The sequence below is a fragment of the Arachis stenosperma genome, chromosome 5, assembly GCF_014773155.1.
Source record: "Arachis stenosperma cultivar V10309 chromosome 5, arast.V10309.gnm1.PFL2, whole genome shotgun sequence".
In the NCBI taxonomy this organism is placed as follows: Eukaryota; Viridiplantae; Streptophyta; class Magnoliopsida; order Fabales; family Fabaceae; genus Arachis; species Arachis stenosperma.
In genome coordinates this window covers 118,604,558-118,659,818 of record NC_080381.1, presented here as the reverse complement: position 1 = coordinate 118,659,818, position 55,261 = coordinate 118,604,558, and the positions used below count along the sequence as shown (strand labels likewise).

Here is a 55,261-nt window from a genome sequence, read left to right as displayed (position 1 = left end):
ATAAATAGGTAGCATTGTTCTCTATATCATACACAATAAAAATTGTTCATCTTTTTTTTATTCTTTCATAGTTCTATTACTTTCTGTCAATATAATTACTAACTACTCACTTTAACCTTCAGCCCGAGCATGCTAAAATTTCTTTGCTAGATAGACAGTAAGGGGAGCAGCCTTCTCCTCCTCAATGATATCATCAACATCAAAAATAAATTTATTCCGTTGATACTATAAAGAATTCATCGTAGTAACAAAAAGAATGGACCAAGATTGGTAGAGAGATTTGGTATTCTCTAACAACCAAGCCAAGAGAGGAGAGTTAAAGAAGTTACCTAAAACCAAACTATTATCACTGCTCATCCACATGCCTCTCACCACCCTGCAGTCACGGAGCACATGGAGAAAATATTCAGGGGATACACCACAAATGGCACAACTGTCTTCCTCCGCCATATATCTTTTGGCGCGTTCTGCATTAGTCAAAAGGGCCTGATACGCTACGAGTCGGTAGAAAGACTGCAGCCGTTGTGGAGCTTCTAGCTTTCATATTTTCGAGAATAAAAAATCATTTGAGTCATTTGCATCTCCGAAAAAGATAAGTCGACTTTATCAAAAAGACACCACTCGATACCAAAAGTCAAGCCAAGCTATCAAATCCTAACTCAAGCTCACGAAGTTTAATAGAAGAAAAAATATAATACCAATCCTCTCCCAGCATAGTACCAATCCGGTCATAGTCTCATTGACCATTAATAACAAACTCGCAAATTATCTCTTCTAGCATCACGTCGACAACTTCTGGATGAGCAAAGTCACAAGTTTATGAATACCTGGAATTCATGGTCGGTCCAAAAATTAATCTCAGTACTCGATCCGACCCTCCATATGAGATTATTCTGAAAATCCTTCCAAATCCTTTGGATGTCCTGCCAATTATTTGAAGTTGTTTTGATCTTTTAACAACAGAAAGAGTAGCCTCACCGCATCCATATTTACTTCGAAGAACTTTAACCTAAAGATATTCTCTATTATGGACAAGTTTTCAGGCTAATTTCATCAAATTTGCATTATTAAGAACCCGTGCAAGTCTAAAGCCGAGACCTCCTTGTGCCTTAGGCGAACAAATAGTTTTCCATTTAAGAAGATGAGGCTTTCTAACCAAATAAGCTCCCTCTCAGACAAAATTGTGACATATGCTATCAATTCGATCACAAAACTCAAAGGAAGCTTCATGGTTTGTGTTACATAAGATGGGATAGTTGATAGAGTCGATTGAGTAAGAGTGACTCTACCTGCCAAAGAAAGGTTGCGGGCTTTCCAAGAGTTAAGTGTAACACCCTTGCCACTAAAATATCACGCTTCTAGCTGCGCCACTCTGATAGCTTGGATATTACGATGGCTTTAAACATATTTAATATTAAGATAGGAGCATTTTAAAACTTACAATCGTATAATCTTTCCAAAAGGGACTTTTTAGTTGAAAATGTAAATACGTACATACAGACTAGATACAATACTTACAAATCATCTATATACCTAATATTAATTGACAAGCATTGCATATCACAATTCCTATCCCTCTTACAAAATTTGTAAAGATAAAGGCGAGGGAAACATAATATCTAAATTAATACAAAATATCGTATAAACAGAAAACGAAATAAACTCTTCATGACTTTTTCATCCATATCCTGAAAAGATAAAGTTGTAGGGGGTGAGAACATCGTCCTCGCTGGTTCTCACTATAGGGTTAGGAAATTGCTATAATAAGATACGTAAAAGAAAACTGTGTTCAAAGTATAGTGATTGTTGCTCGTCTTATGTATCTTTTCAAAAACCAAAGGTCTACATTCAAAAATCTAAAATCCTTTTTAAAAGAGAAATCCTTTAATTCTTCAAAGTCCAAAACCTTTTCCTTTTGTATAAAATACTAAAAGTTTTCTAGACAGTATGAAAGACCAACTTGTTCCAAGCATAGGTTCATTAAGTCTATGCTGAACCAGTTTGATTTTTCATACTTTACTAAACCAAAAACACAAACCAAACACGGCCTCTGTCCCGTCACAAAATCAATCACAGCCTCAGGCCCAAATAGCTCAATCAACATCCAATTCACCACAATCCAACCAATTTTAGTCATAAATACAAGTAATAAGATTCAAACACAATCAAAGCAGTTACATCAAGTATAGTAATTAGCAGTTAAATGTAATTATTCACATACGCAAAACAATGTCACATAGATGCATATGATGCATGCCTATCCTATGACTGATGAGTCTCATATGTCGGTTACAAAGCCAACCCGACATGTCCGGTAGCTAACCCGGACATCGTCCTCTTGAAAATTGGTGAGCGGTATAGTACCACGATCCTCATCTGGTGAGCGGTAAACCACCTCGATCCCCACTATCTGTGGGTGGTAAACCACCTCAATTCTCACAGACGTTTTCAATTGGAAAACAGCACACACGTGGGCGGTAAATAACCACAATCCCCACAAAACAATTCTCTTTAAAATCTGGTAGGCAGTAAATAACCACGATCCCCACCTTCTGCGAGCGGCAAACCACCACGATCCTCACAGACATTTTGACAATGGACAAGCGATAAACCACCACGATCCTTGCCAGGTCAAAGGCCAAAACAATTTTATTTTTAAATCCATTATAAATCATTCATTCATCATCATTTTTGCACTTCCTCAACAATCCATATCAAGTCAAATCATCATTCATGCCATATATCACTTTTTCTCAAATCACTTTACTTTGAAACCAAAATCAACCACATCTTTGTCTCAATTTCAAAATCCTCGTCATATCTCAAGTTATTTCAAGCTCATAAGCCACTTTTTCCTCAAAATCAATTTTCTTTCAAAACAGAGCCACTTTATGTAACATTTTCCAAAAACTTCCAAACAATTTCAAAATCATATCAAATGGTAATTCTTTTTGAAAAGACTCAAAATCCTTCACTTTTAAATCATCCGTTTAACTACTTTAAATCAGAGTTATCAATTAACTATCTCGGCAAAGTCTCAAGACTTTAAGGGGAAATCCGCCAACTCTCAATTCTTTAAATTCATTCAAGATCCTTAAAAATCATTGTTTTCTTCAATTGAATCAATCAAATAAAGTTTCTAAATAAATTTCAAACCGAGTCACTTAGAACAAAACCAATCCATTCAAATCAAAACCACCTTCCGGTTCACTTTTAAAACCAATTTTCTGACTGCTTCCAAAACGCCACAAACGGAATTATTCAATTAAGGTCCAATTTCCTTTGAATCCATTAAAACTCCTCCGAATGTGATTCTTTAATCAAATTCAAAAATATAAACCATTCTCACATTTAAAACAACCTCAAAACATAAGTCTTTTCTAAATAACTTGCACTCAAAATATAATATTTTTCTTAAGAAATAAAGCCCAATCATAATTCTCTTTTCAATAATTCAATTCACAACATAATTCATTATTTTCTTAAATAATTCAACTAAAATAATATAATTCTTAAATTCATAATTTTATAAATAACATTTTAAATAAAGTCTTGATTTTATAAAAATTTTGGTAGCATATTTCCTAAAACTTGGACTTTGCCACCCTTTTCGGGTCCCAACCAAACCATTTTGCAACCCTTTTCAACGGATTCAAAACCAAATCAGTTCAAAATCAAGCTGATTCCAAAAATTCATATCATTTTCATATCTCAAGAAAACCAATTCAAACTCAAATCATTTTCAACGGATCAAACTCATTTCCAAAACTCTAAAGAAACAATTCAGCAACCTTCCATTTATCAAAACCAAATTGAAGGTTGTAGTAGGCTTAGAGAAGGGGGGTTGAATCTATGCCTTCCTTTAAAGTTGCTGTTATAACCTTTTTAAATCAAAACTTTTAATTCTGATTTTGTTTGTACTCAGTAGCGAAGATTTATGAGACAATTTGTTTTTGTCTCATGAATATCAAAAAACAGAACACAGCAGAGAAGAGAAAAGCTAACACCAGCATATATCCTGGTTCGGTTGCCTTGTGCTATGCAACCTACGTCGAGTCTCCTCCACAATAATGGAGAAATTTCCACTATAGTTAAAAGTATTACATACACCAATTTCACACTCAAGTTCTAACCTAACTTGACATTGGCTATGCTAACACCTAACTATTCACTTTTAGTGCTAACCCAACTAAGAAAGGGATACCTAACATGTACAAGATACAAGACACTTAACCAACCTAAAGAAATTAGAAAATAACTCTAGGCTTTTCTCTCAAGTGTATCACTCAACCTTTTTCCACTCATAGCTTTTACTTGAGCTTTTTCACAATGCCTTTTCTCACAAGAAATTACAGAAAGATAAACATAGAAAAATACATCACAATCTGTAAAACATGAAGGAGATTGACTTCATCAACAGCCTCTTAGCTATGTGTATAACCAGATTCGCAAACCTCAGATTGAGTTCTTCAGTATTGGCCGAATGCTTCTTTGAAAGAAAGCATTATCCAAGTAGAGGAACTTTTCTTCAGAACACAACTCACAAACTCTGGTTTTCTCTCATTGGCTTCTGAATGAACAGCAAACCTCTTTTATCTCCTTGCATGTTGCTTGGTTGCTCTCCCTAGATCAACTTCTTGAGCCTTGTGCTTCACCAACACACCACATCACCTTTTTCCCAGTTAATCCCCAAATTGGAAGTTTGAGTCTGACCTCCTTTCTTGACCGAAAGCCTCATGACAACATAAACAGATGTTTCCAATGGTAAAACCCTATCTCAGCCATTGAAAATTAACTTGGTCCCCAAGATACACTTGTGACCATGGATACACAACAGATTAGAGCAGAAATCAACTTTCCCTTGTAACCCATTTTTGAAATGGCAGAGCGTTGGAAAAAAGAGAAGAAAATGAGATGCATGTAGAAGGAAATGAAAATCACCTTTAACTTCTAACCTCTTCTTGATATAGATTGATGATGGGTGATTAGACTTCTTTCATCTGCTTAATCTTCTCTTTCTTGTTTCTTTAGTGAATAGCTTAGGGAAGAAGCTCTCTCTTTCTTTTTCTGAGTTCTGACCAAGAGGGGACAGGTTAACGTTGCTTTTGGGTGAGAGCAAGATGGAAGAGTTTGAATGAGAGAGGCAACGAACTGGGCTTGGATCAGATCTTTTTCATTCAGCCCGTTGCCTTGTATTCTTTGTTTCTTTTGGGCTTCGTTTGTATTTTAGCCCACCAGCCTTATTTATATATTTCTCTCATTCACTTGGGCTGCTGCTGCATTATATTTATTTTTGGCCTGCAACATATCATCATAAATAATCAGCAGCATATAATTATAAATAATTAATATTTAATTATTTATTTTGCCCAATAAAATAATATTTGTCATCACTAATTAATTTATTTAATTTCTTAACTCAACAATAATAATCCAATCAATCAAACAATCATATTTATCTAAAATAGCCAGATAATACATAAAACGTATACAATCACTAAAAGTGTAATCCTCACATCAATATCCATTTATAACAATTCCAAATCATAAAATTGAGTTTTTATAAAAACCCTACCTCTGTTCGCGACTTAACTACGCCACAAACTCCGTTTTCTCTCGGCCTATAACCTCGGCAGTCACAACCACGGCCCATTCCACTCTATCAGCAATGGCAACAATATTATCCGAGATAACAGTGGCATCAATTCCAACGATACTCCAGTAACATTGGCATTAGTAGTCCCAACAATAGTGACCATGGTTGCAGCAAAATAGAGAGTTCAAATTCAATGGAATCGAAAATGGAAACAAATTCAGGGGAATTGAAAATAGAGATAGCTTACAATAAAATAATAAAGCAGCAACAACAGGATTTCTGGGCAGCTCTAGTGGCAGTAGTGGCTCCCCCAAGAAAATTAAAGAAAACAGGGTAATGGAATGGCAGCAGCTCCGACAAGGTATAGCTCGACAACGGACTTCACCCACGAACAAAGGCACGGCGTCGTCTCCTCTCTCTCCACCGCGAGCTTTCTCTCACTCTTTGTTCCTTGTTCTTGATGGTGACAAGGCACGACAGATCCGACGGCAACAAGGCGCGACAGTAGTGATCCACAATTATCATGGAGACAAGGCTTGCGGCTTCGCACGGCAACGACAGAGGCAGCTTCTTCTTCTCTCTGGCTCGCTCTCTTTTTTCTTGCGACAGGGTAATCTTGACGACGGCTGGCTCAAGGCGACAGCTCCATGTGCGGTGAGCTAGGCGGAACGCTGGCGCGCTCTTCTTCCTCTCCTTCCATTCTTCTTCCTTGATTCCCCCTTCTTCTTTCGTTTCCCTTTCTTTCTTTTTCCCTTTTCCTTCTATTTTATTTTCTGTATGTGTTTAGGGATTTAGGGTAACAAATTTAGGAATTTTTGTGAAATTAGGTTTTTATTTGGTAATTCTAAATTACGGCAATATATATACGAGTAATATAACAATTTTATAAAATATTCATGATAGAATAACAATTTAGAATTCAAATATAATACTGTAAAAATTGCTTTCAATATACATAAAATTTTATTTATTAATTTATCAATGAGTTCAAATAATTATTTATAATTTAAATTATAAAATGAATATATTAATCACATTTTTATAAAATACAGTTTTAAGCCCAAAAATATCAATTATTATGATTATATGATATTACTTTTCTTATTTTTCAATTACTAAAATTATGTTAAATATTCAATTATAATAAAATTACTTAAAAATCTTAATTGGTTTAAAATGAAATTATCTCCGAGAATCTATTTAATTATTTCTAATAATATAATTTCTAAAATTATAAAATTTAAACTTAATAAGATAAAAAATCACAATTTATTCATATTTAGATTTTTTCAAAAATATGGGATGTTACATTAAGATGTTTTAACATTGTATCAAGAATAAATTGAAAATCCTCCTTCTTTGACCTGCCATGTAGTAGAGGTACTCCCAAATACTTACCCAAATCCGTCGTAAAAGTCTCATCCTAAGGGCATTACTAAGAGCATGTTTCTTCTTTGTGTTCATATTCTCCGAAAAGAAAACAGAAGACTTTGTAAAATTTACTTTTTGTCTCGAACAACGACAAAAAAAATCTAAAATATTCCTCATCAATTGCACCTGATCCATGGTTACCTTAGCAAACTACACAATGTCATCAGTAAAACAAAGGTGAGATAGACTTGGACCTCCTCCATTAAGCGTGATCGGTTCCCAAAAATTATGGTCAACCGCAAAAAAAATATCTAAAAAAGATGCTCAATACATAAGACAAATAGATAAAGAGAAATTGGATCACCCTGGCGCACGCCTCTAGTGGGCTTAAAGGAAACTGATGGAGTACCATTCCAAATAACCTTCATTTCCACAGAAGAATAGCAATGAAAGATTAAGTCAACCAAGTTTTCTAGAATATTTGCCTCAGAAAAAGTATCTCTGATAAATTGCCAGTTAAATCGATCGTAGGCTTTCTCAAGGTCGACTTTAATGGCCATAAAGTCACTATTCCCCTTCTTTGATCTCATGGTATAAAGAACCTCTTGCGCCACTAAGATGTTATTCACACTTTGTCTCCTAGAGACAAAACTACACTGGGAGGAACTAATAAGCTTAGGCATAACTTTCTTTGACCTCTGCGAGAGTATCTTTGTAATAAGCTTGTATGAGACGTCATATAAACTAATAGGTCGAAACTGTACTATTATTTTAGGGCTATCCACCTTCAGAATGAGAGAAAAAAATACTATTAGCTAGCTTTATCTCCTGATGATTCTGAAAAACCTTTTTTACAAAGTTAATAAGTGAGTCTTTCATCGAATCCCAATTACTTTGAAAGAATATGAGCAGAAGACCATCCAGACCTAGTGCTTTCCAAGATCCCATAGAGAATAGAGAAGTTTTGATTTCTTTAGGTGAGACAACCCCATCTAAACGCTCATTTTCTTCATCTGTAAGCATAGGGAATAAACTCGGAGCTTCCAACATCTCATACCCACTATCCTCCATATAGAGATTTAGAAAATAATCAACACTAATCTTCTTCAATTGCTAGTCATCCTCAATCCAGATCCCTTGTTGGTTTTTCAGCATACTGATTTTGTTTCTCCTTCTCCTAGTAGTGGCTAAACTATAGAAATAAGAAGTGTTTCTATCTCCATAATCCATTTATACTGGAAATATTGCTTCCAATAAACCTCTTCTTAGATCAATAAAGCTTCCAGATCTTTCCATAATAATGATTAAAAATCCTCCAGAAAAGGATTTAACTTAAAAGACAGCTTTGCAGAGATGCCATGGAGTCTAGCTAAAAGTCTTGATTTTCTTTTAGTTATATTTCCAAAACTTTCCTGTTCCAGATCTTGGCAGAAAACATGAAAAAGATATATTATTCTCTAGAAGATTCTCTTTGTTTCAGTTATTTGTAAGCAAGTTCTGAAAATTATCATGAGTAAACTAGCAGCTAAAAATCTGAATGACCAGGAAAAAGAGTTACCTGATTCTCCAATATTTAGGAGGATAGGCACATGATCAGATATCAATTTAGGCAGATGCTTAGTCGAGGTTTGGGAAAATCTAAGTGACCGTGAATTATTAACCACATATCTATTCAATCTTCTACGAATTGTACTTCGTTGTCAGCTAAAAGGTTGATCATAGAAGCCAATATTTTGCAAACTCGAATCAAGCAAACAGGCAGCAATACGAGATTGATCTCCAAAGATATTAGAGCTTCCTCCACTGTCCGTACTAGATAAGACACAATTAAAATCAACCACAATACACCATTCTTCCTACACTTCATCAGCTAACCTTCGAATATTAGTCCACAATTCAGATCTAGGTCCAATATGAGGCGAACCATACACAGCAGTCAAGAACCATAGCATTTCATTTTAGAAAGAGACTTTGAGATGAAAGAATTGTCTATAAGATTTGAGATGCTCAATTGACCAATAATTATCATTTCATAGAATCCAAATTCCACCTGAGAAGCCTACATCCTCCACCAAATTCCAAAAAAAAAAAACCAAGCTTGTTTGCTATTTTATTTGCTTTTACTCCAGATATATGAGTTTTCAACAAATAGAGCAAATTTAAGTGAAATCTTTCACATAAATTGCTAATCAATTTGAAAATATCATTTGAGGCTACATCTCTACAATTTCAAGTTTTATATTCATGATAAAAATAAATAAAGAAAAATAGGTATAAAAAGGCACAGTAAAAAAATTACTGGACAAATTATTGTACAGAGATAGAATTTTTCACTACCATACAATTGGATGCTATCTCCAATTCGAAAGAATTTGAAGCTTTCCTCCATTATCAAGGGCTTGAATTGACCTCTCCGTTCCTAGGTCTAGGGGATTTAAGGTCAATTTCGGGTTTTCAGCACGAAAGTGGAGATGGTTCGCAGCTAAATAATCCTCCTTTGACGTGAGGTGTGTCTGAACAAAAGGGATCCCTTTCAAATCAAAGTCATCGCCCTCAGTCATAAATCTTGCTTGTTTGATTAAATTAATAGATTCTCAATACTTCTCTTGCTTCCGATTAAGTGACTCAATAGGAGTACAGGAAGCAACTTCCTTACCCTTGTTTATTGTCACTTCTATATTTCTATTCCCATCGTCTTTCTTATCCCCTTTGGTCTTTGACATCACTTTTCCTTGACTTGAAGCAGCATTCGATTTGTTACTAGAGAAAACTTTCAGTTCTGGAACTCTCTTGTTTCTCTTTTTATGAGTGTTTGTCCTCGCATTTTCCTTTAAAGTCATTTACCTTCATAGGATAGAGCCTTGGTCTAAGATGAAAGATCTCCTCCTTGGATAAATTTAGGCTCTTCTCTGAGTTTTTCAATTGCTAACATGTTAAAACAAGAGTCCCTATAATGAGATGAAGAACTTTTCAGCCCAGCTCCTCTTCCAATTGCTAGCTTACCTCGGGCTCCTTTTCTTTGGGCTTTATTAACTAACATCCAAAGCCCAAACAAATTTGACTGCTTACTCATCACCTCCCCATCAGCTCCTGGAGACTTCGCTTGATTATCAATCATGAGTAAATCATTTTTGGAACTAACGTTTGGATTTTTCAAAGTTAATACCATAGGATCAACACATTCCAAATTTAAACCTAATCCCTGCAACCCCATCACTGCTGCTGACGACTGTTGAGCACATTCGTTTGACTTTTCACCTTCCGGACATGCTTTCGATTTGTGGCCATAGCAGCCGCAACCAAAACAAATCAAGTGTAGGCCTTCATATTCAATTCTGAATTCTCTCCCAACACTTTGATGGCTGGAACAAGCTTCTGCCTTAGGTCTATCTCCATGCATAGATGTGTGAACTTTCCTCTAGAATAGATCGAAGTAGTCTGATCAATCTTGAGCACGGTCCCGATCTTCCTTCCAGCTCTCCATAAAAAAGACTGGGTATAAAGCTCCACTAAAAGCTTTGGGATCCTTACCCATACGCAATTCGTTGAAAATCATACGCACTTGGATTGAAAAGTGAACGTCATCTTTGTACCAGCAAATAGTGGTCAAAAACTTGCCAAAGTCCCTCAAATAGAGCATGCCGATAGTCTTCTTCATCAAGAAAGCGGACAAAAAAAATCTCTAGTTAAAATGCACCTTTTTTAGCCCGTATCCTTTGCACTTAAGAATCATAGCACGAAAACTTAAGCTTTTATCAAGCATCTTGATAATCAGCGAGAATTTTCATGACCTACACTAAGAGTCATATTCTTCTAACGATACCTCCACAATTGGTTTTGGATTGAAGGGAGCCACCTCTTTATTTTCATTTTCTCTCACCTTGTCTAGAGTATAGTCTTCTACTACTAAGTGAACGATCTTCTCCCCTGCACTTCCTAACATCAAACTGTCCTTATAGAAACTATTCTTTGTTATCACCTCTTGTGATTCTACTATTATAGGATTAGACTACCTTTCAAATCCATCTTTACATTCTCTTCCTCTATGAAGATTTTCTTTTTAGCATCCAGTAGAATCCAATCACCATTAGGTTTTACTTTTTGACACTTCGAAGAACAAGATCTTTCTCCTGTAAAAATGGACATTGTTTACAGTCATTAAAAATAATTATATTACTAAAGTATGTTTTAGCTGTTAGAAAATTATTTAATTTCCTAACTTATTTGTGGGCAATACATATATCAATTATAATCACAAATGATACTATTTCAAATTAAATGACTTATATAATGATGATCTCATTTATTATTATAAATGCTAATTGAATAAGTCATTATTACTTTTGATTTGGAATTAAATGAGAATAAAACCAGATATTATCTTTTGTTCCTTAGATAATTATCTTTTTGGATTTTAGATATATTATCTTTGGGCTTTAGATACTATTTTATTTGGCCTTTAGGGTTTAATGGGTGCCATGCTCAAATATAAATAGACCTTCAGGGTTTCGGTCCCCAATATACCAAAGCCGCCTTTGTTGCTCTTTCCCCATCAAAAGAGTTGCAGTTCAGCTACCTAGGAATAAAGAAGGCTTTGGTTAAGGAAGATCGAAAGAACCATAAGATCCAAATTCTTCCATCAATTTCTGACTCTTAAGAATTCAGGTACGCTTCCGCATTATAATATTTTGGTGATTCAATAGGATGATCTGGGTTATTGAAATTAATTTATTCCAACATTAGCTGCCATTATTAATTGTAAAAATAATTTGTATATTTAATATTCTTCACAATAAAAAAATGATAAAAAAATAAAGATATTTTTGTCAATTACTAGTTATAAATACAAAAAAAAAAAACACACAACTGATAGACATATATTTTTTACCCTTAATAATGACCAAATATCTATATGTAGTGTATTAAAAAATAAATAAAATCGTCTGTTGTTGTTTGAAAAATCTTATAGCTAGTACGTAGCATGGGATTAGTTTTAATGAAGAGTGAACTTCTTCAACAAATTAAAAGAAACCTATATTACCTAATATACACAATTGTTCTAGACATGGTTGACAAGAAACAGATTTAGTAAGTAATAATAATAATAATAACGAATGACATGCAAGTAAAGGAATCATTGAACATACACACACAACAATTTATACACTTTGAAACCGATGCAAGAGGACGATCTATCTTCTACACTTTGAATAATGCCAGTTCAACAAACACACTGAAAAAAAAAAAGAAGAGAAGGTTAGCACCACTTATTTATTACTGTTTATTTGTAATAAAAGCAGCCATTACATATTAATTTTTTTATTTAAAAATAGCCATTTGTCTTAGATTAATTACAACTCATTTTTGCTTTATTAATCTCTGTAATGTTTAATTTTTTTCGTCAAAATCCCAATCCAATTCCTATTTAAAAGGAAAAAATTTATCGACTCAGTTTATAATAAAGTTTGTTTGATAAAATTATAAAAACTTTATACTAAAATTTATAAAATTATAAAGTTTTTTAATACTAAATAAATTTAGGAGTTGTTTAAAAAAAATAAGAAAAACAGTATTATAGTGGGCTAATCCAATAGTCTGCCATTCGGTGGGATAAGATGGGTTAGCCATTTGCCACCTCTAAAAAAAATCACCAAAATTTAGTAAAAATTTTCACTGTTTATCTAATTTTATTATTCGTTAAAAAAATGGGGATTAAGTACCATTTTAGTATCTAAGGTATATATTAAAAAAATTTTTCGTTCTTAATCTCTTTTGGCATACAAAATCGACCCTAAGTTTTAACTTAGTTTTAAAATAATATTTTTTACCAAAATTTTAATTTTCATCACTAAATTATTCCTAACTAAAAAAATTATAAAATAAAATAAAATAAAAAAAAACGGATTAAATAAGGAAGGGATCACGCTGGAGGAGGGAACAAGAAAGGGAAAGGGAACGTGGCTTTAGGGTTTCACGCGAAGGAGGAAGGGAGGCCGCCATCGCCGTCGTACTGGCCTCGTCATTGCCGTTGAACCGCGTTGTCATCGATGTTCTGAGCTACTCTGTCATTGCTAGATCCGCTATCATTGACCGCGAAGAGAGAGAGGAGAGAGAGAGAGGGATGCGTGAGCTGAAGGTAGAGGAAGAGTGTCACCGCCATCACACCAGCTGCCACCGCTGCCATCTGTTGAACCTAATGCCATCGCTGAAGCTCATTTATTGCTTCGCGTCCTCCACTGCTGCCGGTGCTTCTGGTCCTTGCCGCCGCTTTGCATCCTCGCCCTGCTCCTCGCCGCTAGTCTTCTCCATGGTTCTGTTTCTGATTCGTTCTGCTTCTGCTTCTAATTTGATCTTTAGCTTCTGATTCTAATTCTAATTTTATTGTTCTTGTGCTTCTGATTTTGATTTCATTATTCTTGTACTTCTGATTCGGATTCTGTTTCTTTGATCTTATTGCATGTCCATGAGCGGCTGTTTTTGCGTTTGTTTCTGCAGGAGAGCTCCTTTGAGGGGCCAGAGGAAGAAGAGGAGGAACGATGTTTGTTTCTGTTTTTGTTTCTGCGTTTGTTTCTGCTTCTATTTTCTAGAATAGGAAGAGGTATCGTTAGCTCTCTGTTTTTATTTGTGCGTTTGTTTCTGCTTCTGTTTTTGCTTCTGATTAAGAAGAGATGTTGTGATGAAGAAGAAGAAAAAGAAGAAGAGAGGGGTATTTTAATTTGAAGGACGATTTTAGAATTATGTTAAATTTTAGGAACAATTTTGTAAGTTAAAAAAGGTTGAAGATGAAAAAAATTTTCAACCTATATCTTAGAACCAAAATCTATTGTACTTAACCCTTAAAATATATATATATATATATATATATATATATATATATATATATATATATATATATATATATTTCACTTAATGTTAACCAAAATTTATCAGTTTATTTAATCAGTTGTCTGAAATTTTTTCCCTTTAAATAAGACAAATAGATTTATAAAAATAGGTTAAAACAGCACTCAATTCTAAAATGAATCGCTGTAATGCGAGACTAATTAATTAGTTTAAAGAAAACACATGAAATTATGTGAGGAATATCAACTATCATTTTGGGATACCCTTCATTGGTTATATTTTAATTGTGTTTACATTTATATGAATAGATGATTATGCAAGCTTGAGTGGCTATCGTAAAGAGTGAAAAAGAAATCTATTGAATGATTAAAAAGAAAAAGAAGTTGGTGCAACAAACGAAAAGGGAAGGCGATCACATGGCGTATATAAAGGCAAAATTTAATACAAAAAAAAAGGAAGGACAAAAAGATCATGTGTATATATTTGTGTTTTTTCATGTGTATTTTGCCTTTCCTTTGATTAGCCATTGAAATAAATCTGGATTTAGTTAAAGAATGATCTAATAAGGAAGTTGGTTCATAAGAATTATAAAAAAAAATTGGTTGTTATTACAATGCATTAAATTCTTTTATTTGATTTAATTTATATTTTCTATTCAAATATTCCACTTTTAATACTTTTAATAAGTATTTCTAAAACACTTGTTACCTAAATCACATAAATATTTCTTATAAAATGCATTAAATTGCGTCTCACTCAAATTCACATTTTTATTGCAGTGATTATTATGGATAGTTGTGTGATTATCATAAAGCCATTTGTTCCAAAAAAATTTAATTAATCAATAAAATGAAGTATATGAATGATTAATATTTAACGCGTCCTTTTATATAAGAGTTTTGTTTTGGTTAATGTATGTGAATTATATAGGTCCTCTCTCTCTCCTCTCTCTCTTTATATATATATTATATATATATATAATATATATATATATATCTATATATATATATTTCTCTCGTGTGTTAAAACTTTTTGTTGTTGAAATCAACAAAAATTAAATTCTAAATTTTTGAATATAAAAATTTTGATACTTTATCATATAATTATATGTACAGACATTTACTGGAAGGATTTTTCAAACATCAAAATCTCACAATTCAACATTCTTTTATTCTTTCTTTCTTCTATGCCTAAATTTTAGTAAAAGAAAACGGAACCAATTTAATAAAATTTATCCTTTAATTTACCCAAATTCACCCATCAGTCAATGTGTACCAAAAAATTACATTGCTTTTACTGTTGAAAATTTCAACACTAAATCTGCCCGTAATATCCAACTCTAAATTCAACAAAAATTTTAACGGTATCATTTGGAAAGACAAACATATTAGTTAGTATTTCTAAATGATATACAAATTTTGTACATAAGCATTAAATTTATCATTTTTGTTATTCAAATAATGTGGAATCTATGAATTTATTTATTTTCTAAAATTTAGTTCTAATACACTAATTTTATAAAAAGTTTTATACGATTATTCAATTAAATTTATATATTTAGATGATTATTTAAGTGGTAAATTTAAAATTAGTAATTTTTACTAGTGTATATGACAATGTAGAATTGATTATTTGTGTAAAATTTTTTGAGAAAGTCTCTTGGCAGTAACTTTTGTATTTTGTGGCCAACACTTAATAATTATCAAAAAAAAAGTGAGTAATTTCTTACCATTAGATATGTAATCTCATACCAATAAAAATATTATTGATGGCCAATTGATGATTATAAAATACAAAAGTTACTGATCCCTAACACTCCTCAAATTTTTTTATATTGATAATAAATTAAAATTAATATCGTTATTTTTTTATATGAGATATAGGAACCAACAAAAAAGTATTGGCATATTACTTAGAGATGCACTACAAGAAACAATGTTTAGATGCAATTGAATAAAGAAATATGACTTTATTCGAAAGGGGATTAATCTAATAATCCACTCAAAATACTAATATAGGGAGGCTCATGTCCTTGGTTACGTATTAATAAAAAAAAAATGAGATTCCATAAAAAAAAAATATTTTTGCTACTTTTAGGATTTGAACTTAAAAGAGTTTTTAGTTGAGTTATATAAAACATACTATTTCAACTAATTTTATTTTTATTATTTTTATATACATATAATAAATAATAAATTAAATAAATTAATAAGTTTTATCGTTTCCCTTTGTAGTTTATGAGATCTGGCATCCTATAAGGCTATAACACAAACACGCCAAGCTGGACTTTTGAGTTTTGACTGTGAAAACATAAATAAATATATTTTTAATTTATGAATTATTGTGAAATATAATAATGGATCTTTTACTACTCGAACACATGACATAAGACATACTTGACTAGTTAGCCTCCACAGTTTGACTCTTTCTTTTTTCTCTTATATATATTCTCATCCCTCATTACACCCATTTTGCCTTCTCACAAACACATACCTAATAACCCTACTCTCTCTTCAACTCTCTCTATATTTGCTTAAGAGTTCATAATTTATGTTTTATTTCCATCATCATATAATCTCCCTAGCCATATTTATTTATTATTTTTTATTCAAATTTTATTATAATGGGTGTGGTGCGGTCGTGGGAGAGTAGGCAGGCGGAGCTAGACTCCTTTTGCCGAAGACTAATGGCCGATACGGCCACCATTCATCGGCGAAAGGACCTAGAGCCGCAGCCGAAAAACAACCTCTTTGGGGATTATGAAGAAGAAGAAGAGAGGAATACCCTAGTTTGTGTGACAAGTGGTGTTTCTTATTTGGGACTTGCTTTGGTCAACAAGCTTTTGCAAAAAGGTTACTCAGTGAGAATCACTATTGAAAACCCAGGTATTCTTTCTTCTTTAATTTCTCTTACCTACTATTGTTTTCTTCTCTTTGGGTTGGTTCAAATAATCCTGGTTTTAATGAGGGTTTGTTGTTAGCTTTGTCATTTATATAGATTTTTTTTCACTCTTAAGTTGTTTAATTAATCTATGCCTTAATATTATTATTTTAAAAATTATATGAACAACTCAACACTTTTTTTTTAATATTGGATTTGAGTTGGTGTAATCCATCAAAATGTTTAAAAAATTGTATTTAATGTCATTGTGGGAATATATAAAACGTCACCGCCGTTTTCAATTTTTTTTAATTAAAAAAAATAAAAAAGATCAAAACGTCAATGACGTTTTCCTATTTCCCATTTAAAAAAATTTTCCCCATGCAAAACGGTTTTGCCGTTTTATAAAAAAATTATTTTTACATACAAAACGTTGGTAACATTTTGTATCTTCTAAAACGTAAAAAATTATCCCATACAAAAATAAAATTCACATACATTAAAATATTGGGACACATCACACAATTTGTTCTAATATAAAAAAAATCAGCCACAACTCAACGTGTATAATATATAAATATTTTTTAGCTGTGTATTTTTTATTGGTCGTCATGTGACAGGTTGACTATGTTATTGTAAGATATAATTTTTTATTTCTAAAAAAAAGGTGTATACTCTTTAGAAACTTGTTTTTGCTTCTGTTTTCAGTTTGAATAATTATTATGTTTCTTTTCTTCGGTGAATTATCCGGAAAAAATGTATGTAATGCTTTTTTTTCAAATAATAATTTATGCAAAATTAAATATATAACGTAATATTTGTTACCTCAAAGTAGTTAAAATTTTTATATGTATAATATTAGGATAATAATAATAATATTGTAGTAGGTACCAACTATATATAAGTATTTGAGATTGGATATTCATAAAGTTGTTGAACATTATAATTAGCTGGGTAGGTATGAGAAGAGAAACGTGGAACTTATTCAGCTGTACAACGATTTCATGGAACTAAGAATTTATTAGAACTATATATCCAAAAAGGTCGAGAGTTTAATATTTGGTGAATTTTAAAATTAATTTAAATTTTTGGAATGAGTGATTTTGTAATTTGAGATATTTATTATTTTTACTATTCGGATGATTATTTTAGATAGTATGAATAATATTTATTTTATAACTCAATAACTTATTGTACACATTATACATTTAGACCATTAATTCTCTAACAGTACTCTTAGTTGAATCATAAAATATAATTTAAGAAAGAGAATGATGATTAAATTAAATTTATAATAGAAACAATGAGCTAAAAACTTTAGCTGATTAAATGGCAAAAAAAAGGAGAATAATTTGAGTGTACGGCAAAACATGTGAGCTTTTAGAGCCGTCCATTGTGAGCTTTTATTTAAGTTTGTTTGTTTTCATGATTGAAGCCAACTTGATGGCCATACTTATTTTATGATCAATTTATTATAATATTATATATACGATAGAAAAATTTTAAATATTGTTGTCATACTATTTTAATAGTTAATTTTAATTAATACATTATATATTTTTATAAAAATTTAATTTTAATATATTATTAGTATAAAATAATTTTACACATATATTTAATTATATATGTTACATCAATAAAAATAATTATATTTTATATTGATGGCGTGAATAATCATCTAAAAGAACAGATATAATTATACAACTATAAAAAAAATTTAATATCAAAATTAAACTTTTTTTATAATTAAAATCAACAAATAAAACTATTAAAATATCGATATTTTTAGAATACTTTAAATTCTTGAGGCAAATGTATATTAAATTTATCAAATTTTATCTGCTAGAATAATACAATTGCCTGGAAACTGCCATATATATCATTCATATTATTGATGATATAAGACTATTTTAATTGTACTATGAAAATTGTCTAGTGTACAATTTTGAATGTGGACTCCGTCTCCTCCACGGCATATATTTTATTTATTGATTGATGCAACGAAACCTTATTAGAATTTTATTTTGCTTGTATTATGTTTGGTTTATTTGAAACATATAATATAATAATATATATTTATGCTATTAGTTTTTTTATCACCGGCTTAATTAAGTATTCTTCTTTTTTGTTTCATTTAATTAAAGGGGGCTTAATTTAATTAATTTAGGTATTTTATGACTATCTCTCTAATCTATATGCTCATCATCAATTATTGCTCACTAGAATCAAAGGCTCACATGTGGCCACAAGCCCACAACTACTCTTTCTTTCTTTTGAATTATTTCAATATAGTTAAAATTAAAGTTATTTTTTATTATTTGACAATATTCAAAAAATAAAAAATGTGATAAAATTGAAAAAGTGTTATTAAATAATAAAGAATATAATATTAATATTAGTTACACCTTTTTTTAATATTATTAAAATTTTATAATCACTATAGTCAATAATTCAATACAAAAATATTTGATAACATAAAAAATTAATTAAAAATAATTAAAATTTATCTTATTTAATATTTATTAATTCTAATATTTGTTAATTTTTGTTATAATTAATAAATGTTAAATAAAATAAATTTAAATTGTTTTTTTATCTCTTTGACATTATGGAATTTAAAAATCACACGACCATATAATTCACCATTTCATATTTTTCAAATATTATCATTATCATATTTTTTGAATAATAATCTGAAGGGAAAATTTGATTGAATTGTGGAATGCAGAGGACATAGAAAAAGTGAGGGAAATGAAGGAAAGTAGAGGAGGAAATGGAAAATTGGAAGTAGTAATGGGAAAGTTAAGTGATGTTGATAGCTTATTAAATGCATTTGAAGGTTGCCATGGCGTTTTTCACACCTCTGCTTTTACCGATCCTGCTGGTCTCTCTGGCTACACTGTCAGTCTTCTATTCTTTTCTCTTTTCTTTTCTATGATAATTTACCATTTTTATTGTAAAATGTTTATACTTCCATAATTCTAACTATAAAAACTAGAAATTAATTTAATAAAATTATTTAAAATATACAATGTGTTAAGTAATTTTATCGAATTAATTTAATTTTAAAAGTTATCAAATTAACTTTTATTTTTTAATTTAAAAATATTTTACGTAAATATATAATCATATATTGTTTTTAAATTAATTATTAAAAATTATTTAAATTTATAATATAATTAAATAGTTATATATAAAATTTTGTAGTATAAATATATCAAAATTATTTTTTTATAAATAAAATAATTAGTATTTATACTTTTTGTTATTAGAATTAATAATTTACTCATTAATTATTTTTTCCTTTAACTAGTTAAACACACTATCTATGTTGAGAAAATGTTTTGTGCCACCTAAATAATTTCTTGTACTCCAGTAAATTAGCTAAAACTTTATTTTATTAATAAATAGATTGAATTCAAGTTAAATTAGTTAATGCTGATTAAACTTGTTACTGTTTTCACCCTAATAAAACAACTAAGCAAGCTTAATTTTTAGAAATATATGTCATTCTCTAATAAATTCGACTTGTTTATTTACACCATCTAACTTTTGGCTTCCCTTAGCGAATATTAATTTTATTTTTATTTTTATTTTAAAAAATTACATGTCTTTTGTAGTTTTGTTTATTATTACATTTACTTTCAATTTTTGATTACCCGCACTACCTCTCATTTTTTATACAAGTTAACTTTATAAGGGTATTCCATAATTATTGATTCTTAATACCACCTTAACTAATAGCTTCAATATGAAATATTGCTAATTAAGCAAATTAAAAGGCAATTAGTTTTTATGTATAAAGCAGAAACTATCTTGTTCACATTGCTATCATCATAATCTTTGGTTTTTATAGGTTTTACATGCAGCTTCTAATCAATTGATTGTGTCTCATGTAAATAGAAATCAATGGCTGAGATTGAAGCGAGGGTGAGTGAGAATGTGATGGAAGCATGTGCAAGAACAACAACTATTAAAAGATGTGTCTTCACATCATCACTCTTAGCTTGTGTGTGGCAACAACAAAATCCAGACTCACAAGATTCTCCAATTACTATTAACCATACCTCATGGACAAATGAATCACTGTGCAAAGAAAAGAAGGTATACTACTAATTTCACTTAATTAATTATTATGAAATTAATTAGTGGATATTAATTTATTTATTTATTATTATATATGGCAGTTATGGTATGCATTGGGAAAAGTGAGAGCTGAGAAGGCTGCATGGAGAATAGCAAATGAAAGGGGTTTGAAGCTCACTACCATATGTCCAGCACTCATCACAGGCCCTGATTTTTGTCGTAGTAATCCAACATCTACTATTGCATATCTTAAAGGTACACACTTCAATTTCTAACCAAACTTTCTTCTCCAATTTTTTTTTTTTTTTTTGGTTACATTTGATATTGGTGTAAGCTAATTTACAAAATGTTTAAAGCCTATCGAAGAAAATTGCATAAATGATTATACTTTTAACATATTATTTCACATCCATCTTCTTTTTGAGTTTGTATAAATATTTTTTAGAGAAATTCAAGTAGACTAGTAATTTTTAATATTTTTTTATTATTATTTGACTACCACAAATATTAAATTATTTTTAACAAATAAATTTTACTAATTTATGTATGCAAAACTCTAATAAATATAGATATATACTTATGTGCAATAAATCAAAATTGATAATATTTATTGGTCATATAACATTGCCTTTTATTATAAGTTTTTTCTTTCTTTTAGTTTGTATTGAACTGAATTTTTTTTGTCAACAATGATCGAATTCTAGCCTTTTAGATCATAAAATTTTTTATATTATATATCATAAAACTACATATTTCAAAAATTTAATCGAATAAAAAATATATATGAATAATCATATTTTTAGTAGATATTTTCTAATTTCAATAAATTGTTATGTTTAATATTACATTATATAAAATATAAGAGTATTGAGTGTCATATAATAATTATTTAATCCCATATGATATAATAACTATATTCTTCGGATACCTTAATTAGTAGTCACTCTAGAACATTCTATTCCCTATATTCTAAGAATTCTAAAACATATATGAAAATGCAGGTGCCCAAGAAATGTATTGTCATGGTTTGATAGCAACAGTTGACGTAACAAAATTGGCTGAAGCTCATGCAAGTGTGTTCAAGGCAATGAATAGCACTGCTTCTGGCAGATACATTTGCTTTGATAAATTAATTGATAACCAAACTGAGGCAGAAATTTTGGCCAAAGAAATTGGGATGCCTAAACATAAGATTTGTGGGGATTGTTCCTCATTGCATAGATTTATGAAAATCTCAAATGACAAGTTAAACAGACTGATGTCAGGTCCAATTAGGTGTTACAATCAACATTATTGTTAAGAATGGAATCATGCTTACTATCTATGATATGCTATGTTTTAAATTTTAATCATAGCTTATGTTTATGGCTTAAGAGATTAGAAGAGGGGAAAAAGTAGATGAGCCATGTTTTCTAGTTTTTTTTTTTAGTAATTAATGCGTTAATACCTGTATTCATTTATATCTTTTTTATGTAATAATATGTAATCCTATTCAATTTTGTGCCAATAATAATTGTTAGCTAGCTAGGCATGAGGACTTATATAGTTTCAAATAATTGAATTTAGCTATAATCTTAGAGATGCAATTTTGGAGAAGAATTTAGCTCATCAACATTTTGTTTTTCGTTGACAAGAGGATAAAACAAAATCCAGTGAGGAAGAAGAGTACATATGGAAAGTATACAATTTTTTTTTGTATAAAAAATTTTACACATTCTTTATATAGTTAATTAACCACATTTATGTATTATATGATATGTTAAATAATAAATTAAATTCTTTATTTAATAATATAACAATACATTATTAGTTATTCACTTATTTGTATAAAATCTTTTAAAAATATTATGAAATCACTTCTTTCCTTCTTTCGCTTTTCTTAGTTCATATGTTCCCATCTTGGGGCATTGACCTCCAATTCCACTCAAACAAAATAAACTCTAGGATTCTTCATTTGAAGTTGAGCAAGTTTGGTTTTAAAACAGTAATTTTTGGACTGTCACTGCCACAACAAAATTCTCTCGCCACACCTCTCAATAATAATAATTTATCCAAAATAAGTAATAAAAGAAATTTTCATTTTCTCAAACTACTTATTTGATACTAAGGACAATGCACATATAAGTATAGGAGTATAACTCAGTCCCTTAGATGTTCATTAATGTTTGCGATCATTTCCGCAAATCATTACAGGTCTGTAGACTCATCACCGTTATACTCTATGAATATAATTGGCTCTATCCCAATTAGTAAAACACAACATACACTACAACATATCATAGCCCTTGAAAAACCTACTACTACATTATTTATTTTATTGGATTTAATTTGCAATATTTGCATATCTAGTTGATCCAGAGTACCCAAAAACAATGTGAAAATATAATTGGGGGAAATAAGTACTGAAAGCAACACAATCAATATTGCTTCAAGGGAACGAGTTCAATGGGAATCGAAAAGTTCCACATTGACCAGATGATGAAGCTTCTCAATCTAAAACTATAAATCATGTATGCAAAATTCAATAATTTGAGGCGGCCTCAGAGATCTTGGTGGTTAATAATTCATCAAATAGGGTGTTTCCCCCTATCAAGAGTAGCAAATATTTTCTAACATCACAGGCACCCTCACATACAAAAAAAAAAATTGAAAAAATAATAAAAATTAAATTGAAGAACATGATAATTGATGTTGTCAGAAGTAGCTGGTTGTGATCTCATGTATAAAATCAATGGGAATCCGTCTGATTTTTATCATCACCCAACATCAAAAACCCTAGATCCACATAATCAAAACAAAATAAATAAATAAAAAAATAAAATGTATCAACCTTGTCACCGAAGACCCTAAGCAATGAAGGATATTCGGAGCTAAAGGCAGATTACAAGCACATATTAATCTGAATAAATGCGTGTATAACATAAAGTTTTTAATATAGCCTAACGATAGATTCCATGGCCTAGCATATACGTGACCAAAGAATTGCAAATTAGGCTCAATCAAATCAAATCACAGAATGAATCGAAAAAAGGAGGACTCAGAGTGTTGCTATCTGTGCTCAAAGAAAAAAGAGTCTTTCGACTCAAATTTCTCATACAAGAGGTGTCAGAAATTCAAAGCAATGTTCATCTTCGTCCCCTCTTTTAAGAATCACGGTTGCGTTGTCTTATATAAAAGAAGAGAGAAAGAGTGAAAGAAGGGGTTGAGGCTATGGCTGCGATGCCAACAAACTCGGATTAGGGTTTTGGAGGTGGAACGAGTCAAGGGAATGTTTATAAGGGCTTTTTTATTTCTATTTTGGGCTTCCTATTTCTATGGGTTTTTTGGGATCTTGAACGCTGTTAAGTAATATTTTGTGGAGGATTGGGCTAGCTAAGGGTATTTCAACCTTGAGTAGTGTGTTTTGGGTTTTACTTTTCCTGGACTTAGACCCCTCTCCGATAACTAAAAACAAAAAACACTCAGCATTTCAATTATCTGGGATATAGGATTTGAGTTTTTCTGTGGAATCAGCCAATATGTTTTTTTTGTTTTTTTGATGAATTAGACAACCCTCCATTTTAGATTACACAACACACCCACTCACACACACTAAAAGTTCTTTCACTATCCAGCTATAGCTGGGTTTCGAATCTGAGATGTGGCTTCTGTGAAGCCGTTGGCCATTGGTGCAATGCCTCGGCCACAGCCAATCTGTTTCAATTCTAATAACTCTGGTTTCAATTATCTACTTTTATTATATGTATATCTAATTCAAAAACATTATTCATACATTAAAATTAAAGATTTTTTTAATTATAAAATAAAAAAATTATTATTTAAAAAATTAAAATTTAAAAATCATGTTTGAAGAAATAATAATTTTTTTATTTTATAATTGAAAAAAAAATAATTATTAAAATAAATCATTCTATGATAACTAAAAAAAAAAGCAAAAAGACATTTTTTTTCGGTGAAAACAGAAAAAATACATTATTTTATCTGTTTCAACCTTTTAATCATCTCTTGACAAAAAACAAAAAAAAAACACCTTTCAATTATCTGGGCCATATGGTTTATTGGTTTTTCTGTCAAACCAACCAATCCGTTTCAGTTCTAATAACCCTAGTTTCAATTATCTATTTTCATTCATTATATATATCTAATTTTAAAATATTATTTATACACTAAAATTATATATCAAAACTAATCACCAATATATTTACATATAAATAAATATATTATTTAATTTATTTTTAATATATATTTATATTTTAATAAATATTTTATACTAATAACTAATTTTAGTCTATTATATATCTGACATAATTCATCTATATCTTATATACAATGAGAATATAAAAAAGAGTCGGTGCACAACTTTTTTGTTTAAAGTATATTTTTTATTATATATAATTTATAAATATTTTTTTGTTATTTTTAATATTTGAATTCAAAACCTTTTTAGTTAAGTTATACTAAATAATTTTTCTTCTTAACTAATTTTATTTTTATTATTTTTACACGCATTTAAATTATTATTATTATTATTATTTACTTCTTTCTTTCTTTTTCTTTTTAATAACTTCTAGGACAAATGGTTAGAATAACATGAATTAAGGAGCACGTTGGGCTTCAGTTTTAAAAGGGACGTGTTTGTTTTTCATGTACTCATATATACCTTATCAATTAAAGTGTTAACATTTGGTATTACCATGAACATTCAAATAGTAAGATTGTAGTATAAATGTATAATTAAATTACAACTTTAAGATTGCATGTAGTTCTAAAAATAACATAAGATAAGACACTGAGAATAAGATATAAAGGATAAAAATATAAAAATTGACGTTTTTATAATTTATTTAGTGATAAATTAGAATAAATTATTAAAATTTAATTTATTTTTATTTTTATTCAAAAAAATTTTAAAAAATATAATAATAAAAATATAATTATAAAAAATTAATAAAAATGATAAAAAAAATTAAAAGTAAATTAAATTTTTTACTAATATTTTTGTATATTTTCTATTAGGATAAACATAAAATATATTAATATACGATCTTTTAACACATATTTTAGTACATGTCTCATTTGTCGAACACAATTTTATATGTTTGTATTCTTATTTTAATATTTGGTGCCTTTAAACAAACCTAAGAGATGAAGGCTTTACACATTAACTTTGAAACCGCCCAAATCCTTCTACTTTTAAGTTTCTTTACCCTCATACACATTATTTTTTCTCCTAAGATTCGTCAATATCAATATCAATTGAGATGCCCCTTTTACCAGCAAACAAGAAATAAAGGGTGCACGTGCAGGCTGGGTGTCACGTGCCTGAACACATTGGTCAGGTTGAAGTGAAAGAAATCAAAACAACTGATATCATATTCATATACATATGTTATTGGAACTCTACTACTCTGATCTTCTTCACTCTCTCACTCCATCAGAGACAGAATTTCTACACTCACAGAATTTCTACTTTCATGGTTAATATAAAATTGGGTTTGCCTTTTTAATTCTTAAAGTTTTACAGACTACGATGAAATTAATTAATTAATTAATTACGAATCAGTCAGATAGAGCGTGAGTGAGAGAAAGAGATTCTTGTTCCTTACATAATAAAACTATATCTTATTTAGTTTACTTCCTTATTATATATATATCAGATCAAGAAAACAATTTTCACTAAGATAGATCGTAATCATAATCATACCAGAGCCACTTCTCTGAAGTTGAAGCAACTCAGAATTCATACACTTCTAGTTCTTATTATCAGAGGATACAACTCATAATTGATTTAGGTAATAAACTCTCTTAAAGTCTTATTCTCCATTTGTCTTTTCATTGAATTATTAATGCATGCAACTCAGGTTCATGATAGTTTCAGTAATGTATGTTTGTTTCTTTTTTTTTTTCACTTTGAATGTGGATCTTATTGGATATATAGCATTGTCTTAGCTTGTTTTTTATTATTTGAGTTGGTTAGTTATGTTTAAATCTCAATTTTCCTCACTCTTATGCATTAACTATGTTTAACATGCATCAACCAACTAATAACATTCATCTTTGTCATCTATACATCAAGTTGAATCAAAACATATACACTTTTATGATTTTAGATGAGGTTTGAAACATCCATAAAATAGAAAATAATAAATATAAATAATGACACGTTTTATCAAAGCATATGCTAATTGTTATAAAACTAAAGTACTACAATGTAATTACTTGAATTAATTATAATAGTACTACAAGTATATATATATATGTTACTTATAATCTATATATAAAAAAATGTCATGCTACAAAGTAAGTATGTCATCCGAAGACATAATATATGTTGCAAAATAATCTATATTTTAACTAACGAATTATAGTTTAAATAGTATAATCTCTCTATTCTCACTTAAAAATTTTATATTCGAGTTTTACTCCTAACTTAAAACAAAAAAAAAAATCTACATTTTACGCAAATGGGGGCTTTCGTGTATCGGCAACTAAATTTCCTCATTTAGACATTTTTTGGTTTTATTAGATGCTATTTTTTTCAATTACTCTAATGATTTACTATAGTAAGGTTATTAGCATTTTAAACGTCAAAGATAAATAAAGCTGTTTCCAAGAATGGGACATCTATAAATTTTGTTTATGTGACATAATTGGATATTAAAAAATATTGTATACCTATAAAAAATTAATCATTAAATTATTATATATAAATATATATTTTATTTTTAATTCTTTTTAATATATATTTTAAAAAATATTTTGCATATTTCTGAAACATCAATGTTTCAATCATTTTAACCATTAATTTTACTTAATATATGTTATATATTTTTTATAATTAAGAATCACAACTAAAATTATTAGAACACTAACATTCTAAAAATATTTTAAGAAATTCTATATTTTATATAAATAATTAAATTAATGATTAATTTTTTTATTTACTACTGTATGCAAATAGCACCTAGAGAAAGTTTCATTACCTACTTCATTATTAGTATAGCTGCTACAATACCCTGCCATAATAGTATATCACTGTTATATAGTCCTATAGGTTATAGAGTAGCCCTAATAGCATGTCATTTTGTGTGAGTTTACATTGACGGAAACATGGGCCTAGTTATAAAATACTTGAAAATATAATTAGTTAACAGTAAAAATAGTTTTTGAAGATTTATTATACGTTAATTTAGTTTTCAACAAATCGAATATCTCAAACCAGGTTTTAAAAAATATAATTGCAAATTAAATTGATTCTTACAACAGTTAAATAATATAATACGAAAATAATAATTTTATAACATATTATTATTTAATTAATAGAAAGTTTAATTTAATTTATTATTATATTTTTTAGGAGACTAGTTTAAGATATTTAATCTTTTGATGACCAATACATAGTCATTTAAATACCACTTTCACTGTTAACCCAAATAAAGGTCAAGAAGTTAAACTACTATAGATATTTAATTAACCGCCAATGTAAAAGAATGTATTGTAATGTGTGACAAATCTTGTTGAATTAAAAAAAATAATTATTCGTTTAATTTTTATAGTTTTATGAAATTTTTAATTAAATTTTTATTTTGTTAGTTAATTTCTACGTTATTTTTAGTTTTATAATTAAATTATTTTTATGTAAAAAATATTAAAATTAATATAATATTTTTTTAAAAATATATGTGGTCAAAGATTTATTTAATTTTTTTATTATAAATATATTTAATTTATAAAAATAAATATTCAGTTAATTTTAATGTTTTTTATATTTAAAAAAATTTAATTATAAAATTAAAAACAGTATAAAAACTTAATTAAAAAAATATATAAAAAAATTAATTACAAATTTAATAAAAATTATAGAAATTCTCGAATAATTAAAAAAATATTCCTAGTCTCATTTAAAGATCTTGGACTTGACTGTAGTAAAATTAACTTGTAGCTGTATAGTATAGTCAATACTTTAGAAATTGAACAAGAATTAATAGTTATTAATTTGGCAGCCTTGGTTGCTTAGATCTGTTTTCTCTTTCAACATCCTCTTCATTTTATTTTAATCGGGCACACATGATCTCATGGAGTACTAGCTTATTACAATATTATCTATATATTAATATATATATATATATATATATATATATATATATATATTGTTTTAATGCGCTAAACTTTATAAACAATATATTTTTTTTCTCCAAAAGTAAAACTTATAAACACATCATTGGGAAATTCAAAGAGGAGTCTTAAAATACCTACATTCCATTTTATTATCTCTCTTCTTTTTTTTTTCCTTTGTTTCAAAAAAAGAATGCACGTGAAGAGCATCTTTTTTCCGATTACAATGTTATGTCATGTTTGGTAACACTAGTATTAAATTATAAAATTTCACTGTTCCCCTTTTTTTTATATGAAAAAAAAAATCAATACATTATCTTTCTTTACTATTTTACCCGTAATATATTAATCCCTTGTAGCATTCCATTTATATAGAACATGACCTGTTCTTACTCTTAAGATTCCTACATCAAATTGAAGTGAAAAAATATTGAGTGATGTTTCAAGAGTTTGGTAATTGATGTGGTATTCTACCTTTCTCTCTGTCATTCCTATTCACATTAAATTTCAATTTTTACATTGAAAAATCATTTTATTTGTATTTGTTTATGCATATATTTCAATTCATGCTTTTGATCATGTTTGGCTTTGGTCATCTATGTATATGGAAACATTTCAAGTGTACCAAGAATATCGGTGCATCAATTATTTTAATCGTTGATCTGAATTATAAAAAATATATATAATATATATTAATTGAAATCAATGATTAAAATAACTAGTATATCGATACTCTCTGATGCACTTAAAATATTTTCTATATTATATAATAATAATTCACATCCATCACATCTTCTTTCTCTGGATTTTCTCATAATTATTTTAGATCTCTAATAAAAATATATCTTTTTCCAACTAAAATACATTTTCTTCCATATTGTCATACACAGTTACCATTATAATACAACTAATTATATTCATGAGGATAAAACTTAATTGATGATACAAAAAAAGGATTTATATATTTATCAATGAAAATCAAAATTAAACTCTTGAAAAATTAAATTAAATTAAATTAAATCACATATATTCCAATTTACTTATCCACTATGCATACTATATATACTTAAAGCAAAACAAAGTAAAATGTTTTTTCTATAATTTAAGAGAATAAAATAAGTATAAGAAAGTAGCTCTAAAATAACCAATTTAGATTGGTCTAATGGTTAGCTCACTTGTCCATTTAAATAAATATCCATGCTTTAAATTTCACTTTAATTTATACATGCAGTAACCTATTAATTAAAGAATAACCCTTAAATAAAATTTTAATTTACGACGAATTAGTCATTGACCTGTTGAATAATTAGAGAATGTTGGAAAAAATAAAAATAAAAAATAAAAAAAAGGTAGCTAAAAGGTATCTAACCGTCATAAATGCCATATAGGAGAAGAAGAGGCTGCAATGTGCACATAGAGATGGCAGTAGAATAGTATAGTTGCGAATTGCAATGCAAACCATAAAAGGCATAGCAAGGGATCAAGTTACCATTATATTTTGCCAATAATAAAATATATTGGGTTGAAGTTGAAGAAGTTAATGAAAGCCTCTATTTTCATAAATTTGGCACCCTACATACCCTTCTCTATTTATTCTCTGTTATTCATTTTCACTCGCACGTAGTAATAATTCCAAGTTCTGCATATAGCTTTTTATTTTAGGTAAAAACATGTTAATGCCACTCTATATAAATGTAGCACTCACCACTTGGTTCTTAGGGACTACCTTACCTTACACCTATACTACTAGAAAAAATTATATTTAGCGACTATTTATTTTTTTTAGCCACAATAAAAATAGTTACTAATATATTAAATATTAGTAATTTTATGTTTTATCGTTAAATAATTTTAGTTGTAATTATATAATTATCAATAAATTTTTTTTAATAATTACAAATATATATATAATAATAATGATAAATATATAATTACTGCAAAAACCTATGTTAATAAGATATAGAATAATCATTATATTATTGCTACTAAAATTGTTCACTAAAAATAATTTTTGTTATAGTGTTAACTCTCTACTATATTGCATACTTAATTTCATTTCATGACCAATATTGCCATCATTAGCAATCTATTAATCTACTTTTTTATAAATTAAATTAGAATAATGAAAAAAATAATTAAAATATAATTAAAAATAAAATAAAATCATGTCTTTATATTTTTATTTTAGATAAAATATTATTTTAACCCTTAACATTTAGACTAGAACTCAATTTTATGGGTGACGTTTAAAATATTGTACTTTTTATCTCAAACATCTTAATTCGATTTATTTTAGTTTTTTTTGTCAAAATTAACTTTTTTTTCAAAAATACCTTTTTATTTATTATTATCTTATGATTTCTCTTATTCTTCTGTTATTTTCACTCTCAAATTATTAGAACAAACTATACTATGATTAATATAATTACAATTTTTGGAAGAAAAAATTTTAAATTTTGACTAAAAGATTAAAATAAGACAAAATAAAACATTTAAGATAAAAATAGAACGTTGAAATGTTAGACACAAAATTAAAATTTAATCAAAACAACAGAGATTAAAATAATAATTTACCTTTTTGTGTTTGATTTACATTTTTTAAAAAGCACAGCTAAAAATGAAAAAAAAAAGAAAAGCTTTCCCCAAGTCAAACAGACACTGAATTTTTATCTAATTCGTTTTGAAAAGTTATTGAAGGCACTTAACTGAAGTTTTTACGAATATTGAATACTGAATAAATGAATAGCAATAACTCAGCTTCAGGAATGGTCATTGACTCATTGGTCAAATGGGGAGTCCTCCAAGAGAGAAACTGTTGAGTGCCACACATTCATTCTTTCAAAACACAAACAAGTACACAAACTCACCTTTTCTCTATAAATATTTGTATACTTATAAAAATATATTTAATATAAATTTTAAAAAATATGTATAAAAAAATTATGAAGATTTTTACTTTTTTAGAATACATATTAATATTAAATATATTCTAAAACATAGTACAAATATTTTATTTTCTCCCTGAATTTCTGAATTCAATAACAAAAGTCAAAGTGCTAGCTTACTTTGTTTCTACTCCTCATCACTCTTTGCTATTGGACCTAAACTTGAATGCATTTCATTTCAACCTATGAGTAAAGCGCGTGAATGTAAAAATTTCTCTGTTATTTTTTTTTTTTACCAAGTTTTTACCCCTTTAATTTTGATCTCACTTTTGTTACTTTTACCACATTCACCATTGCACCCTTTTGATGTTACTTAAATGCATGAACATCGCATCATATATCAATATATGACATATATAGAAAGACATGAATGCATTGATTATTTTGAATACAATTTGAGTTAAGGTGTCAATTTCTTGGGGGAAAAATAATTAAATTTTATTATCAGTGTTATATATATAAGTTTGGTTTTATCTAAATCTTTAACATACATTAAAAGTTTACTAAATTCAATAGAACTAATTTTAGTAACAAGAGTGAATGAAGGATGGTGAACAACGCACTAAGCAGAACATAATAAAGAAATGGACTGAAAATTTTATGAGTAATTTATATCTTAAAATTTTCATATTAGAGAGGACTTCACTCAACCACCAATGTAACTGAAATAATTGGAATTCTGTCAATTTATTATGAGACAACTATTTCTAGAACGATTTCCTTATTTGCAACAATTATAGTAAATAGTACTTAATTTTGAGAAAAAAATATTTCTTTAATAATACCAAAATTCATGTAGTATTAACATCCATTTTACCTTCATAGATAATTAGTGTATTTTTTTACCGTCCAAATTAAATTTCATTTATATTTTTAAAGTTATTGTATAATCTTTAGATAATTAAATATTATATAAAAATAATCATAATGTTTTTATTTGTGTATGAGGTAATCTTCTTTTCTTAATCAACATTTTTTTTTTGAAATGTAGTCTCATAGTATTTATGATGACTTAACATTTTAATCAAGATTTTTTTGCTGTTTTCGGTCAATAGAACTATTATAGAAAATAATAATAAATATTTTCTAACATTTAATATAAGGACCGGATAAACTTTAATAAATTGACAATTATTTTTATACATGACTATTATAACTATATATATATATATATATATATATATATATAATGCTACAAAACCATACAATATGAAAATTATACAAATTGTTATTATTTATTACTAGAGGTAGTATATATTTTAAAGAAGAAAAAAAAATAGAGTGAGGAAGAGTAAGAGGGGGTAAAAGGGGAGAAAGAGAGAGAGAAGAAAGATCCTATTGAATTCATAAATAAAGGGGGGTGAGTAAGTAACATTGGAAAGGAAGTAACAGTGAAGAGAAGAAGAAGAAGAATGATAGAATGAGCGTTATTGAAATTTTATGATTTAATAATTTAATTAATTCATATTAATAGTGTATATATATGTAAAGGTTTTTGCAGGTGCCATTCATTGATAAATTAAGAGTCCATTCACATGGAATACAACAAGAAAAATCACCCTCTTACTCCTCCTCTTCCACCCGTTTCCGAGATGGAAGAAGGTGGAGGAGGAGAGAGCACAATGGAGTGCTCGGCGAAGCTGTGCAAATCGTGCACGGCTGGCCTCATAGCCGACTGTGTCGCGCTATGCTGCTGTCCGTGCGCAGTCTTGCACTGCTTCGCCTTAGCATTTGTAAAGGCTCCATGGGTTGTCGGAAGAAGGTGCTTCCGCTTAGGCAAGAAATCATGGTCGTCGTCGTCGCCGTCTTCGTCCTCATCTAACAACAAGAAGAAGAAAACACTGATCAAACACAACAAGAGAAGATGCAAATGTTCTTCTTCTACTACTACAACAACTAGTAGTAGTACTACTCATGATTTTGATGCTGTCGCTGTCGTGCAATCAACATCATCGGAAACCAATGATGTTGTTGTTGTTGGGAGGGACGATGAACTGGAGAGTGTCACTGTCAATGCTGGATTTGAGGCTGACGAGGTTTGGTTAGAGCTTTATCAAATTGCTCATTTGGATTTTGGAAGGATTTCTTTCTCAGACCAACATAATGAGTGAATTATTATTATTATTATTATGATTATTATTGTTATTGTTATTGCAATTAAGTTGTTAATTATTCCTTTTCCAATTGCATGGTCATTTGGGAAGACCCAAAGGACCATTTTGCCCCAATTCATTGTTGTATATAATGGGACCTTGTTTGGAGCAATGCAATACTGACAATATCATTGTTTTTAGTAGTTTTTTTTAGTACCCTCTTGAGTCTTTTTGAGACACTTGTTTTGTGTCTCCAATTGTATTTTTTATCAAGAGGTTAATTACCCGTGCAATTTTATTGAGGTTATTTTACATTCCAACAAATGGAATTCTTGGAATTTGAATCTGTGTCCTTAATGTTACATATCACCAAATTGTATGTTATGTTTACCATTGCATTGTTGGTGCTGTTTATTTATTCAAGTTGGGTAGGATGTGCCCACTTGCATTCCCTTTTTGTCTTAACAAAATGAAAATTGAAATGTTTATATCAACAAATGGTTATGTGCGTCAGCAGGTGTCTAATTGAGAGCAAACATTACAGTAATGTTGTTGCATTATTGGGGCCTTGAGGGACTCTGTGGGAAAAGAGCTATAGTAATGTTAGTACTACATATTTTTAAGACTGGATATCAATATCATATGTTACAGTTTGTATTGTTGCATTCAAAAAGGACCTTTTTATTTTTTTTTTTCCAAATTGAATAGCCGAGTCAATTAATCAATTTGGGTTGATCTAGTGATTTGAATAACCAATTAGAATGTGTGAGATTTGGAGTGAAGAAAGCACATAGTCAAAGTAATTAATCTTGTGTTTTTTTTTTTTTTTTGAGCTAACGAAAGTAATTAATAATCTATACAAGGATTGATTTGCATAGAAACAAAGTTTGGTACTTTTGGTCCATGACAAGACAACCCAAAACTCATGGTTCTGTTATTGGGCCCATTAGAAATTGTCCATTCTTCACTGTGGGTTCTGCAATAATGTTAAATTTTGAACATTTTTAGGGTAGCAAGTGATGGGATGTTTTTTGTAACTGATATACTTTGTCAGTAAAATTTTAACTTTTTACTGCAATTCAAATTTCACTGCTTCCAATACAAATAAGTACAAGTAATACTATTGCTGAATTAGTAAATAAGGAAAAAAAATGTTAAAAAACAATCAGAATTTATTATTTTTTACTATCAGTTAGTTATTAATATTTAAAAATATAAAATAAAATATGTTATTGAATTATTAAACTAAAAAAATTAAATTAAAAACAATAATTAAAAATAATAAATTTTAATCATCCTCTAGCTTTTTTGTTAGTCAATTTCTTATGGTATGGATATTATTTTTACTTTATCAAATTGTAATGGGCTTTTGCTAAAGATACTAGATTATCCATATAACATTTTTTTCCCCCAACAAATCTATTGTAATAAGGTTTTTAAAACACCATAAAAGACCAACGACAACAGAAAAGAAAAAATAAAGGGGATTCCAAGAAGTAAACATTTCATAGACAGTCAAACACTTTTTTAAAGAGTTCAGAAATTAATTTAATAACAATTAAAATAAGGAAAATAATGATGTAGTAGCCACAGTTCAGATGGAGCTAAAGCATCAATGATCCTCACTTTGTGTAATCTCGCAAAATCAAATGAATAGACGTTTATTCCAGCAAGAATTTCTTTTGAATTTATATATTTTTACGGAATTATAATATTAAATGAATATATTATAGGGAATAAATTCATTATCAAAATTTTCACTCAATTTTATATTCAACAACAACAACAAAGTCTTGTCCCACTACGTGGGATCGGCTATATGAATCAAACGATGCTATTATGTTCTGTCATGTATCATGTCTACAAAGAGATCGTTTACATGTAGATCTCGTTTGACCACCTCATAGATGGTCTTCTTAGTCTTCCTCTGCCTTTCGCCCCTTGTCTATCTTCCATCTTATCCACCCTCTGACTGGATATTCTATCGGTCTTCTTCTCACATGTCCAAACCACCTAAGACGCGATTCAACCATCTTTTCCACAATGGGTGCTACTCCAACTCTTTCCCTTATATCTTCGTTCCTTATTTTATCCAAACACGTATGATCACTCATCCATCTCAACATCTTCATCTCTGCCACACTCAACTTATGTTCGTGCTCTCCTTTGGCAGCCCAACACTCCATACCATAAAGCATAGCCGATCTTATAGCGGTGCGATAGAATTTACCTTTAAGTTTTAAAGGCACTTTTTTGTCGCATATAAAACCAGATGCACTCCGCCATTTTGACCAACCTGCTTGGATCTTATGATTTACATCCTGTTCAATCTCTCCATTATTCTTGATGATGCACCCAAGATACTTAAAACTTTTAACTTTTCGTACGTGTGACCTGCAAAATCGACGTACAGGAGTGTTTGGGCAGAGAGTTGTGATGCCTTGGGGCTGGAAGCGTGCTAGAGGCACAAATTTACTCATGTGTACGCGTCCCTGACGCGTGCGCGTCATTTGCAAAAATGGTCCTCCATGCGTGCGTGTGCATGACGCGCACGCGTCGTCTGAAAATATTGGTTCCCAAGCCCCCGCGGACAGAGAGTTATGTCTGCGTGCGGCTGGCTTCACGCGAATTGCACAAAACCCATGGCACACGGACGCGTGCCTGACGCTAACGCATCATTAAGAAAATTCGCGACCCACGCGTACGCGTCGCCTTCGCCGCACAACTATACTTGTTCGCCGCACAGTTTTCACTTTTCTTTCTCTCTCTCCCAATCCTAATTCTCTCGTTCTTTTATCTTTATATTCTTCTTTCCTCTCACTATTTATTTTTATTTTCAGTTCTTCTTTGCTTGAGGACAAGCAAACCTTTAAGTTTGGTGTTGACGCTGCGCTAATGGGTTTTCTGGCATAAAAGGGAGGCAAATCATCTTCACGGAGGAGCACAACCTGAAGAATAAAGCGACCACTAGGATAACTAAGGTGGTTGAGTTCCTTTCATTTTATATTCCTTCCTTCTTTTTTATGTTATGTTCCGGTTTCCTGTTATTTTTCTTTGTTTGTTGCATGATCCTTTATTAGTTAGAATCCTAGGACTAGTTTAATTTTCTTCTAATTGCTTTAATTCTAAAAAGATGTCTCATGTATTACTCACTGAACTTGAATTCAAGGAAAAAATATAGAAGTGATGTATTGCATGAGAAATTGAGTTAATTTTAAGAGTAGTCTTATTTACTTAAAGGTGGTGGTCTTTTCTGTGATTTTTAAATGCATGATATGAACATTGCATATTGAATTTGAATCAAGGGATGTTGATGTATAAGGAACAGGGAATTTAGAGAATTATTATCTCTGAAATAAACAAAAAATTAATCTTTGAAGCAAAAGAAACAGCAAAAGAAAAAGATAAATAAATAAATAAATAAATAATAAATAATAAAAGCAAGGTCCAAGGCTCTGAGAATCATGACTAGGAGGTCAGACATGATAAAAGCTCAAAGAGTTGTTTCCTAGTCATATGCTTGTGGTGTGATTGTGTCAAGTAATCCTGAGACAGAACACTTAGAGCCGAGACCAAGTGCGTTTAAGTATGCCAAAGGCTTTGAGTACCACTGTCTGGAGTAACTGGCTCAAGGTGCAAAGCACCAAGAAAAATAAATTAAACTAAATTTTGCCGTGTTCAAGGATTAAAATGAAATATAAAGATAAGGGAATTCATAATATTATCCGGATTCTAATTCTGAATGATAATGGCATCCTTCTGATTTAAAGAGAGTGAGATGCCAAAAAACTATTCAGGATTGCAGTTGTAAACCCCATAAGACAAGGTGCAAAGCACCAAAGAAAAATAAATTAAACTAAATTTTGCCGTGTTCAAGGATTAAACTGAAATATAAAGATAAGGGAATTCATAATATTATCCGGATTCTAATTCTGAATGATAATGGCATCCTTCTGATTTAAAGGAGAGTGAGATGCCAAAACTATTCAGGATTGCAGTTGTAAACCCCACTATAAGAAGAGACATGGGCTTAATCGAACTCTCATTCTCATGCAAATTCACATCCTAAGTCTATATTAATTTTGGTTGCTTGAGGACAAACAACAATTCAAGTTTGGTGTTGTGATGCGTGAGCATCTTTCGTATCTTTTTCTAGTGAATTTGCATCTAATTTGTTGAGTTTAATAAAGAATTAATTATCTTTTAGCCAATATGGATGCTACTTTGAGTCTTTTGCAATTTTGTTAATTTTAGGTAGCATTCAGCGGAATTTGATGGAATTTCTGCAACACAAGAATCAAAAGAGATGGCAGCGAGGAGTGACGCGAACGGGTGACTGACGCGTACGCGTGATTTGGAGCTTTCCATGGCGACGCGTGCGCGTGACTGACGCGTACGCGTGATTTTGCAGATCTGCTCAGCGACGCGTACACGTGATCGACGCGTCCGCGTGACTTGCGAAGAAGACCAGCGACACGTACGCGTGACATGCCCCACGTGTAGAAAATGCAAAAAATATTGGGGGTGATTTCTGGGCTGTTTTGACCCAGTTTCCAGCCCAGAAAACACATATTAGAAGCTGCAAAATAGACAAAATAAGTGGTCCCCACCCATCAGCTGAAGACTTGTTAATTAATTCGAATTTAAATTCAAAATCTTATTTTTAGAAAAAGATATTATTTTAGATAGATTTTAAATTAATGAGGATTAATTATAAAAGGAATGCCAACAGGGTTATTCCAACACAACATTATTCCATTCCAATTTACAATTCTAGTTTTCTTCTCTGAACCATGAGCAACTAATCCTCCATTGTTAATGTTAGGAGCTCTGTCTATTTGTATGGATTGATTTGTTTGCTCTTTCTAATTTAATTCATATTTTGATTTATATTTCAATAATTATTTTCGTTCTTTATTTTATGAATTTGGGTGGAACGGAAGTATGACCCATGTTCTATTTGAGTTCTTGTAAAACTTGGAAAAGCTCTTTACTTGAACAACTTGAAAACATATTATCTTGAATTTCTAATTGTTTGTATTTAACAGGATATGTGACATATAAACTGGAATTCAATCATCACCTTCTAATTGGATTTAATTGACCAAAGAATTGGCAGTTAATGAATTTTAGAGGAGACTAGGAAGGTTTAAGGAATTAGGGTCTAGCCACATATAGTTTGCCATGAATTAAATCTTGCATGATTAAAATAGTCAGTAAGAAAAATCAATTCGAAAAATAGATAACTCTGAAGCCTTAACTGTTTTCTCCATATTTTATTCCCAACTCATTGCTGCTTGCTTCTGAAATTCTTAATTTACTGTTTAATGCTCTTTGAATACCAAAACACTCTTTTCTGTTTGTCTAACTAAGCCAATCACTTAACCATTGTTGCTTAGTCCATCAATCCTCATGGGATCGACCCTTATTCACGTAAGGTATTACTTGGTACGATCCGGTGCACTTGCCGGTTAGTTTGTGGGTTATAAAATACCGCACCAAGTTTTTGGCGTCGTTGCCGGGGATTGACTGTGATTAACAATTATTAGTTGTTTGATTGCTTAGATTAGGCAATTTACTTTTAATTTTATTAAAATCTATTTTTAATATTTTCGAAAAAAAAAGAAAAAAAATTTAATAGCATTAATATTTTTGGTAATTTCTGAAATTAAGTTTGGTGTTACTCAGTTGATTTTATTTTAATATCTCCCTGTTATTTTTCCTGTTAATTTTCGAATTTTTTTATTTTATTTTTATTTTATTATTTCAGTTATTATTTTCAATTTCTTTTATTTATTTAGTATTTTTATTTTATTTCTTTACACAGGTTACCTCACAGGGACTTCTCTGCACTATGATGTAGAGATTTCTATTTTTTTCTTATTTTCTGTTTGTGTATGCACAGGAACAGAGACAAAGAACTTCTCTTAGACTTTGATCCTGAACCTGAAAGGACTTTCAGGCGACGTTTACAACAAGCAAGACTTTACAAGGCTGCAGAATCCATTATGGATCCTAATGATGCTGATAATGCCAATGTGGCAAATCCGAATGGGAATGAACAACAAAGGAGAGTACTTGGCTCTTTTTCCGCTCTTACAACAGATCTGTATGAAAAAAGCATTGTGGTGCCTCCTATAGCTGCGAACAACTTTGAGTTGAAGCCACAACTAGTCACCCTGGTGCAACAAAACTGCCAGTATCATAGTCTTCCCCACGAAGACCCAAATCAATTTATTTCCAATTTTGTGCAGATTTGTGATACTGTGAAGACAAATAGAGTGAACCCAGAGGTGTACAAATTCATGCTCTTCCCGTTTGCTCTGAAGGATGGAGTAAAGCTATGGCTAGATTCTCAACCTAAGAAAAGTTTGGATACTTGAAACAAGGTGGTTACTGAGTTTCTCACTAAATTTTTCCCACCAAAGAAGCTGACTAAGCTTAGGGTAGAGGTTCAAACCTTCAGGCAGAAGAATGGTGAGACTTTGTATGAAGCTTGGGAGAGATACAAGCTACTGACTAGGCAATGTCCTTCAGACATGTTTTCCAAATGGACTCAACTAGATATCTTTTATGAAGGCTTGGGTGAAATATCCAAGATGTGCTTAGACAATTCTGCAGGAGGTTCATTGCACAAGAAGAAGACACCGGAGGAGACTATTGAGCTTATTGAATTGGTTGCTAGCAACTAATATTTATACTCATCTAGCATGAATCCTGTGAACTTTGAGGCTCCTCAGAAGAAGGGTGTCATGGAAGTGGAAGCTCTTAATGCTATTCTTGCTCAGAACAAGCTTATGTCTCAGCAAATAAATCTACTTACTCAACACATGGGTGGCATGCAAGTCTCAGCTATCAACACCCAAAATCCACCTCAAGAGATCTCCTATGACATGGGAGGAAATTTAGTGCAAAATGATAATTATGATTATGCTCAATCCTCTTTTGAACAGGTCAATTATATGGAGAGTGGTTCTAGAAATCCCAATAATGACCCCTATTCTCAGACATACAATCGAGGATGGAGAAATCACTCAAATTTTGGGTGGAGAGACCAACCTTAGAGACCTCATAATTTCAACAATAATTCTTAGGGTGGTTTCCAACAGAACAATTACAATAACCGCCAATCTCAGCCTCAGCAGGCTAACTCTAAATCCAAGGAAGATTCTAATTGAGAGATGATGAGGAGTTTTATGTAAGAAACCAAAGCCTCCAATAGAAACTTAGAAGTGCAAATAGGTCAGCTGAGCAAGCAAATACCTGAGAGGTCTGCAAGTACATTTCCAGGTGAAACAGTGGTGAACCCAAGAGAAGACTACAAGGTTATTCAATTGAGAAGTGGTAAAACAGCTGGCTCTGAGACAAGGGCCAATGAAGAGCTAGTTGAAAAGAAAGCTCCAGAGGAGAAAAAGGAAGAAGTGGAGCACGCCCCTCCAAAACGTGCAGACAACCCGTTCTCTGACTCTCTAGACATGTATCCTACATTGCCAAAGGCTCCTGAATACAAGCCAAAAATGCCATATCCTCAAAGTCTTCAGAAGGCTTCCAACGAAAAGCAGTTCTCTAAATTTCTAGATGTCTTCAAGAAGCTACAGATCAACATTCTATTTGCAGAGGCTCTTGAGCAAATGCCTCTCTATGCTAAATTTATGAAAGAATTTTTGACCCACAAGAGGAACTGGAAGGAACAAGAAACAATGGTGTTAACCAAAGAATGCAGTGCCATTATTCAACACAACCTTTCTGAGAAGATGCCAGACCCAGGGAGCTTTGTCATTCCTTGCACCATTGGAGATGTCACCATTCAGGGAGCTTTATGTGACCTTGGAGCTAGCATCAATCTAATGCCACTTTAAGTAATGAAAAAGCTTCAAATTGAGGAGGTAAAACCCACTCGTATTTCTCTTCAACTTGCTGATCTTTCTATTAAATTACCTGTGGATGTTGTTGAGGATTTACTTGTTAAAGTAGGACCATTCATCTTTTCTGTTGATTTTGTTATATTAGACATAGAAGATGAGGTAAAATCCTCTATTATACTTGGTAGACCCTTTTTAGCTACAGGTAGAACTCTGATTGATGTACAAAACGGTGAGTTAACCTTGAGGGTCAATGAAGAACAGGTGGTCCTTCATGTTTTTGAAGCTCTCAAGCACCCTAATGATTCTGAAGGGTGTATGAAAATAGATGTTATTGAACCACTTGTTCAAGAGGTACTGAAAGCTGAGGTGCTTGATGACATTCTGGATCCTATCTCTGAGTATAAATTAGTTGAAGTTGATAATTCACCACCCCAGAAGACTATGGTTCACACGTCTAGAGCAGAGGAGGAAGCCCCCAAGCTTGAGCTCAAATCCTTACCCCCTTCTCTGAAATATGTGTTCTTGGGTGAGAATGACGCATATCCAGTGATTATTAGCTCTTCCCTGAAGCTTGTAGAGAAAGAGGCGCTTATTTCAGTGCTCAAGAGTCATAAAATAGCTCTTGGGTGGACCATTAGTGACTTGAAGGGGATTAGTCCAACCAAGTGTATGCACAAGATCCTCCTTGAAGATGATGCTAAACCAGTTGTGCAAGTCCAAAAAGAGATAATGAAACTATGTGAAGCAATAATTATTTATCCTATTTCTGATAGTCCTTGGGTAAGTCCTGTGCAGGTAGTTCCCAAGAAAGGAGGGATGACAGTGATCTAGAATGAAAAGAATGAGCTTATCCCCACAAGAACAGTCACAGGATGGAGAATGTGTATAGACTACAGGAGGCTCAACACTGCTACAAGGAAGGATCATTTCCCCCTGCCTTTCATTGATCAGATGCTTGAAAGGTTAGCTGGTCATGCATTTTATTATTTTCTAGATGGATATTCTGGATATAATCAAATTGTAGTAGACCCTCAAGATCAAGAGAAGACAGCATTCACATGCCCCTTTGGAGTATTTGCCTACAGAAGAATGCCTTTTGGACTTTGCAATGCTCCAGCAACTTTTCAGAGGTGTATGCTTTTAATTTTTTCTGATATGGTTGAAAAGTTTATTGAGGTATTTATGGATAACTTTTCTGTTTTTGGTAATTCTTTTGAATCTTGCCTTAAGCATTTATCTCTTGTCTTGAAACAGTGTCAGGAATCAAACCTTGTTTTAAATTGGGAAAATGTCATTTTATGGTTACAGAAGGTATTGTTCTTGGACACCAGATTTTAAGTAAGGGAATTGAGGTTGATAGAGCAAAGGTAGAAGTGATTGAAAAATTACCACCACCAACTAGTGTTAAGGCAATCAGGAGTTTCTTGGGTCATGTAGGATTTTATAGAAGATTTATAAAGGATTTTTCCAAAATTGCTAAACCTCTAAGCAATCAGTTGGTTGCTGATATTCCTTTTGTCTTTGATTCTGATTGTTTGCATGCTTTTGAAACTCTGAAAGCAAACCTTACCTCTGCTCCCATTATAGCTCCACGTGACTGGAATCTACCATTTGAATTAATGTGTGATGCTAGTGACTTTGCTATAGGAGCTGTTTTAGGACAGAGGCATGGTAAGCTTGTATATGTCATTTACTATGCCAGTCGTGTGTTAAATGATGCCCAAAAGAATTACACAACTACATAAAAGGAATTATTAGCTGTTGTGTATGCTGTTGATAAGTTTAGGTCCTATTTATTGGGTTCTAAGGTTATTATTTATACTGATCATGCTGCTTTGAAGTACCTTCTAACCAAACAGGATTCTAAACCAAGATTAATCAGATGGGTGTTGCTCCTTAAGGAGTTTGATATTGAGATAAAAGACAGGAAAGGGTCAGAGAATCAAGTAGATGACCATCTTTCCAGAATTGAGCCTGAAGCAAGAGTACAACCATCCACAACTGTGACTGAGACATTTTCGGATGAACAATTGTTCCTCATTCAGTAGGCTCCATGGTTTGCAGACATTGCAAATTATAAGTCCATGAATTTTATCCCAAGGGAGTACAGTAGGTAACAAGTGAAGAAGCTATTGACTGATGAAAAGTACTACATTTGGGAAGAACCATACCTTTTTAAAAGGTGTTCAGATGGAATCATCCAGAGGTGTGTCCCAGATGAAGAAAAACAGCAGATTCTTTGGCACTGTCATGGTTCTGAGTATGGAGGCCACTTTGGTGGTGAAAGGACAGCTACAAAAGTTCTTCAGAGCGGGTTTTACTGGCCGACTCTCTTCAGGGACTCAAGAGCATTTATAAAGTACTGTGACAGATGTGAAAAACCCACGAATCTCCCTGCCAACCATGAAATGCCACAGCAGGGGATTCTTGAGGTTGAATTATTTGATGTGTGGGGTATTGATTTCATGGGACCTTTTCCACCCTCACATTCAAACAATTTTATTCTAGTGGCAGTTGACTATGTGTCCAAGTGGGTGAAAGCTGTGGCTTTGCCCACCAATGATGCCAAAGCGGTAATGAGCTTTCTTCAGAGATATATCTTTAGTCAGTTTGGTGTCCTAAGGACACTCATTAGTGATGGAGGAAGCCATTTCTGCAACAGACAGTTGGACTCTCTTCTGCATTGATATGGAGTTCATCATAAAGTGGCAACTCCCTATCACCATCAGACAAGTGGACAGGTTGAAGTTTCCAACAGGGAACTTAAAAGGATTCTAGAGAAGACCGTCAGTGTTTCAAGAAATGACTAGTCTAGGAAGCTTGATAATGCTCTCTGGGCATACCGAACAGCGTACAATACTCCCATTGGCATGTCCCCTTATCAGTTGGTCTATGGCAAAGCCTAGCACTTGCCAGTTGAGCTGGAGCATAAAGCTTACTGGGCAATCAGGTATCTGAATCTTGATTCAAAAGCTGCAGGAATCAAGCGAATGCTTCAATTGAATGAGCTTGATAAATTCAAATATTCAGCCTATGAGAATGCCAAGCTCTATAGAAAGAGAACCAAGCTACTACATGACAAAAAGATTGCCATCAGAGTCTTTGAGCCAGGACAAAGAGTGCTTCTATATAATTCAAGACTCAAATTCTTTCTCGAGAAGCTGAAATCCCGATGGTCAGGACCATTTGTGGTTATCAGAGCTTCACCATATGGTCATGTGAAAATACAGGAAGAGAATTCTGACAGGAAATTTACAGTGAATGACTAGAGGTTGAAGCACTATCTTGGAGGCGAGATTGATCGACAGAGGTCCACTCATCTGCTGAACTAGCAGAACTGACCTTCAAGCTAGTGACGTTAAAGAAGCGCTTATCGGGAGGCAACCCGATAAATTCGTATCCTTAGCTATTTTTCATAGTAGTAGTTTTTCTTTTTTATTTTTATTGAGTTTTTACTGTTTCTCTGATCATGCAGCTATGTTATTCCAGGAACCGAACACCTCAAGTAAAAAAAAAAGAGAGAAGAAAAGAGCACACGACGCGCAAGCATCGCTGACGCGAACGCGTCAATCATGTGTGCGTGAAAAACGAAATTTGACAGAGAGTTACGCGAGAGTGGTGCTGGACCCATGCTTGGCGCACATACATGACCGCGCGTACGCGTACCCCACGCGTGCGCGTCATTTGCAATTATCGCCATCAACGCGTGTGCGTCATTGACGCGTACGCGTGACCTGCAAAATCGACATACAGGAGTGTTTGGGCAGAGAGTTGTGATGCCTTGGGGCTGGAAGCGTGCTAGAGGCACAAATTTACTCGTGTACGTGTCCCTGACGCGTGCGCGTCATTTGAAAAAATGGTCCTCCATGTGTGCGCGTGCATGACACGCACGCGTCGTCTGAGAATATTGGTTCCCAAGCCCCTACGGATAGAGAGTTGTGTGTGCGCGCGGCTGGCTTCACGCGAATCGTACAAAACCCATGGCACACAGATGCGTGCCTGACGCTAACGCATCATTAAGAAAATTCGCGACCCACGCGTACGCGTGCTGAACGCGTACGCGTCGCCTTCGCCGCACAACTATACTTGTTCGCCGCACAGTTTTCACTTTTCTTTTTCTCTCTCCCAATCCTAATTCTCTCATTCTTTTATCTTTATATTCTTCTTTCCTCTCACTATTTGTTTTTATTTTCAGTTCTTCTTTGCTTGAGAACAAGCAAACCTTTGAGTTTGGTGTTGACGCTGCGCTTATGGGTTTTCTGGCATAAAAGGGAGGCAAATCATCTTCACGGAGGAGTACAACCAGAAGAATAAAGCGACCACTAGGATAACTAAGGTGGTTGAGTTCCTTTCATTTTATATTCCTTCCCTCTTTTTCTATGTTATGTTCCGGTTTCCTGTTATTTTTCTTTGTTTGTTGCATGATCCTTTATTAGTTAGAATCCTAGGACTAGTTTAATTTTCTCCTAATTACTTTAATTCTAAAAAGATGTCTCATGTATTACTCACTGAACTTGAATTCAAGGAAAAAATACAGAAGTGATGTATTGCATGAGAAATTGAGTTAATTTTAAGAGTAGTCTTATTTACTTAAAGGTGGTGGTCTTTTCTGTGATTTTTAAATGCATGATATGAACAGTGCATATTTGAATTTGAATCAAGGGATGTTGATGTATAAGGAACACGAATTTAAAGAATTATTATGACTTCTCTGAAATAAACAAAAATTTAATCCTTGAAGCAAAAGAAACAGCAAAAGAAAATAAATAAATAAATAAATGAATAAATAAATAATAAAAGCAAGGTCCAAGGCTCTGAGCATCAATGACTAGGGAGGTCAGACATGATTAAAAGCTCAAAGAGTTGTTTTCCTAGTCATATGCTTGTGGTGTGATTGTGTCAAGTAATCCTTGAGACAGAACACTTAGAGTCGAGACCAAGTGCATTTAACAGAGTATGCCAAAGGCTTTGAGCACCACTGTCTGGGAGTAACTGAAGAAAAATTAGGACTCAAAGAGAGTCCTCCAGTTAAGTGCTTGTGGTGATTCTGTGTCAAGTAATTCTTGAGACAAAACATTTAAAGTCACTGCTAGGCTCAAGGTGCAAAGCACCAAAGAAAAATAAATTAAACTAAATTTTGCCGTGTTCAAGGATTAAACTGAAATATAAAGATCAGAGAATTCATAATATTATCCGAATTCTAATTCCGAATGACAATGGCATCCTTCTGATTTAAAGGAGAGTGAGATGCCAAAACTATTCAGGATTGCAGTTGTAAACCCCACTATAAGAAGAGACATGGGCTTAATCGAACTCTCATTCTCATGCAAGTTCACATCCTAAGCCTATATAAATTTTGGTTTCTTGAGGACAAGCAACAATTCAAGTTTGGTGTTGTGATGCGTGAGCATCTTTCCTATCTTTTTCTAGTGAATTTGCATCTAATTTGTTGAGTTTAATAAAGAATTAATTATCTTTTAGCCAATATGGATGCTACTTTGAGTCTTTTGCAATTTTGTATATTTTAGGTAGCATTCGGCGGAATTTGATGGAGTTTCTGCAGCACAAAAATCAAAGGAGATGGCAGCGAAGAGCAACGCGTACGCGTGACTGACGCGTACGCGTGATTTTGCAGATTTGCTCAGCGACGCGTATGCGTGACCGACGCGTCCGCGTGACTTGCGAAGAAGACCAGCGACGTGTACGCGTGACTGACGCGTACGCGTGACATGCGCCATGTGTAGAAAATGCAAAAAACGCTGGGGTGATTTCTGGGCTATTTTGACCCAGTTTCCAACCCAAAAAACACATATTAGAAGCTGCAAAATAGAAAAAACAAGTGGTCCCCACCCATCAGCTGAAGACTTGTGATGAGCAGATAATTTATACACTTTTTGGCATTGTTTTTAGTATGTTTTCAGTATGTTTTAGTTAGTTTTTAACATGTTTTTATTAGTTTTTAGTTAAAATTCACTTTTCTGGGCTTTACTATGAGTTTGTGTGTTTTTCTGTGATTTCAGGTATTTTCTGGCTGAAATTGAGGGACCTGAACAAAAATCTGATTCAGAGGTTGAAAAGGACTGCAAATGCTGTTGGATTCTGACCTCCCTGCACTCGAAGTGGATTTTCTGGAGCTACAGAAGCCCAATTGGTGCGCTCTCAATTGCGTTGGAAAGTAGACATCTTGGGCTTTCCAGCAATGTATAATAGTCAATACGTTGCCCGAGATTTGATGGCCCAAACCGGCATTGCAAATTAGCTTCAGAATTCCTGACGTTTAACGCCGGAACTGGCACAAAAATTGGAGTTAAACGCCCAAACTGGCACAAAAGCTGGCATTTAACTCCAGAAAAAGTCTCTACATATGAAAGCTTCAATGCTCAGCCCAAGCACACACCAAGTGGACCCCGGAAGTAGATTTTTACGTCATTTACTCATTTCTGTATACCCTAGGTTACTAGTTCACTATTAATAGGACCTTTTGATATTGTATCTGGACCTCATGACACATTACACGTTTCTTATTGTATCTTCTACGGCATGAGTCTCTAAACCCCATGGTTGGGGGTGAGGAGCTCTGCTGTGTCTTGATGGATTAATGCAATTACTACTGTTTTTCATTCAATCACGCTTGCTTCTATCCGAAGATATTACTTGTTCCTAAACTTGATGAATGTGATGATCCGTGACACTCATCATCATTCTCATCTATGAACGTGTGCCTGACAACCACCTCCGTTCTACCTTAGATTGAGTAGATATCTCTTGGATTCTTTAATCAGAATCTTCGTGGTATAAGCTAGAATTGATGGCGGCATTCAAGAGAATCCGGAAGGTCTAAACCTTGTCTGTGGTATTCTGAGTAGGATTCAATGATTGAATGACTGTGACGAGCTTCAAACTCCTGAAGGCTGGGCGTTAGTGATAGACGCAAAAGAATCACTGGATTCTATTCCAACCTGATTGAGAACCGACAGATGAATAGTCGTGCTGTGACAGAGCGCGTTGAACATTTTCACTGAGAGGATGGGAGGTAGCCATCGACAACGGTGAAACCCTACATACAGCTTGCCATGGAAGGAGTCTTGCGTGCATGAAGAAGAAGACAGTAGGAAAGCAGAGATTCAGAAGATAGAGCATCTCCAAAACCTCAACCTGTTCTCCATTACTGCAAAACAAGTACTTATTTCATGTTCTTTTACTTTTCACAATTAAACCTGATAATTATTGATATTCTGACTAAGAGTTACAAGATAACCATAGCTTGCTTCAAGCCGACAATCTCCATGGGATCGACCCTTACTCACGTAAGGTATTACTTGGACGACCCAGTGCACTTGCTGGTTAGTTGTGCGGAATTGCAAAAGTGTGATTGCAATTTCGTGCACCAACTTGTTAATTAATTCGAGTTTGGACAATTGACGGTTTATCTTGTTGCTTAGATTAGGACTGTTTTATTTTTGTTGGTTTAGAGTCTTTTATTTGAGTTTAGTTTCATATTTTAAGTTTGGTGTCAATTGCATGCTTTTGTTTTCTTTTAATTTTTCGAATTTGCATGTTCTTAGTCCTTTCTTGATCCTTAAAAATTCTAAGTTTGGTGTCTTCTTTGTGTTTTCCTTTAAATTTTCGAAAATTTGTGTTTGATTTTCTAAAAATTTTAAGTTTGGTGTCATTTTGTTGTTTTTCTCTTTCCTCATTTCAAAAATCAAATCTTTTTCAAAATAATTTTCAATCATATCTTTTCAATTGCTAATTCCAAAATCTTTTTAATTAATTAATTGATTTAGTTTTCAATTTGCTTTGATCTTATTTTCTTTTAGTTTTCGAAATTTGATTTTATTTTCTATTTGTTTTATTTTATTATTTTCGGTCAAATAAAAAATTTTTTTTACTTTACTTGTGAATCCATATCATATTCCCTTATTCCATCATGGACCTAAGTAGAATTGAGCAGTCCAGAAGGACTCTGGGGTCATATGCTAACCCCATTACAGCTGCATATGGGAGTAGCATCTGTATACCTCCCATTAAAGCAAGCAGTTTTGAGCTAAATCCTCAACTCATTATCATGGTGCAGCAAAATCGCCAGTATTCCGGTCTTCCACAGGAAGAACCTACTGAGTTTCTGGCACAGTTCTTACAAGTTGCTGACACAGTACGTGATAAAGAGGTGGATCAGGATGTGTACAGATTATTACTGTTTCCATTTGCTGTAAAAGATCAAGCTAAGAGGTGGTTAAATAACCAACCCACAGCAAGCATAAAAATATGGAGACAGTTATCAGACAAATTCCTGAATCAATTTTACCCTCCAAAAAGGATGACACAGCTAAGGATGGACATCCAAGGCTTTAAACAAGAGGATAATGAATCCCTTTATAATGCCTGGGAGAGGTATAGAGGTATGCTAAGAAACTGTCCCTCTGAAATGTTTTCAGAGTGGGTACAGTTAGACATCTTCTACTATGGGCTTACAGAAAAAGCTCAGATGTCTCTAGACCACTCAGCTGGTGGATCTATACATATGAGGAAGACGATTGAAGAGGCTTAAGAACTCATAGATACTGTTGCTAGAAATCAACATTTGTACTCTAGCAGTGAGCCCTCTACAAAAGAAGAAGCTATGGAAGTAGCTACTGATCCTAATCCTCAAGAACAGATTGTTGAGCTTAATCAGCAATTACTCCTGATGACAAAACAGTTGGCATAATTTAAAGAGATGCTCCAAGAAACTAAAATTGCCAACAAGAACATAGAATCACAGTTGAATCAGACAAAACAGCAGTTATCTAAACAGATAACAGAAGAATGCCAAGCAGTTCAACTGAGGAGTGGGAAGACATTGAATAACACTGCTCAAAGTAGCAAAAAGCCAAGAAAGGAACAGTTGACAGAGGATAACCAAACCACTGCCCAAAATCCCTCTGAGGACAGTAAGAGCCCAGAGAGGAATACTCCTGGCGTTCAAACATCAGAAAGGGGGGAAAAGCTGGCGTTAAACGCCCATTCCTTGCCCAGTTCTGGCGTTCAAACGCCAGAAAAGGGGGAAAAGTTGGCGTTAAATGCCCATTCCTCACCCAATCCTGGCGTTCAAACGCCAATGAGGAATCAGACACCTGAGAGTGCTGATAGTAACCCCTCTAAAAAGGCTTCTCCAACTACTTCTGTAAGGAATAAACCTGCAGCAACTAAGGTTGAAGAATATAAAGCCAAGATGCCTTATCCTCAGAAACTCCGCTAAGCGGAACAGGTTAAGCAATTTGCCCACTTTGCAGACTATCTAAGGACTCTTGAAATAAAGATTCCGTTTGCAGAGGCACTTGAGCAAATACCCTCTTATGCTAAGTTCATGAAAGAGATCTTAAGTCATAAGAAGGATTGGAGAGAAACTGAAAAAGTGTTTCTCACTGAAGAATGCAGTGCAGTCATTCTGAAAAGCTTACTAGAAAAGCTTCAAGATCCAGGAAGCTTTATGATACCATGCACATTAGAAGGTGCTTGCACCAAGACAACCCTATGTGACCTTGGAGCAAGTATCAATCTAATACCTGCATCCACTATCAGAAAGCTTGGGTTGACTGAAGAGGTCAAACCAACCCGGATATGTCTTCAACTTGTTGATGGCTCCATTAAATATCCATCAGGCATAATTGAGGACATGATTGTCAAGGTTGGGCCATTCGCCTTTCCAACTGATTGTAGTGCTGGAAATGAAGGAGTAAAAAAGTGCAACTCTCATTCTAGGAAGACCTTTCCTTGCAACTGGACGAACTCTTATTGATGTATAAAAAGGGGAAGTAACCCTGAGAGTCAATGAGGATGAGTTCAAGTTGAATGCTGTCAAAGCTATGCAGCATCCAGACATATCAAATGACTGCATGAGCACTGATATTATTGACTCTTTGGTTGAAGAGATCAATATGACTGAAAGTCTAGAATCAGAGCTAGAGGACATCTTCAAGGATGTTCAGCCTGATCAGGAGGAACCAGAGGAAATAAAAGAATTTTTGAAAATTCCTCAGGAAGAGGATAAGCCTCCCAAACTTGATCTCAAACCACTACCACCATCCCTGAAGTATGCCTTTCTGGGAGAGGGTGACACTTTTCCAGTGATCATAAGCTTTGCTTTAAATTCACAGGAAGAAGAAGCACTAATTCAACTGCTAAGGACACACAAGACAGCTCTTGGATGGTCCATAAGTGATCTTAAGGGTATTAGCCCAGCAAGATACATGCACAAGATCCTATTGGAGGATAATGCCAAACCAATGGTTCAACCACAAAGGCGGCTAAATCCAGCCATGAAGGAGGTGGTGCAGAAAGAGGTCACTAAATTACTAGAGGCTGGGATTATTTATCCTATTTCTGATAGCCCCTGGGTGAGCCTTGTCCAAGTTGTCCCCAAGAAGGGAGGCATGACAGTGGTTCATAATGAAAAGAATGAACTGGTTCCTACAAGAACAGTTACAGGGTGGCGTATGTGTATTGACTATAGAAGGCTCAATACAGCCACCAAAAAGGATCATTTTCCTTTACCATTCGTAGACCAAATGCTAGAAAGACTAGCTGGTCATGATTATTACTGTTTTTTGGATGGCTATTCAGGTTACAACCAAATTGCAGTAGATCCTCAAGACCAAGAGAAAACAACATTCACTTGCTCTTCTGGCGTGTTTGCCTACAGAAGAATGCCTTTTGATCTGTGTAATACACCTGCAACTTTTTAGAGATGCATGCTATCCATCTTCTCTGATATGGTGGAGAAATTCCTGGAAGTCTTCATGGATGACTTCTCAGTATATGGAGACTCATTCAGCTCCTGTCTTAACCATCTAGCACTTGTCCTGAAAATGTTCCAAGAGACTAAAATGTCACTTTATGGTGACTGAATGAATTGTCCTTGGGCACAAAATTTTAAGCAAGGGAATAGAGGTGGATAAAGCAAAGGTAGAGGTAATTGAAAAATTACCACCACCTGCCAATGTTAAGGCAATCAGAAGCTTTCTGGGGCATGCAGGATTCTACAGAAGGTTTATAAAGGATTTTTCAAAAATTGCAAAACCTCTAAGCAACCTGCTAGCTGCTGACACACCATTTGTGTTTGACATACAGTGTCTGTAGGCGTTTGAGACCCTAAAATCCAAGCTGGTCACAGCACTAATCATCTCTGCACCAGACTGGACATTACCATTCGAACTAATGTGTGATGCCAGTGACCATGCCATTGGTGCAGTGTTGGGACAGAGGCATGACAAACCCCAATTTGACGGTTTATCTTGTATTGAATTTAGGGTATTTTGATAACCTTTTGTCACATTTAGCCTATGAATTAGCATGGTTTTATAACTTCTCCTTTAATTGTGCTTAAGAGTGAAAATATGCTTTTTAGGTCTTAAAATAGCTAAATCTAATTCTCCTTGATTCCATTAGATGCCTTGATATGTTTGTTAAGTGATTTAAGGTTTAGGAGGCAAAGATTGGATCAAGGGAATGAAGAAAGAAGCATGAAAAGTTGGAGAACTCATGAAGAAATGAAAGAACCGGAAAGCTGTCAAGCCGACCTCTTCGCACTTAAATGACCATAACTTGAGCTACAGAGGTCCAAATGATGCGGTTTCAGTTGGGTTAGAAAGCTAACATCCGGGGCTTCGAAATGATATAAGATTTGCCATAGTTGCTACACGTATGGTGGCGCGCACGCGCAAAGTATGCGCACGTGCCGTTGCTGCCACCTAGTTCACTTAAAGCAAAACGTGGCCAGCGAATTCTAAAGCCTTGTGGGCCCAATCCAACTCATTTCTGATGCTATTTAACCCAAGGAGTGAAGAGGGAAACATATGTTAGTTACCATTAGTTTAGTTTAGTAGTTAGAGTTAGTTTCTAGAGAGAGAAGCTCTCACTTCTCTCTAGAATTAGGATTAGGATTAGGTTTAGTTCTTAGATCTAGGTTTTAATCTTTGCTTTCTTCTACTTCTACCTTTCAATTCTTTGTTGCTACATTCATCTTCTTCTACTCTTTTGTTGTAATTTCCTTTATGTTGTTCTTATATTTTGTTGTAGATCTAGTATTGTTCCTTCTACATTCTTCCATTTTCTTTCAATTCAATAAGAGGTAATTCATAATAATTGTTCTTCTTTGCTTTTCTATTATTGATCTCTTGCCTTTATAGTTAGATCTCTCTTTAATTCTTGCAATTTATATTGTTTACTTTTATTGCCTTTTATGTGTTTGTTGAAATGCCTCTTCTAGATATAGTATAGATTTTGTTCCTCTTGGCCTAGGGAGAGTAATTAGTGACACTTGAGTTATATAATTTCTTTGTTGATTGGTAATTGGAGAGATTGCTAATTGGTTTAGAGTGCACTAAAGCTAGTCTTTCCTTGGGAGTTGGCTAGGACTTGTGGCTCAAGTCAATTCATCCACTTGACTTTCCTTTATTTAGTAAGGATTAACTAAGTGGTAGCAATGAACAATTCTCATCACAATTGAGAAGGATAACTAGGATAGGACTTCTAATTTTCATACCTTGCCAAGAGCCTTTTATAGTTGTTAGTTTATTTTCATTGCCATTTACTTTCATGCCTCTTGTCCAAAACCCCAAAACAACTCAAACCAATAACAAGACACTTTATTGTAATTCCTAGGGAGAACGACCCGAGGTTTGAATACTTCGGTTATTAATTTTAGGGGTTTGTTACTTGTGACAAACAATCTTTTGTATGAAAGGATTATTGTTGGTTTAGAAACTATACTTGCAACGAGAATTCATTTGTGAAATTCTAAACCGTCAAAAATCCAATCATCAAAAATGGCGCCGTTGCCGGGGAGTTGCAATGGTGTTGTGTTATTGGTTATTGTATATATGTGAATATTGTGAATAGCTTGATTTTTTGATTGCTTGTTAGTTTTTGCTAGTCTTAGTATTTTGTTTCATTATTTCTTATTAGTTTTTGTTTCTTATTTGCTCTTGCTATCATGAATTCTCACCTTGGCTATGAGTTTGGTTATAAACATGTTGTAGGAAATGAGGACTATAATGAAGATGTGTATCAAGGATGGGACACTCAAAGGTGGGAGGAGCCATATGATCAATCCTCATGGCAACAACCCCCACCAATGCACTATGAAGAAGAGCCATTCTATGATGCATATCAATCCAATGGCTATGGTGAATCACCTTGTGACTTTCAAGAACCACCACCATATGCCTATGAACCATATCCTCAACATAACTCTCAACCAAACTCACAAGCCTCTTTTCACCAACCACCTTCATATGACCCTAATCCATATCCATCCTACCAACAACCATATGAGCCATATGAACCACACATAGAGCTACCACCACCCCAACATCAACATTTTCAAGAGCCACCCCCTCCATATTATTACCAAGATGAACCACCTCCAATATACGAAAATTTTCAACCACAAGATGAATACTACTTTCCACCACAACCTCCCAT

At 32.5% G+C, this 55,261-nt stretch overlaps 2 protein-coding genes and 4 non-coding genes across 6 annotated transcripts; 2 read left to right on the top strand and 4 right to left on the bottom strand.

The window, feature by feature from the left end:
* The first annotated feature begins 16,272 nt into the window (after positions 1–16,272).
* LOC130980001 (cinnamoyl-CoA reductase-like SNL6) lies at positions 16,273–22,317 on the top strand. Its single transcript, XM_057903592.1, has 5 exons — positions 16,273–16,695; positions 19,419–19,591; positions 20,594–20,794; positions 20,878–21,031; positions 21,778–22,317. Exons 1-5 carry the CDS (start codon positions 16,434–16,436, stop codon positions 22,074–22,076), a joined length of 1,089 nt encoding a protein of 362 aa, XP_057759575.1. The 5' UTR covers positions 16,273–16,433; the 3' UTR covers positions 22,077–22,317.
* A 592-nt stretch (positions 22,318–22,909) lies between these two features.
* Positions 22,910–22,993, bottom strand: LOC130983476 (small nucleolar RNA SNORD25). The gene has a single exon (XR_009087463.1). It is a non-coding gene; the product is annotated as a small nucleolar RNA SNORD25 (small nucleolar RNA).
* Positions 22,994–23,312: 319 nt separating this feature from the next.
* On the bottom strand, positions 23,313–23,400 carry LOC130983490 (small nucleolar RNA SNORD24). Its single transcript, XR_009087475.1, has one exon. It is a non-coding gene; the product is annotated as a small nucleolar RNA SNORD24 (small nucleolar RNA).
* Positions 23,401–23,465: 65 nt separating this feature from the next.
* LOC130984523 (small nucleolar RNA R12) lies at positions 23,466–23,542 on the bottom strand. Its single transcript, XR_009088457.1, has one exon. It is a non-coding gene; the product is annotated as a small nucleolar RNA R12 (small nucleolar RNA).
* A 268-nt stretch (positions 23,543–23,810) lies between these two features.
* On the bottom strand, positions 23,811–23,912 carry LOC130984528 (small nucleolar RNA snoR1). The gene has a single exon (XR_009088461.1). It is a non-coding gene; the product is annotated as a small nucleolar RNA snoR1 (small nucleolar RNA).
* A 2,572-nt stretch (positions 23,913–26,484) lies between these two features.
* LOC130981226 (uncharacterized) lies at positions 26,485–33,947 on the top strand. Its single transcript, XM_057904836.1, has 2 exons — positions 26,485–26,568; positions 33,328–33,947. The coding sequence occupies exon 2, from the start codon at positions 33,372–33,374 to the stop codon at positions 33,945–33,947; it is 576 nt and encodes a 191-aa protein (XP_057760819.1). The 5' UTR covers positions 26,485–26,568; positions 33,328–33,371.
* Positions 33,948–55,261: the final 21,314 nt, after the last annotated feature.

Coding starts and splice junctions, on each gene's coding strand:
- LOC130980001 (XM_057903592.1), top strand. CDS start 16,434: ATGGGTGTGGTGCGGTCGTGGGAGAGTAGGCAGGCGGAGCTAGACTCC. Junction 19,592..20,593: donor CTGGTCTCTCTGGCTACACT/GTCAGTCTTCTA, acceptor TCATGTAAATAG/AAATCAATGGCTGAGATTGA. Junction 20,795..20,877: donor CACTGTGCAAAGAAAAGAAG/GTATACTACTAA, acceptor TATATATGGCAG/TTATGGTATGCATTGGGAAA.
- LOC130981226 (XM_057904836.1), top strand. CDS start 33,372: ATGGAATACAACAAGAAAAATCACCCTCTTACTCCTCCTCTTCCACCC.